Source organism: Anoplopoma fimbria, chromosome 11 (genome assembly GCF_027596085.1).
Source record: "Anoplopoma fimbria isolate UVic2021 breed Golden Eagle Sablefish chromosome 11, Afim_UVic_2022, whole genome shotgun sequence".
Classification (NCBI taxonomy): Eukaryota; Metazoa; Chordata; class Actinopteri; order Perciformes; family Anoplopomatidae; genus Anoplopoma; species Anoplopoma fimbria.
In genome coordinates, this window is record NC_072459.1 from 23,707,164 (window position 1) to 23,776,127 (window position 68,964).

General features: G+C 41.2%; 8 protein-coding genes across 8 annotated transcripts in view; 5 read left to right on the forward strand and 3 right to left on the reverse strand.

Annotated features, from left to right (window-relative positions):
- Positions 1–1,779: 1,779 nt before the first annotated feature.
- On the reverse strand, positions 1,780–13,504 carry top3a (DNA topoisomerase III alpha). Its single transcript, XM_054608338.1, is given in 21 exon segments — positions 1,780–3,479; positions 4,303–4,474; positions 4,477–4,848; positions 4,850–5,051; positions 6,346–6,468; positions 6,608–6,754; positions 6,913–7,078; positions 7,199–7,312; positions 7,837–7,966; positions 8,465–8,650; positions 8,956–9,166; positions 9,519–9,601; positions 9,749–9,823; positions 10,784–10,884; positions 10,996–11,166; positions 11,381–11,524; positions 11,932–12,040; positions 12,447–12,522; positions 12,603–12,676; positions 12,785–12,844; positions 13,056–13,504. Coding segments are annotated over 21 exon segments (3,111 nt in total). The 5' UTR covers positions 13,287–13,504; the 3' UTR covers positions 1,780–3,315.
- Positions 13,505–14,344: 840 nt separating this feature from the next.
- Positions 14,345–21,521, forward strand: smcr8a (Smith-Magenis syndrome chromosome region, candidate 8a). Its single transcript, XM_054608339.1, has 3 exons — positions 14,345–15,551; positions 16,593–18,371; positions 19,171–21,521. Exons 1-3 carry the CDS (start codon positions 14,950–14,952, stop codon positions 19,628–19,630), a joined length of 2,841 nt encoding a protein of 946 aa, XP_054464314.1. The 5' UTR covers positions 14,345–14,949; the 3' UTR covers positions 19,631–21,521.
- A 1,091-nt stretch (positions 21,522–22,612) lies between these two features.
- Positions 22,613–24,677, reverse strand: bud31 (BUD31 homolog). The gene is made up of 4 exons (XM_054608340.1): positions 24,485–24,677; positions 23,795–23,917; positions 23,317–23,483; positions 22,613–23,151 (listed from the first exon to the last, which is right to left on the reverse strand). Exons 1-4 carry the CDS (start codon positions 24,576–24,578, stop codon positions 23,101–23,103), a joined length of 435 nt encoding a protein of 144 aa, XP_054464315.1. The 5' UTR covers positions 24,579–24,677; the 3' UTR covers positions 22,613–23,100.
- A 414-nt stretch (positions 24,678–25,091) lies between these two features.
- pdap1b (pdgfa associated protein 1b) lies at positions 25,092–28,572 on the forward strand. Its single transcript, XM_054608341.1, has 6 exons — positions 25,092–25,203; positions 25,453–25,544; positions 25,917–26,021; positions 26,227–26,348; positions 26,781–26,932; positions 27,378–28,572. The coding sequence occupies exons 1-6, from the start codon at positions 25,191–25,193 to the stop codon at positions 27,428–27,430; spliced, it is 537 nt and encodes a 178-aa protein (XP_054464316.1). The 5' UTR covers positions 25,092–25,190; the 3' UTR covers positions 27,431–28,572.
- A 311-nt stretch (positions 28,573–28,883) lies between these two features.
- shmt1 (serine hydroxymethyltransferase 1 (soluble)) lies at positions 28,884–35,443 on the forward strand. The gene is made up of 12 exons (XM_054607875.1): positions 28,884–28,992; positions 29,652–29,783; positions 30,042–30,187; positions 30,323–30,438; positions 30,592–30,752; positions 31,866–31,947; positions 32,064–32,276; positions 32,385–32,498; positions 32,612–32,734; positions 33,411–33,527; positions 33,713–33,823; positions 34,750–35,443. Exons 2-12 carry the CDS (start codon positions 29,688–29,690, stop codon positions 34,920–34,922), a joined length of 1,452 nt encoding a protein of 483 aa, XP_054463850.1. The 5' UTR covers positions 28,884–28,992; positions 29,652–29,687; the 3' UTR covers positions 34,923–35,443.
- A 1,736-nt stretch (positions 35,444–37,179) lies between these two features.
- On the forward strand, positions 37,180–41,512 carry cpsf4 (cleavage and polyadenylation specific factor 4). The gene is made up of 8 exons (XM_054607809.1): positions 37,180–37,651; positions 37,819–37,869; positions 38,737–38,889; positions 39,029–39,124; positions 39,264–39,357; positions 39,587–39,659; positions 39,751–39,912; positions 40,642–41,512. Exons 1-8 carry the CDS (start codon positions 37,549–37,551, stop codon positions 40,708–40,710), a joined length of 801 nt encoding a protein of 266 aa, XP_054463784.1. The 5' UTR covers positions 37,180–37,548; the 3' UTR covers positions 40,711–41,512.
- Positions 41,513–41,596: 84 nt separating this feature from the next.
- On the reverse strand, positions 41,597–43,865 carry atp5mf (ATP synthase membrane subunit f). The gene is made up of 4 exons (XM_054607810.1): positions 43,778–43,865; positions 42,547–42,654; positions 41,921–42,037; positions 41,597–41,740 (listed from the first exon to the last, which is right to left on the reverse strand). The coding sequence occupies exons 1-4, from the start codon at positions 43,791–43,793 to the stop codon at positions 41,712–41,714; spliced, it is 270 nt and encodes an 89-aa protein (XP_054463785.1). The 5' UTR covers positions 43,794–43,865; the 3' UTR covers positions 41,597–41,711.
- A 14,105-nt stretch (positions 43,866–57,970) lies between these two features.
- The window catches only part of slc29a4a (solute carrier family 29 member 4a), an 11,173-nt gene continuing 179 nt past the window's right edge, over positions 57,971–68,964 (forward strand). The window contains exons 1-9 of the mRNA XM_054608264.1: positions 57,971–58,205; positions 60,252–60,383; positions 60,528–60,641; positions 61,525–61,653; positions 63,426–63,500; positions 63,607–63,875; positions 65,846–65,966; positions 66,083–66,270; positions 67,456–67,696. Coding sequence (XP_054464239.1) covers positions 57,971–58,205; positions 60,252–60,383; positions 60,528–60,641; positions 61,525–61,653; positions 63,426–63,500; positions 63,607–63,875; positions 65,846–65,966; positions 66,083–66,270; positions 67,456–67,696 — 1,504 coding nt within the window. The remainder of the gene's footprint in view (positions 58,206–60,251; positions 60,384–60,527; positions 60,642–61,524; positions 61,654–63,425; positions 63,501–63,606; positions 63,876–65,845; positions 65,967–66,082; positions 66,271–67,455; positions 67,697–68,964) is intronic.

Here is a 68,964-nt window from a genome sequence, read left to right on the forward strand (position 1 = left end):
TCACTATGAGGTCACCAGGGTTATTTTGTCAGACTTTAGACAAGCTCCAATCAGAGACACAGAATCAATTATATATATGTTTTTTTACAGGCTGAGAAGCACTCTGAACTGAAATTAAAATTGGCCCCTTTAAGTTGATACTGTATTACTCCTTTAATATTACTGCTGAGTGTTAGGACTCTGCTGTGAGTCAGGGTAGTTATTGATATTGTTCTGCACTCCTGCATCATCTTATAGCTCCAGTAAGTTAGATCTCGACCTGTGCTGATCTCACTGTGCTTTACAGAGTTTGACTCATTTGTAATTCTGCTCTCGTGTCCCGCTCCCGGTGGTCCCAGCGTCACGGTATCACTTTAAAACATGTAACACGGGATGGAAACAGCACTTTTCCGGTAAGGGGTTGGTTATAGCAGCAATTCAGAAAAAGAAACACGCCAATCACATGACTTGTTATCTGCCCGGATACTCCTGTAGCGGAGTCTGGAGCTGAGGATGGAGAAGCAGAACAAACACACACACACACACACACACACACACACACACACACACACACACACACACACACACACACACACACACACACACACACACACACACACACACACACACACACACACACACACAGGACGGATCAGAGACCCACCCACGTTATGAGTCACGACTGACTCACCGAACGTGACGGTAAAGATCACCACCACTGCTGTGGAATAATAACAGAGACGTGGAGGACACACACACACACACACACACACACACACACACACACACACACACACACACACACACACACACACACACACATACCGGGAATCCATGCGGTTCTGGTTTACTTCCCTTTGGTCCTGGGGGGGTTCTCACTTCATCTGGCTCGTCTGTTACACAGGCTTCACTTCTGAGGAACATCAAACATTACAAACCCGGCAGTAAAGGAGAAAGCTGCACGGCTCAGACCTGGTCTGACGGGTTCCTTATCTGCTAACATGTATGATCACTGGGCATGTTCTTTAGTGAAATACTTAATGCAACAGACGTGTTACTATTCAACATGTGGCATCAGTTAGACCCATACAGTGTTTATGTGAGAGATTTGAGCTATTACCATTTATGATACTTTATACCTCTACTACAGTCAGAGGGAAGTATTATAGTATTACTCCACTACACTTTGACAGCTGTAGTACTATCATATAATATGTGTTATAAACTACCAATCCTAGTTGGGATTGGCAGGAATCTGACCAGCTAGTGCAGTAAAATGCTATGCAATAGTAATACTAGTAGTCTTCCAATGACATAATGTAGAGTAATAAGACTTTGGAAGGGGTTGTTTTCTGCATAAATAGTACTTTTACTTTTCCCCTTTTCTTGAAGTACAATTTTGAAAGATGGACTTTTAGTTGTAACAAAGTCTTTTTTACAGTGTTGTTTGGCTAGTTTTACTGGTAAGGACACCAGTAAAACTTCTTTGCCCTTCTTTGCTCAATTTTGAACATAAAAAACTACAGTAACAGTTATTTAAACTAAAAAGGTTTAGCAAAAATACATTATGTAGAAAGGTTTTCTTCATATTACAGATTACATTTACTATGTACAGCAGCAAGAAAGACGTTTTGAGTTTTATTATTCCTTTCCTCTGTTTAGCTGGCTGAAGGTTTAAAGACTCGAAATGAAACCAAAACCAGTGGAATCCAGAGAAAAATACCAAAGACCGAAACCAAAATGCAGAACATCAATCTAAGGCATGACTGTAAAAATATAAATAACCAGGTTACTGTACATTTATGTTTATTAGCATTCATCAATATTACAATAGAAGTCCTTGGTACTGACAATTCCTCAGACTACAGACAGAGTCATTTTTTTGTACCCATTATATTCAAAGTGTAAACATTTTTTATCTGATGTTTCTTTCGAAGAGCACCTAGAAGAAAACCAACAAATGTAAAACACTTGAGATACGTAGTGATGGTAACAATGATGAAAACCAAAAGGGAACCAATTGACAGCCACACACTTGAGCTCCACAACTGCTCTTTAGAAATCCATGGCAGATGTCATGGACGTCAAGGAGACCACGTCCATATTTTATACAGTCTATGGGTGGAATCATACCAGCCGTAATGACAAATTTGGCTAGGGGCAAAAAGAAGTACTCTCTTTCTTTCGGCAGCCCTTGATTGGACCACACCCATCTTCAAACTAAACCTTCTCAACAAAACACACTGGTAAAGTTCTCAAAAGCTCTTCTGTGATGGTTCCTCCTACAGTCGGTGTCTCCTGGACCACACTTTGCCATGACGACACACACAGAGACTCTCAAGGTGAAAACCACACACTCAGTCAGGGCTAGTAATTATTAAGAAACTGTGTGCAAATACATTCTCTTTAAATACACATTTATTCATTAAAAGAGAGCAGTGCTTCTTAGGCAGAATAACTCTTTTAAAACAGATTTCAGTCAAGATGTCAGGTTTATAAACACAAAGAACGGGGGATTCATTCGATTCAAGACCAGCTGAGCAAAACCAGGTTACCGCGGTAACAAACACCGACAAGTTTTAAAACTGGTTCTACTTCTCCATGTAGTCCTCTTTTCCTCTGGCAGCAAAATAGTTCAGCGTGCGTGTGTGTGTTTACGAATGCTGCTCTATAAAGTTAGGCATTTTGGTAAATGTACTTAGACTTTCAGTATTTATGCTAAGCTAAGCTAACTGCTGGCTGTAGCTTCATATTTACTGTACAGACTTAAGAATGGTTTCAATATTCTCATCTAACTCTTGGCAATAGAGCAAATAAGTGTATTACCTAAAACGTTACGATACTAAAAGTTAACTGGACCCCAAAATGACCCCTTACTTCCCTCCCATGCTCCAGAAAAGAGCCATTCATCTTGAACGTGCACACTGCAGATCTGAGGAGAACTGAGAAATTACAGCTGGATCAAAACAGAGAGAAAAGTTCTCATTTCCATTGACCTGGGACACAATATGTCTTGGACATTCCCCCTTTTTATAACAAAGTCGTCATTGTGCTGGACAACTGTGACTGTGTAATAGAATTTCTGATTTAGTTTGAGTCTGAGTCATTGCATGACTTCAGTCTTGCGCTCAAAGCAGTTTTTGCCCTCTTGGAACTGTTATCAAAATGTAACTTTCCAGAAGGCATACAGGGTCTTGTTTATATTCTCATAAGAGGTCCACCCCTTGTGAAGAGGTACTTACAATCTGAGTCTCTGCATATTTGAAAAATAAAATCTGACCACAGACTTTTAAGTCATAGACCTCAGCACCTCCACACTGTGTCTTAAAGCAGCCGTCACCGCTGGGGGCAGGTAACTCGGGTGTGTCCCGGCATGTGGCAGATGCCGCAGGTCCGAGGTTTCCTAGCAGCTGGAGGTTTGTTAGCGGTGGCATCTCCCGTTATCTTCATTCCCTTCTTCCCTGCGTCGCCACCACCATTAAATCCACCACCAAACACACCTGACATGGGGGAACAGAGACCAAACACAACATGAGGCGGTTAGAGGTCGCTGCATGAAAAGCAGAAGATGTTTCTGTGTTCACTGGGACTGAAGGCACCGCGTCAGCCGGGTAAGTGGATGCCTCAAGGTCTCAGTGGGAGTGTTTGTGAGTCGTGACAGCTTTTCTTTATCATTAAATAAAGATGTAGGTGAGGATTATCTTAGTCGCTTTCTCTGGTGCTTCATCTCTATACATCTTTTCTGCATTGCTCGCATTAAGATGTTTTGAATAAACAGTGCTGCCGAGCAAACTGAAAGCATTAGATGAGTCCAGACTCATGGTGTCAATTATCTGTCAGCAAGATTAATGCAGTCAGAGATTTAACTGTGAGAAATCAAATGAAAAGCACCGCAGATGTCTGTAATGTATCGTAAATGCGTTAATGGGTGTTCTTCCCTTTAATTTGACTCCAGTTTGCTTGTGGTGCATGAGAATGAGAAAATGTAACGATTTAATAAGTACCACAGACCGAAACCAAAGAAACATTTGAAGATGGATTTTCTAAAGTCCCATTTTGGTCAGCACAGCTGATAGTAACAGAACCAAAACTCAAATTTTAATGTGCGACAAGTGACTATATTTTTTTTATGCAACAAAGGTGTTTCAGCAGTCTGTCACTGCATTTCGTTAGCGCCGCTGCTAGCATAGCTAAAAATGTCTCATTCAAAGGATATTCATTTTTAATAACAGAAAGAACATTTTGATAAGTGTGTTTTGTGTGTGTGTGTGTGTGTGTGTGTGTGTGTGTGTGTGTGTGTGTGTGTGTGTGAGAGAGCCTTGCCTGGTGGAGGTTCGTTCTCATCGGCCCACTGGAAGAAGCCACACGTTTGGTCTCTTGGTTTCCCGCAGGTGTGGAACATCCGGCCCTTGTTTGGACCGTCCTTCTGCACCATACGTGTCACCGCTGCCTCATTACAGTTACACATCGTCTGTCCCGCATGTCCTCCTGCACCAGCTTCCTGCCCTCTGCTTCCTCCTGGGGGTTCCTGAACCCCAGAGAGAGCCTCGGTGGGGCTTCCAGTGGAGGACCTCGGCTCTGCGACTCCCCCTGCTGACTCGGCTCATCCGCCCACAGAAAGAAGTTGCAGCTCCCAGCGTTGCACTTGTAGAACTGACGACCTTGGTTGGGACCATCTTTGCGCACGGTTAGGAGGAGTGCATCCTGACCACAGTTACACACAATGACATCGCTGTTGGGGTCTGCCCTGACCCCAGCGCCACCTGCTGGAGGTCGTGGCTGCGGGGTCCAGGAGGGGACCGGAGGAAGGGAAGGTCGAGGATTTGAACTCGGGGGTCTTGGGTGCTCTGGTCTTGGGGGCCGTGGAGCTGGTGGGCGAGGGTCGTCTCGTCGTCCTCCCCTTCCTCCCCCTCCTCCACCCATCCCCCTCCTCCACCCCCCCACCTCCCCCTGCCCGAAGGTACTTCAGGTCCAGCACCTCTCTGAGCGTCTCGTCACATCCACCGATGCAGCCGACAAATTCTAAAGGCATCATGGGAGGGAGGCTGCCTCTGCGGAACTTGAACTTTAACCTGAAGAGTGTCAGACAAACAGGAAACAAATGTTAAAGAACCTCAGTATTCCCACATGATGTGATGAGAGTGAGATGAAAAGGGATCCACAGTTTAGTCCTCACTGACTGCTGCTGTTGCTCTGAATGTGTGCAGATTTTTGAAGTGAATATACAATTATTGTAAAAAATGTTATAGATCACAGTACACTAAGTTCTCACTGTGTGTGTACTAGTTATAGGCAATTTCTAAAAAGAAGTTGATGGAGCCTGCCTTTAAAAATGCGTGCGTGTACAATAAAAGTTTGAATAATGCAGCAGGTTGCTGTAGCGACCAGTGATGAGGAAGGAAATAGTTTATTAATGCACACATCTGCTGTTATACAACATGCTGAAACTGCTGGGAGAAATCTGTTAAAAAAAACAAAAAAAAACTGTGATATTGTCTTAGAGTGAGGGCTGTAGTTCAACTTTGAGCTCTTTACCAGATTGGTTGCCATGGAAACAGATGCTGGTGTGGAGCACTTTGGCTCGTTGCTAGTGAGGGTGCCCTATATTTGTACTGAGCCGAGGCACGTGCTCAAGGGGTTAACGCCCACTTGTGTAAACGAGAATTTTGACAAGTTTCTTGCACTGCTGAAGCCACTGAGAGCCTCATCTGCTGTTTGTTGTTGTGATTGCACAGGAAGCGGCGCCTACACACACTTCTGATTAATCTGAGAAATGGAAGCTGTGTGTTCAAGGTAAACAAGGAAACAGCACTATATTGTTTACTGGTCTAATAATTAATAATTTTTTGTTATTGTTAAGCACTTTGTGATCTTGCTCTATGAAAGGTGCTATATAAAATAAACTTTACTTACTCATCAAACCGACAAACATTGTCACATACAGATGATCAGTTATGCATATACTGTATGGATTCTAACTGAAGCTAATAGGTTTTTAAATTTAGGGTAAAACAGCCAAACAAATAAGAGCATAAAGTAGGGGGACTCACAAGAGATATAAAAAAAAGAAAATCGGCATGCTGGCAGCTTTTGGAGTCTGTACCAACTGATGATGACTAAATTGAATGTGTAAAATCTGTATCTAAATTACTTTGGGATAATATCGAAATCTAACACATTATATGTTACACTGTATGTATGTAGAACTAAATGACCAACATCTAAATCTGCTCCTCTACTTTTTCACAATTCATCTGATCCCAAAATATCTGACCAAAAATGATATGCAAAAAAAAATGTTAATTTAAATGGTTTCCTGCGTTTGATGTTAAGTTAACAGTGGTCTAGTATAAAATGAAAACTTACATGTGAACAGGGTGCGGCTGACAGGTGGGACAGATGTCGTCGTCTCTGCTCACCTCCAGCACCGTGTCGGGGAACCACACTGCTGTCTTACAGGCTGGGAAGCCCGCACAGGACAGGTACTTACTGCAGGACGACAGACAGAGTTAGAGAGCCCACTGTAGTCTTGTTCTAGCCCAAGTACCGCACATCTTTCCAAAGCATACTTTACTGTCGTTAGATGCTCTCCTTCCTTTTGGGCACACGCAAAAACTTGACCCCTCACCTGTTTCCCTCCTTCTTCTTCTTCAGCACCATGTCCTGCCCGCAGTGAGGGCACTTCCTGACCGGTAGCAGCATCTCCATGTCCTGCTGCTCTGCTTCAGCGATCTCCTGAGCTGCACCCAGATATGGCGACAGGGCTTCATCCAACCTGAAGCGACAACAGAACATGACCTCTTACCAACAGCCTGCAGTGACTCCAGGCACTGACGGATCAGTTTAATTGATCCGTCATTAACAAACATCACACGGTTCTGCTTATTTGGGTCAGAAATTCACAAAACTTCTCCAAGCTAAGTTGTGACTAACTTTTTGGCTTTCCTGACAGACTCGATGAAGACGCTCTTGTATTTCTGGATTTGGTTCTGCAGCACACTCTGTTTGTCCTTTCTGCCCTCTGATACCAGCTTAAGGTCCGCCTCCAATTCAGCACGCAAGTTTGGTTTGGACATTTCATATCCCATGGAGTTGTATCCTTAACAAACACACACACATTTTGATAAATAACATAGTTGAATGACAGGAACCACGGCGTAAGAGCTGCTATCTATGTATAAAGGCCCATTGTGTATGAAGTGTGTGTGTGTGAACATACCCTCCACCAGTCCCATGCCGAGCTCCCCAGGCAGAAACCTCTGATCAGCTGTCAAGCCCACATACATGCGACTCTTAATAGTCTCTATGTGATCTGCATGGGTTGCATCAGTGCCTGTAACACACACAGTTACAGAGTTTGAGTTTTTTTATGTTTATTTTATGTTGACTTGACCAGAAGAGTCACCAACTTGTTACCAGGTTTACTTTAACTGAAAAAGGCTGTGCAAAAGGAATGGGTACTATATGTACTGAGGTCAGTTCTGGTAACATTAGACTGCAGCAGACAATGTTGCAAATCTATGAGCAGGGGCTATATTTTATTTTATCAGTGTGATCAAATACATTGATTTATCATGTATTGAGTTCACTAAATTAGCCCAAAACAGAACAGATTTCCTAGAATATTCAATTGATTAGTTTAAGTAGCATTTACTATATTTCAATTAACATTGATATTGTAAAACTATTGATGCTGTGACATACAATTTGGAACCTTTTTTATGTAAATCTGACTAAGGGTTAGAAGTCTATTGACAATTGTGGATTAGCACAAAATAAGACCTTTTGTGGGATTTATTAATAACTTTGAGTGGTTGTAAAGACATATATTTTTAAAAATCTGTCTCATATCTGTACCGATGCCATGCTTCTCCATCAGGGATATGAGGTCGGCTTCAGTGAGCAGCTGAGGAGGACTCGTCTGTCCGTCCACCATCTCAACAGCAGAGGGCTGGAACTGAGAGCCTTGCTCATACACTGGAATCACCTGGCAATAACAAATGGTAAATGGTAAATGGACTGTACTTGTATAGCGCTTTTCTAGTCTTCCGACCACTCAAAGCGCTTTTACATTACTAATCAATCACCCATTCCCACCCATTCATACAGTGATGACAGGGGCTACCATGCAAGGTGCCACCTGCCCATCAGGATCTATCTAATCTTTCACACCCATTCATACACCGATGGCACAGCCTTCGGGAGCAACTCAGGATTAAGTGTCTTGCCCAAGGACACATCGTCATGGACTGCCGGAGCCAGGGATCGAACCGCCGATCAGATAGCAGGTTTACTGAATGTATCACACACAAGCAGCAGGCAACTGGAACCACAAACAACCTTTTCTCTTAGTTTAGTAGTTAAGAAGCCTTTAGATAAGACTGCCAATTATTTGAGAATGAAGGTCAGCCTGTTATTGTAAAAACACACACACACACACACACACACGCGCGCACACACACACACACACACACACACACCATACCTTAGCACTCCACCTGTCATACGGGTAAACGTCCAAGTAGTTCCTTGCAATGATCATGAGTCCCGAGGCGGAGAAGTTCTCCTGGGCGATGTCTATGTCAACCACGGTCTCCTGCCCCGCAGCATCCTGGGATACACAGGCCAGGAAGTGCCGGACAATGAACTCATACAAACGTCCTTCATTGCCCTGGACACAAAAGAAACAAAAGTTATCTGTGAAACCTTTTAGAATATTGTTTCCATTATATTGTTGAGAAAAAAAGAAACAGTTGAGGGGTATGACAAGGGATGTTTGGGTCAGAACAACCTGCCCCATTAACCAGCAGTGGGTGTATTTTGGTATGATTGTTTACTGTGATTAAAAATGTAAACAATAACATGTGAGCAGTAAGTTATTGTTGGAAAATGTTACCCCAGAGAGAAAAAACTCAAATTATGAGGGGTAAAAAGGAACATTTGCATAAATTGAGACCCAGTTTTTTGCAGACTTACTTGCAGTGTACTGGAGAACTTGGTGGGGTGTATGGGGGGATGGGCTTGGTCAGATTTCTTGCCCTGTCGTGGGTTGGGACCGCCAGGCTGGTCCATCACCCGCTGGGCGAACGTCCCCCAGACCGGGCTTTGTGTCTGCTGCTCCACCAGGGGACCGAGAGCCAAGGTTGCGGGAAAAATGTTTGTCTCAGTACGGGGGTAGCTGATATACCTGAGAAAAAAAACAAAACATAAAGTCACAAGCCATCTTCACACAGAAAAAGTGAGATTGCTGATTAACTCATCTATTTAACACCTGATAGACACCACCCTGCCAGATGGTGTCTTGCCATGTACAAAAATAGACATGACTTTAAGGTGTTTTAACAACTAGGTAAACAAACAAAGAATTGACTGTTCAACTGACACCACAAAGCCTCTAAAAATGTGGATTCAAGTCAGATATCTGAATAAAACAAGTTCAAGTGAAATATCAAAACTACTGTGGGATGATAAACTGATGCTAAGACAAAAGCAATACTTTACAGTATGCTTGTACATTATCTAACATGCACTCAACTCACCCCTGGGTATAGAGTTTCTCTGCAATTTTCATTGTCTCTTTGGCACTTATTTTTAGCTTCCGAGATGCAAGTTTCTCCATTTCCTGTTGTTCGATAAAGTAAGAGGATTGAAAAAAAAATATATTTATATATATAAAAAACTGCTTACACTTAATAACATGAACAGGTGTGTTTTGAGATTCTGTTTGTGTACATTCTATGTGTGTGACTGCTTGGCTTCATATTCTTACCACAGTGTCCAAAGGCAGCGGTCTCCACTTGCTCTTGGGTTTGCTGGTTACTGAGGTGACTGTTGCTATGGGATCCTGGAAAAGAGTGAAACGATATTCTAGTGAGTAGCTTCCTACATTCATTTAGGCAGATTGACAACACACACTGAAATGTACTGCTTCGTCCTCCAGATGCAGATGGAGGTTACACATGTGTGGATGAGTTTACACCAAAGAGAAGACACACACACACACGCACGCACGCACGCAGAGCTGGTGCAGGTCCATGGTGCCTTTCTAGGTAATATAGGGCAACATCAGACATCAGTGTATATTTGCTTTTAAGATTAATCAATAAACCGTATTATTAGTTTTTTGGAGGGGAAACTATGTGTGGGTGATAATGAGTGTGAGTTATCAGACTTCATCACAGTATAATAACAATTCATTTTACTGTCATACTTCACTACAATATCATAATAGCTGGTGATAGATAAAAAGATCTGATGATATTGAGAAATTATTGAGTAATGTTACGACCTGATTTGGCAGACATCATTTGGATTTTCTTAATGGTATATTTAGGGTGACACATTTTATTCTTAACATTTACAGCTTTTGAGAAGATGCAAAATCTATAAAGTTATTTTGATGCCTCCAATATTTTGTCAGTGAAAGTAGCATTCTTAAATTCTGTGGTACAAATCGCAGAAGGTAACAGTTCTTTTACTTCCTTTATCTTTACTTCTTCAATAATGTTGTGTTTGATGGAGTTAGTTAGAACAGATGTATAGTGGTTGTTACCATTTTTGTAGAGACACAGTTTGTCTGTGTTTTGGTTAGGGCAGGGAAGCCGGTGGTTGTAAGTAAATTTAAGCATCATAGCAATTCAAATCATATTACAATTAGCATTTTCAGAGATAAGACCAAACTAAATCTAAAAGTATCCTTAAGACCTTCAACCTTCCATTCACAAAAATAAACTAGTAACAAAGTACATAACATAACAAAATCTATGACATGACATAGAACATACACGCACAAACAGGCAGTTACCTCCATGCAGATCTGGTAGAGCACCAGGCAAGCTGTGTGGTTGAAGAGACGGTTTCTTTTCCAGCTGAACTCCACAGTGTCCTCCTCCACCTCGTGCAGCACTGACACAAAGACAAACATAAAGAACAGATGGGATGAAGAGGAGCGAGCTAGAATAAGTCAAAGACCTGAATGCTACCGATCTATGTGTCTGTGCACAGATGAGTTTGTACCTTTGATCTTGTAGAAAGTCTCAGGTATGAACGCCTGGATGGCTTTGAAACGCTCCACCACAAAACCCAGAGTGGGAAACTGACAGCTGCCGTATGAGATCAGCTGATTGGCCAGAGCCTGTGGGAAGATCTTCTGCAGCCGAAGTGTCTGGAATCGAGTGAAGGACGCACCTGGAGAAGATGAGCACAGGAAAGAGGATGGGATCATATTATCATGTGATATTCTATATTTTCATAAACAAAGCTATTAGTGTTGTATCATGGCTGAAGTGACGTTTAACCATGAACCATTATCTGTTTAGCCGTCCCATAATGAAATAATCTTTTCTTCTGCATTAGTGTGTCCCTATGTATTGCCCAGTAAAGTTTAGGAGTGCTACCTTACCTATTCGCAGGTCCAGCTCCTGACGGACATCAACAGCATCGCTGACGTTAGCATCTGGCTCCATTAGGGTCTCACAAGCTCTCCGAATGGAGTTGGGGGTGATCTCAGAAAACTTTGCCCGAAATACTTGTAAATTGGGCTTCACTATGAATTAAAACATAAAAAGAAAATACACACACACACGCACACACACTATTATCAGGAGCAGTTTGTTGACAGTTTGTTTTGTTTTTGGACGGATTCAACAAGTTAGATATGACGTGTTTAGAGTTTGTTGTTTTTGGACAGCGCCAGGCTAGCTGCTTTTCTCTGCTTTCGGTCTTTGTGCTAAGCTAAGCTAACTGTATTCTGGCTCCAGCTTTATATTTACAGTATAAATATAAAAGTGGTAGCAATCTTCTCATCTAGCCTTCAGCAGTAAGAGTTTCTCCCAAATGTCGAACTATTCCTTTGAAAAGGAGTTAAGGATGCACGCTCAGTTGCGGCCACACAACAACAACAACAACAACAACAACAACAACAAAAAGAACACACACATATTACTTTCATACCTGCTTTGCAGACATCTATGATTTCAAAGCCAATGTTTTCTCCCTCTCTGTCACAATCAGTCCAGATAACTAAGGCTTGGCACTGCCTCACCTCTTTCTCCAGTGTCCGCTAGAGAGACAGAGAAAAAAGGGACAAGAGAAAGGAAAGAAAGAGGAATATTTCAAATCTACTTCTATTATCCATATTTATCATTATTTCCTCTCAATGAAAATGCAGGCCTCCCATTGCAGAGAGATGAAAAGGAGTAGAAAGTACATTATCTGCTGCAGCAAGCTCAACAAAATGGTACATCCTAGTTTTATAATTATAGATTAAAAGGTTATTGATGCAAAAAGACAAAAATAGTATTGGGTTGTGGGTAAATCATGGTCCAAAAACATAAACTATCACATTACCATGACTAATCAACATCACAATAACATAATATGGCTACAACATAGGTTTATTTAAATACAAAGTAAATCAGATTTTTGTATATTTTTGTGACACCTGGGAGGACAGTATTTAAGCATACCTTGATTTGTTTCATGTTATCTGGACAGTACTTCTCCACTTCAGCATCAAATAACAGCACAGGATTGCAACTGTGCCTGCGGAGAGAAAAGGTACAAATATAATCAGTTTTGTGATGTACAAAAAATACAAAAAAAACAATCCTGTTTCATCTTACCATTTCTGGAACTGTGCTTTAAACTCCAGACCCAGTAAATGTCCTGACACTGAAGTCATTGTTACTGTCACATCCTGGAGTGGGAAGGACACATAATGAAACCAGGAAAATGTTAAACACAAAACAAAACAGACTTAAATGTGCATGTGTGCATATCTAATTATTTCACTGTATCAACTTACCTGACCAAAGAGATGATATTCAAACTCATAGATTTTATTAAACTTTGACATCCCCTCTCTCTAAAATGGGAAAGAAGACAATCAGAACTGGAGAAAACAAAGAGAAATAGAAAAAGATATCTTTATCATTCCTTATAGTATGCTCTGGTTTGAAACATATATAGTGAATTTACATATGGGCATGAATCGGTTATCAAAATTGATGTCGACTGCCATATGATAAGATGATGTGTTGGGGGTATTGTACTGTTTGTGAGAAGACTTGACTAACCCTCCTGGACCTGCCGCTGGACATGATCTCTGAGATGCCTTTGGCAGCGTCGTTCTTCTCGGCCACGCAGAGGACCCTTCTGATCTGACCCCGGCTCCGGATCATGTCTGCCTGCTGCTGTGTGTCCGGACACAGGTCGCTCTGCGCCGCACAGAGGCCCCTCCGTCCTTGGACCCCGAGCCACTGTAATCCCGATCGGAGCAGAGATCTCCCGAGGAGCTGCACTAGCATGCCTGGCTGCTGTCACATGAAGAAGCCGGTCCTCCAGGCAGCCTGCTGTCTCTCCACCGTGTTAGCATGTTAGCTAACGTCGCTAGCTGAAGCCATGCTATCTGCTACCCGAAACTTTCAAAAAGAGAAACAAAGTAGTCACCGGTTGACAAGCTTCACTCCCAACGGCTTTAATGGAAGAAATAATCATTTGAAAAAATTAAATATTTATCGAAGCCCTTAAAAAAACGCGAACTAAGAGCTACGAGGAGCAACATGGACCTCTGTTTACAAATCCCCCGCCGAGTCGCCTGTCAAATATTACCGTAAATAAGGTCGTAATACTGTCGTGATACTGTCGTAAAACATGGACCCACCGAATCTTCTGAAAACAAACAGGTTTATGTTAATAACAGCACAATGATTGACTATGGGCTCCATGCGTAGCGTATTTATTATGAAAACATAGCTCATAATAACAATTATATTGTAAATATTACTGCTACATCATATCAACGTTAAACAGAAAATGTAAATACACCCTAAATCAGAATTTTTCATTTTGACATTTTAACGGCGCTGGTGCGTTACACATTTCTGTTTGCAATGTTAGACATTGTATTTACAGTTTAAATTTAACTACTATCTTGTCAAATAAAAAAGTAAACAATTCAGTATTACTCCAACAAAATATTATTCATGGAAAGGACAGAGTTGCCCTCATGTGAGGGAATAATCATTGGAAGTATCATTTTACAGGACCATCATTATACTAAGTAGTTGAACTAGATGGCCTGAAACTGGTTTTCAATCGAGAGATTGTTGAATATATAAACTTATTTATTTCTAAAGGAATTTCAGGACACATGCAAATACTCCTTTTAAGTAAAACTTAAAGAAAGTACAAATAAACAGATTCCCAAATCTGATTATGTTAAAATGACAATGAGTTACTCAGGCTCATCGATCGTTTTCATCACCAAAGAAGTTTCTGCGAGCGTCCTAGAAAAAAATGTGACATTTCAGTTTTAGGGTGGAACTTCTCTAGATGGGGAGGCCGGTTGGTCACCTGACAAGAATACGAGCAGCTGAGTAAACATGGCGTCTGTCTTTGGAGGTGCTGATTCCATGTAGCAGTCTGTTAGCGGTGTCTCTGTCGCACCAGCGTCCCGAACACAGTGACGAGCTGGAGGCGACGCATGAAGGCATGAAGCGGAGACGGACAGGAGCGCGTAACTGATGCTGCTTTTCTTGCCTCTCTCTGTGCAGAGTATGAATGGTCTGATGCCTCCCGGACCTCCTGATTGGCGCAAGATAATTGCTTTTGTTAACAGAGACTCTGATTTGTGTTGCTGTCGAGGTGTTTCCTTTTATTTTTTACTGACAAATATCATGGCTGTTGTTTGATAGACTCTCTTCTGCAGTGGTGCAGCAGCATTTTGGGCCCACTCTGCTCTGGGACCCCCTTTTACATTTCTAATTTTTGTGTGTGGACCTTCTTCATCTCTGGACCCTTAGAATCTCCAGCTCTTTTAACCTCACAAACAATTGTGCAGCAGGATGGTCCATCCGACTGCACTACATGTGGTAGCCCTCCACCACTGTGCTCCTACAGATGGTTCATGACTGTTAGTCGTCCTGCACTGTGCGTTGTGTCTCTCATGCCTTGCTCACCAACACCACTATGATAGGCTCACCTGACGTGGTGGCGTTCACTAAAGAGGACGAATATGGGCAGACAACTCCCGACCCCTGGTCTCTCCCTGAGGAGTTCTCTGTTCCTCTCCATCCACTGGCCGACTCAAACCCCTGGGCCAAGACGTCCTACGCCAAGTTCACCAAAGACTTCATCCTCATCTCTGAGTTCTCTGAGCAGGTGGGCCCTCAGCCTCTCCTCACCATCCCAGACGAGCCCAAAGTCTGCGGCACCTTCGATCTCAACTACTTCTCCCTGCGCATCATGTCGGTGGACTACCAGGCCTCTTTTGTGGGACATCCACCCGGCACTGGCTACCCTAGGCTCAGTTTTGTGGAGGACTCGAGGGTGGTGCTGGGTGACTCAAAGGAGGGGGCGTTCGCCTACGTCCATCACCTTACCCTTTACGACCTGGAGGCGAGGGGCTTCGTGCGACCCTTCTGTATGGCGTACGTGTCGGCAGACGAAAGGAAAATCATGCTGCAGTTTCAGGAGCTGTCTCTCCGCTTCTCACAGGCCTCTGAGTGTCTGAAGGCTGGGAACAGGAGAGCGTTTGCCAAGGAACTCCAGAGGAAGCTCCGAGACCTGGAGTAAGAGCTTTTAACTACTAAATCATATCTGATGTCCTCTCTAATCTTTTGTTCAGTCATTTAGGTAAATGGTGAACAGAATAATCTTTGAGAAATGGTAATCACAGGGCCGGATTAATCAGTTAGGGGGCCCTGGAACAAATATTTGCTGTTTGCCCCTTTTAGGCCCCTCAACTACTGCCCTCTGTTTATTGTCCATGTACTTAGTTCCCATTAAGTACAGTACTGTAAGAAGACTGTACATGCTAGTTTGATTATGTGCCCAGACATCCGGAGACAAACCAGGGTCCCTATACTGGAATAAAACCACCAGACTTGAAGGTTTCATTGTGTCAGTAAATTTGTGGAAAATGGATTATTAATAGCCTAATCAGTTTTATATGCATCATGTGAGCAAACTATAAACAAGTACAGCATTCCATCTGTATGAGGGTTTATTTGATCATTGGACGGCTTACAAATTAGGTTATCCACAGTTTCAATACTTTTTGTCCAGAATGAATTAATATACAAATGAGGGGGGGGTGTATTTGTCCCTAAACCTTATTTTGCAAAAAAACATACAAACTCTGGTTAATTAAACCACTTCTTAACGCTCAGTAATATAGGTTAACAAATGGGGGAATATATGTTCAAATGGAAAGTGTTGATGTGATGCCCCCCAAAAAAAGTGAAATAACATTTTGACACATGGTACTTCTACCGCTCAGAGTTCTAAAATAGGCGAGGAATGGTGCAGTCCCAGGGGCTCTCTGTCCTGTTCACGATGGCAATACTAACATGCTGATGGTGACATTAACCATGTTCGCCATCCTGATTGCATGTCAGCATGCCAACATTCACTAATGGGCGCGAAACACATAAGTACCACTGAGGCTAATGGGAATGTCATTAGTATTGCGGGTTTGTGGTCCTAAACTAAACTAAAGTAATGATTCTTTCAATCTGATGATGGAGAAAGATGTTAGAATTCATAGAAGACATTTCACTCAAAACCACAAATGTGATTGTGACCGTGTACTTGTGCCTTCTTCCCCTCAGGTACACTCACTCCGTGCTGCAGCGGGAGGAGGGCCTGCAGAGAGAGGCGGGGCCTCAGTGCATGTACTCCGCTCACGCTGTAGAGAAGGCCAACGAGCTGGCAAACGTGGAAAAGAGCATCTATGAACACAGAGACCTGCTGAGACAGATCAGCTCCTACCATCACCGTCCACGCAGAGACCCTCAAGCTGTCAGCTGCCAGAAGTGTGTCACCGAATGCTTGAGTGAGTGTGAGCAGCTGCTGGAAAAATACGCCAAGCTCGCCAAACCCTTCAGTTACACCGACACACGGGAGAAGAGGGAGGAAGGGCAGGGTCAGGTTGACGATAAAGGAGGTGGTGGAGAAGCAGACGAAGAGGAAGACGAGGGCGTGAAGCGCAGGCCGTCCTACACGCCGCAGTTGATCAAAGCTAAGTCTGCAAAGTGCTTTGACAAGCGCCTGAAGACTCTGCAGGAGCTGTGTGAGGTTTCTTTCTACGAGGCCACCGTGGCGCTCTTGAAGGAGACGGAGAGGAGTTTCCGGGGCGACCTGTGTTACCTGTACACACGCCGCCTGGACAGGGCGCTGCGCAGGAAACAGAGAGTTACCAACTTCCTGTTTGAGGAGGACCTTGGAGATGATGATGAGGATGAAGGGGGAACACTAAGACCATTCTGTGCTGTGAACCATGCTGTAGATAACTTAACATTCTTAAATCCACCTCCTATTGTGCTAGGACCAGAACCTCTAGAGCTTGATGCTCTGGAGGTTCCAGATCCTCTAGACCCAGCCTCTGAGACCAGCCACACTCAGGAGAGTGAGCTTGGGCTTGTGGAGAGCCATCTGGAGTCCTCCCCCTCAGACCAGACCCTGGAGACCCAGGGGAGCTCGGAGGAGACCAAAGGAAGCTTTAGCAGCGATAAGAGCGGGACGGGTCCAGCAGAGAGGCAACAGAATCCGGCTTGTATGAAGTCAGAAGCCCCTGATCCTGATTCTGACTTGACCCCTGACCCTGACCATAACACTGACCTGGATAGGGAGAGCAGCAGTGAAGAGATGGAGACTACTGCTGGGGAGGATGAGGGAGACGGGACACCGGTGTCCTTGCTGGAGGTGGTGTCTGAGCTGGAGGCCAGCAGAGAGGACGAGTGTGATGGAGTAACTGATGGGGCTTGTGAGAGGCAGTCTGACTTGTTGGTTCCTCTGGACACAGCGTGCTGTATGTCCCAAGATGGTTTCCTTTACGAGGCTTCTGCCCCAGAGGTGGTGCCTCGTCTTGGCCAAAGCTCCCACCAACAGCCCTGTGAACCTCCGGTGGTCAACCAGGAGCCCCAGGCCCTGCTCCATCTCCAGGACGACTACGCGGTGGGTTCTCCAGGCTCAGAGAGCCCTGCGGCTGGGCTGGAGCTGCCCGTGGGGCTCCTTGGGGATGCAGTGTCCAGAACCTCAGTGGAGGATGGATCTGACTGTACCATGAGTGCTTCTATGGGGTCTGATCGGGGTGCCTCCCCTCTGGGCTATGGGGGGGTTGTGACCCTGCGTCAGAGGAAGAAGGCGGGACAGGGAGCCTTGAGGTTCGTGCGACAGTACCCCTTCGCCTTGCAAGCTCTGTGGTGTCTGCTGAGCGGCAGAACCCTGGTGGTGCTCGGGGCGGATGAGGGTATAGTCCGCCGACTGGTTGCCGCTCTGGCCCTCTTTGTGCCTAATCCTGGGAAGTGTGGAGAGAGGGTTCAGGCCTGGCTGTCCTGCCCCTTCACCCTTACCGACCTGCAGAGGTGGAAACTCGTTGGATTGCAAAGGTATTTCCAATTTGCATTTATATTTAAAGCATTTCACTTTATACAAATAATAATGACGGATGGTGTTCCTAACATACATTTAAAAAAACATTGAGCTTGAAGCTCACAGATTTTAGAGAGTCTCCATTAATTTGAAGTTTGAAAATGACGGTTCATTCCTGCTTGTTGTTTGTATCACACCTTACTATACTGCCACTCATCTGGCGTGACTCAGTCCTCGATGACTCACACAACCAACTATTCAACTGATAAACCTCCAGCGTCACATCTGTCCTTGAACTTCTTCTTCAACTCTACTCATCTTTCCTACGACAAAACGGGAATTGCAATATTTTTCACTTAGAGAGGAGGCCTTAGCTTCATGAACCCATGTCCTTGGTGAGACGGGGAGGACGGCATCTAGCTGTATTCAAAATGTTAGTCGTGACAAATCAAACTGGATTTTCTTCATTTTTACACTCTCACCTTATTAATGTAGGGCATATATGCTGACATATCTGTGTATTCATGCAGAAAATAATCCATTTAGTTGTTTACAGTTACTAGACAAATAAGCAAAGTAAATTTGAATTAAAATTGCTGCGCAGAATTCTAGACACCAAATATTTGCTTTTCAGGGTCAGCTGGACATGCAGATATGGAACCAATTGTGCTGAGCATGTTAATCTTCATTTAAGAAATATTAATTTCAATTCAAACATGGAGGATGACATACAATAAAACCATTAATTATATGTTTGTGTATAAGCTGCCTTTTCTAAGCATTAAATACGTGTTTGTGTCTGTCTGTCCCTCACAGAGTAGCGTCCCCTGTGGGTTCGAGCATGCTTTACTCGCTGTCCAGATACAGCCGCTACATCTCCATCCTGGATGCCGACCAGAAGACCTTGCGCTGTCCGCCGTATCGAGGTCAACTCCTCGCCAACATAGCCGACCACCGCACCTACATCCGCCGTGGCTCCACCTACTTCCTTCACTTACAGAGCACACTCTGTCACCTGGCAGCCAGGGCCTTCCTGTTCACCTTCACCCACCACCTCCACCTGCCGGTCAGCTCCACGGAGGGGCCCGAGGTCGTGGAGGGCCGACGCCTCTGCTTCCTGCAGGAGCAACTGGGGCTTGGAGAGGAGGACAGCCAAATACTGCTCTACCTCAGCCAGCTCATCACTCAGCAGTACCTACAGCCGGCCAGCGGGAGCAGAGCAGCACCGACCTGTTTTAGTTTTAACTACACCACCAGCGTTTTATACAAAATCTGATATCATTTTGGGACGAGGATTCCCACATACGTTTTAGTAAAAATCATGTTTTTTAATGGACCAAAGGCGATCTTAAAAGGTCCACGGCCATTTTAGTTTTAGGACAAACTTCTGCTGTTGTTTTATCTGTGTAATCTCTCTCCGCCTTGCTGTCTTCTTCTCCGTGCTTTCTCTTTCCTCTGTGTGCAGGAAAAAGGAGTCTGAGTGAGTTGGGAATGTTACTGAGTGGTTCACTTTGCCTCTATTTGGTCCAGAGCACGTTGACACTCACAAACACAAATAACAGAGCAGACGAAGGTCGCCTCTACTTATTGTCCTATGAGTCATTTGTGTGTGTCGCTTGCGCTGGCTTGTTTAAGGTCAGTCACCACCCCTCTCCTCACCCACACACACACACACACACACACACACACACACACACACACACACACACACACACACACACACACACACACACACACACACACTCAATCCAACATGGCTGTTTGTCTGTGAAATCCTAGCTCTGTGATAACACCTACCAATCACTGAGCAGTTTGTCAGCTATGATATCATCTCAGCTATGTATAAACATGTTTTTCAAACCGCCTCACATATGCTGACATTTTCTGCCTGTGGAGAGCAGACGTCTCTCTGAATCTGTCCGTGAAACCTTCTCAGCACTGCGCAGGCTTGTTACAGCTGGTTTTGTGACATGCCTCCTTCTCTCTTTGAGAACTATCACATAACTTTCAAAGGCCAAAAACCTTTCTGAATCCTATCTTTTTTCTTTTAATATTTATTTTGTGAATCAATTTTAACTCACTTTCCTGCAGTAATCTCTATCACGTTGTTGGATTGATGCTCAGTAGATTTGACTTTTGAGAGCATGGAGTAAACATTCCCAACCTTTCAGGTTGCGATGCATGAAGAAGTGTGTTTGCTGTGTGAATTATGGATCCAGTCGGCCCCACGTGATATTTGCATGTCCAGAAATAACATCACCGCAATACATACTCACCCATGTTGGGCCAGCGGCAGCCAAAACCTGTCACTATAATGTGCTGGTGAGCATTTTATCGATATTACTCACAAGCTCCGGTACATTTTAAAGCTACTTAACCTAAATGTATTGAATTTCACTGTTGTCTTAAAGTTGTGTGAGGGTGTTGTGGTGTCAGCATGAGACTGTCTTGTGCCAGGGTGAATCGCCATAGTGATAATATTTCTGTCTTGTTGTGTATTTGGGTGAATTCGGAGAAGATTGGAGAGTTTCACAGTTTGGAGATCTTTTAAGTTCTGTCTCATGGGCCAGTGAAACAACACTGAACAAGCGTCTCTGATAGTATTTTTGATTTTACTGTTCCTAATTCTGTGGCGTCAGTGATGGAGCTGTAATTTCTGTATCTAGAATGGTAACTGTACTTGTGAAAGCATGGTACGAATTTTAATGTGAAAGGTCAAACAATGTGGGACCATGGCTACGAACAAGACACTTTTTTTTTTTAATGGCATACGCTTTTAACTAACAGCAAGGTCACATTTTTAATTCCACCTAATGTATTATTTCAGTTATTTCTATTTTGTCAGAGGTTGTTATTATTTTGGAACTGCTTGAATAACACATTTTACTGCTGAATTGTTACTTTTTTTTTAAGAAAGATTTCTGTCCCTCTAATGCAAAAAGGTGAATGTAATCTGAATAAGCCATACCACAGTGTGCTTAACACGTCGTCACTCAGTGTCCTTATGTTGCCATATCATGCCCACCTTTTGTATCCCATCACGAGGGAGTGTCGTGCTCACTTCGGCCCTGTGAGGCGTCGCTGTTGCCAGTGATTTTAATGAAGCACGTTGTGAATGTCTTGATGCTTTTATGTAAATGTTGACGATATTCATTTATTCCATTAAATTATTTGATCCATTTTATTTTTGCGTGGATTGATGGGTATATAAGAAGTTAGATGATCATGCTGAATATGGCTTTGGGATACTAGATCATCATTTAACACCAAACCCTCTAACAGACTTGTCTGTGTGACTTGCTTTAGCGATGACGGATGTGCGAACATTCAAGGTGTCGTGAATAATTAATGTCTGTTAAAACAACTAATTGCCCTGCAAGAGCAGCAGAAGGCAACATGGTGGACGGAACGAGAAAGTTGCAGTAAATTAATGATAGAACACTTTGCAGCAATATTAAATTAATATTGTCATGCAGGGACAGAGTGAGTGGGCAGCTGTGTGTGTCACTCATAATGCAAACAAGTGGGCTTTCCCACTTTAGCCTTTAATGATAAAAATTGAAACAATCCAATAGTACTATAGATGTACCTTTTTAGATGAGAAAACACCCATGTTAGAAAACTCGTCACTTCTATGACAAACTCATTCTTATTCGTCTTGAGTAACTACTGTGGTCATGGCAACATTAATGATGATAAATTACAAGCATAATGAATAAGAATCTGCTCTGTGATGCGAGTCAAAAAACATGGAAACTGTCACTAAACTGCAAATTTCCCCACTGCAGGACTAATAAAGGATTATCTTATCTTACTAAGAGCATTTTAGCTTAATTAGTAACTGTTAATACAGACAAACTATTTAATTTAGGAATATTGACAGTTTTTTCCTGAAATTCAATGGAATTCTGTCTGAATCATGTAACTCCGACATTAAGGCCTATATTTTAGTAAAAACATATTACTTTGGCCTTTCCCTCAAACAACTAAATCTCACCTTCATGAAGGACCTGCACATGTGCAGAGGTCACTTCTCAAAGATCAGACACAAAGAAAAATACACGTTCAATCTCATGCATGGTTAGAAAACACTCTGCAACCTTTTAGTGATTCATGCTTCTTCAAGAAAATATAAACAACAACCCAACTCTAAAGTCAATGTTTTCTTATTTCATGAGATGAATTATGCTTTGAGAACAAGAAGGTTGAAACTTGAGTCTAAATTGGATTTCAAACTTTACCAACATCATAAAATACAAAAAGGAAGCTCAGGTAAATCAAGATCGTTTTATTTAAAATTACACTACAAGAACAATGATGAAGAAAACTTGTTAAGGATTAAAACAATGACACAAAACAAAACTCACCTCCCTCCCAGCCCTCTTCAAGTTAAATGAAAAACATTAGAATTGAAAATGACCTTCACAGTGGGTATGACTAGCTGGAATGACAGGCCTTATACAGAAACAGCCAACCTCAACTTCCTACTTTGAGCTTTTGGAGTTGAAGGCTTTAGTTAGGTAGGAAAAAAAAAATGTAATACAATATGGCCCCTCACTGTGTATTCTCCTTTGCTCCCCTGTTTTCAAAAACTGACCCCTTTAAGGGCAACTGAGGGTGATGGTGAGGATATCAGTGATTTGTTTCTGACTGAAATAAAGACAATGTTGCTTTGGGGTTTTGAGTGCACAGATGGTGGCTGGGTGAGCCCTGGTGTCCAACAGAAAATAGACGGCATGTCAGCACTTAGCCGGAGCATCCTCTGCATCCACAGTGGGTGCATTCAATGATCCTTCCCTGCGTAAGAAAAAACAAAAAAACAGCCAGATTTAGAAAACAAGAACATACAAGAAATGAGGCCATCTCATTTGGCGTCATGTGGATTTTATCACTTGGATAGTCTTTCAAAATGATTAAATTAGACGACTGTACTGAGAATCACCCAAATTATGTCAGACTTACAACTTCCAGCTTGCTCTTGGGGACTCTGCAGATGCAGTTAGTACCAAAGTTGGTGTCTCGTGTTTGGATGCAACGAAGGCAGCACAGGTTCTCGTAGCCCTGCTTCTTCCACTTGGCAATCAGGTTCTTGTCTGCATAGCCTTCCTTTATACAGTACTCATACAGCTCTGTCAGGAGACACACAGAAAGACAACACTGGTTTGGAATCTAGCACACAGAATATAACTATGATTGGGTTTCAAATGTTTGGTCATGTGCAAAACAAAAATTATAAAAAAGGTAAAATAAAAAAAGCAAACTGACATGCATTTGCTGAAATCTTTGCACGTCATCACAGACATAACAAATATGTCATGCTGAATGTTAAGGATTATATTAAAATGCTGAAGTAGACCGAAGTGGAAGAAGAAATAAACTAAGTGGAAATGGGAAACATTAGACTTGAAATTGTTAAACAGGTGGAGGGGGAACTGTCTACCTCTGCTGATGGCTTTCCTTTTGTAGAAGAGGTCGTAGATGTATCGACTTCGCTGATGGTGCAGTCTGAAAATTGGCCAAAGGGACTCCACCTTTCGTTTCCCCTCGTGAGGCTCTGTTTCAGCTGGGAAACAAAAGAAAATGAAGATAGTTAACTGTGGAAAAGTGAAATCAATGGTCTGGACTAGGTTTTAAGTGCCAACCATATCCAAGGTATTGCATATTATCCGTTCAGGAGAGCATTTCCCCCGAATTTACCCAAACTGTTACCAAAAAGTTGGAAGCAGATTTCTGTCTTAAGTACAACTGTGTACAGTAATATTAAGGTTCCCTTCATCAGAGTGAGTGGTAGAGCCATGTTCTGGTCCTTTAACACTAGACAGACAGTTACATTACAGCAATAACAAACAAAGGCATCGGCCTTAACTACCACCACTTTACCAGTAGCTAGCATTAGCAGCTGGGTTAGTTGATCACATTTCCTTCATTCGTTCCTGAATGAATCCTGTTGGTTATCCATTTCTTAAATGTCAGACAAAACTCATTTCACAACCAACACCCGTGGATTAACCAGCTGTAAAATAAAACTAAATGGGGATCCATCAAGATCTAAAGACGAGGTGAAGACGGAGATTACTGCTGCGTGCTGTGGCTGTGAGCAGCATCGGATAATCACTCTCTACCAGCTTACCTTCTCTCATCTTCTGGTCCAGCTCGTCCAGAGTGGGCTCGATGAGCTCCCAGCCGTCCGGAGGCGGCTTCCGGCTCCTCTTTACCTTCGGCATGTTGCTTTGCTTAAGAACAATAGAGAACGAAAGCTCTCCGTGTTTTCGTTTTAATTTAGCGAACCCGTCTTTGGCGCTACAATGTGACGTCACGTGGGGTCCATTTCACCTCGTCGTCGCTTGAATGACGTCACGATGCCAAATAAACGCATAACTTCTTAAATCTTTCCTCAGACTAACATTTACCTTTATGTTAACATTTATTTGGGTCACTTTATGGATGTTTGTTAAGATTAAAGCAAAGTAGATGTCTTTCTGTCGTCCCTGGCTTATTGCGTCACTTTAACACACTAGCAAACTGCCTTAAGCTAAACAACATGGTTTGGGTTATTGTATTTCATGATTCACGTGGTTTAGTCAAATGACTGCGAATAACATGGAAATATGTACATCATTTAGTTTATAGCAGCACGTATGTTTACTGTATAGTTAAAAAAAATACCTGCATTGCAGATTTGTGAAAAGGCAAATACTCGGACTACTCAGAGTATTTCTATACTCAACCCCAGTGAGAGTCTAGCCAGCTGTCAGGCTGTAGAACTGTTGTGACACTTGTGTTTTCTGTCAGTATTTAGTTGTTAGAGGGTCTAAATACAGGACCTGTTCTTCAGAATGCCCAAAGGAGGTAAGAGTGCTCTAAAGCCTGCTGCATTGGGTTCACATCAGGGTTGTACATTTGTTGACCTGCTGTTAGTCCCCCAACAACAGGCAGTGATCCAGGAGATGTGCTCCTCATACCTACATGTGTGCTTCTGTGGTCCAGCCATAAACGAGCACTGACAGCATGTGTGTCTGGTCGCTGGTTCCAGCCATGCTGTACCCTGTTATACATATCTGTGTGTGACGTCATTGGTTGTCATGGTTATTGATGCAGGTAGGAAAGGTAGCTACAAGGGTCGTGTGCGGACGTACACCAGCCCCGAGGAGATAGACGCCCAGATGAAGGCAGAGAAGGAGAGGAAACAGGTTGGTGGATCCCACTGCATCAGAAGACTGTTTGAATCATGTCCCACACAGAGACAAAGGTGTCCAGCTTTTCACTAAAGCTTTGGTCCAGCTCAAAAAAAGGGTGGATCCTTTACTTCCCAAAATGATACTCCATAACATTTATCCATGTGATAGAGCAAACTGTGTAACATAGTAAATCAATCTTCATGTCTAACATTGCTGGAGTGCCCTTTAACCAGCCAGAAGAGAGGAATGTATGTGAAAACAGCTGATGCGATAAAAAACTGCTTACTTTGGTTGTGTATTGTTCCCCGTTGTGCATGTGTTTAACCTGATTCCTTGGGTTGATAACAGTCTCCTGCGTTTGCTCTCATATTTTATGTGTTACAGCAAGAGCAAGAAGCAGAAGAGGCGGGGGGTGCAGCTCAGAATGACATGGCAGAGGAGAAGCTGCCGGGATCAGGATCAGAAGACAGCGACGATGAAAACTCAGATGTATCACCACACTGTTTCTGTCATTCCCTTGCTCTGTAACCGAAAACATATTCATATATTAATATCATTTATTATTAATCATTTATGTGCACCTTTGAAGCCCCTTGTAATATTTTTTTTTGCATGGCAGTTTTTGTCATTTCATTGTTTGCGCTATTCAAAGCATTAACTTCATACTGTACGAGCTGTTGTGGTGTGTTTGCAGAGGAGGAGAGCGGGTGTGGAGGGCTTGATAGAAATCGAGAACCCCAACAGAGTGGCTCAGAAGTCCAAGAAGGTGACGCAGATTGAACTGGACGAGCCCAAGCAGTTATCAAGGAGAGAGAGGTGTGTTCTTGGTGTGACATCGTATCAGTGCTAAATGGGAACTTCATTTTAAACATATAGTATTTAGTAAAAACATCTTTACGGTAGACGTTGCCTGCATGACATTTTGAGAAGTATGGAGATGTATAAAGCACTGACACCCAGCTCTATCGTCTTGTGTGTTACGTGCCAGAAATGTTATGTGTTTTTAAAAAATCATATTATTACTGGCCTATTTTTAAAGTGGTTAGGAAATGAACTAAAAAAAGCTGATGGGTTGGTTCTGTTTTCGTTTTATGTCTGTACGTTCCCAGTTCCCCATGTTTGATAATAACTTTGCTTATTTCACTTTCCCCCACCTTGACACACACACACACACACACACACACACACACACACACACACACACACACACACACACACACACACACACACACACACGCTCTGGCACAGAGAGGAAATAGAGAAGCAGAAAGCGAAAGAGCGCTACATGAAGATGCACTTGGCAGGGAAGACAGACCAGGCCAAAGCTGACCTCGCTCGCCTCGCCATTATCAAGAAACAGAGAGAAGATGCTGCAAGAAAGAAAGAAGAAGAGAAAAAAGGTAAGCAAAACATTTAATAAAGAAATAGTTATTTTTAAAAATATTTTAGATATATATTTTATATTTAAATATTGATTCCCCTAAGCAAGGAAAACTGTTGTCATTATCCCAAAGAAACTGCACTATTCTTTACAAAATGTTGTATGCCCTATTGTATTCTGGAGAAATGGTATGATCTAAAAACAAAATTGCAATTATTAAATGATATTCTCTCAAAATATTTCACATCAGAGTACCTTTGTACATATTATCATCAATTTGGACGACGTAATTGTGTATCACAATAATTCAATATATGATTTAATCACAATACGATTCCATTGAAAGACGATAAATTAACATATTTCATTATTTTAAATGGTAGGCCCCACAGTTTCAAAAATGACTAAATATTTCATGCAGTGTGTCAAGCTGATTGTGTCTGTCTTTTATTTTCTGCTTACAGCAAAAGACGCAGCAGCAGCAGCGAGAGGAATAAGCTCCCTCTCAATGAAATGATGCAGAGAATTTATTAGAGGAGTTTTTACATGTTTACGGACTGGGGCAATATATATTTGACTATTTTTAAAGGAAGAGCTATGGTCTTGACATTTCTGTTACATGTGACCGTTTGGAAAATGGTTGTGGAGACACCAGTGGAGAGGGGTTGTGTATATTTTGGCATGGATTAATGGCCTTGTTGATCCCTTCAGGAGGTAAAGCTACAGTTGAGAATACATCGGTCTTCACATGCACTTGGAATGAACCCCCTTCTAACCTATGATCTTGTACATGATATTAATAATGTCATTGTCATTGTACAATTCTGACTTTGCTAACTGAGCTTTGCCACTCTGTTATTTGGGGGATCTTACATTGTATATAGCTGACTTGTGAAAATATTTCACATTATTATAATGGAAACAGTAAAATGTGCACATTTCTTTATTTGCTTTATTTCACTGTGAGGAAACTGTCACAACTGATTTAGAGCAGGCTTTACCAACCTCAGGGGCAAGAGTCCATGTGGGATCCACTGATGTGAAAATGAGTGAAGGTTTGGCAGCATAACTGAACACATAAATCAGTTAATAGTTAATATATTAGATTCAAAAAAGGATGGTGGCCTTGACATCATAGTTGATATGATGTTGAAAAACTAACAAATGAAGGAATACTGGAGTGAAATACGTATGTTTACATAAAGATGATGATGAATTTATCAAGTGCCTGGCAGGAATAAAGGGTAGGATTTAGTCTCAGGGCCAGTGTGTATGAAGTCTCAGAGTAAAGTCTTGGTCTTAAGTGAAGCAAAATTCTAAGAATGCCTTAATATTGCTCTTGTGTGATGAAAGATAGGTGTGTCCCACCCAGGCTCCCAATAAAACATGACCAAGTTCATGACTTAGATGGATTCAAAATGAATACAAGCAAATGTTCACGTTAGACATATTTTTCCTAATGTTCACATAAACCACATCTACTATATATCAATTATGAAATGTGCAATATGTATATCGGCTCAACTGTGAAAGACAAGAATTCCGGTGAGTTTGACAACAATGGATAACAAAACAAATGACAAATAAAAATAAAATTGCAAGAATATATATTTAATTCACACACAAACATTAATCCTCAAGAGATTCTTCTCACTTATAATGGTTACTTATGCATATATATCTTTCTTTAATTTTTTTTTTTTTTTACCAAGAACCTGCTTTTTATTTGGCTAATAATAATTGAAAGTTATACCAGTGTAACAACAAATTCTTCAGATTTATACCAGTGTAACAACAAATTCTGAACCCATCAGATGTTGTTCCCTGATCAGGAGTTTCAGCTAGATTACATTATAATACTATTCCATCCATAAGGTGTGTGTGTGTGTGTGTCATGTGTGTCCACTCTGCGAGCAGAGGGGGCGGTAATGCGCCTCATGTGCAACCCCAAGAGAAAACGAACAAATGAGCGGAATCAGCAGATTGGTGGAAAGTTTGGCGGACTTTATCCTCCAGAGAGGATCGTGTGTGTTGTTCAGCCTTGTGGTCTCAGTCCAGCATCGAGAGCCTCCTCAGCTGGTGAGTGAACCTCAGGTTAATGTAAAAGTCTATTTAAACAACATGCAAATGGTTGTGTTGCCATTTAGAAATGTTTTTTTCATGAATAACTTACTTATATTTAGCATGTAAAGCTGTGTGGATGTGTTGCGTTGAAGCACTGACATGTTATTGAGCAGACAGACAGCTGACTGATAACTTCATGATAACGACATGTGTTACTGTTAGTCGTCGTATGTTTTCTAAAGCTAGAGATACATGTGGTTATCAAACGTTTCGTCTTTACAGCTTATTATTCTCATTGCTGTCTGCAGATAATAATGTTATCTAGTCATGTGACCTTTCACGTGGTCGAGAGGACAGCCAGCCTCAGATAAAGATGTGGCAGCTGTGAACACACCTGTTGACCTGAGAACTCTAGTTACCCAATAACTCACTGCAGTTTATTTGCTTATTGTCTGTGTAATGGTTCAAAGGTTAACGTGCGAGACTGTGTCTGTCTGAGGACAGCAATAAGTAATGTTCACTGTTTACTGTGTTCTTTCAAAGACATCCACCATATTTTTTTTAATTAAACTTAAAAAAAAAAGAAAAGAAAGGTGTTGTCTCACTTATTATTTATGGGCTATTGATTATTCATATCTAGTCTCTAAACAAAAAATAAATATCTTCCTCTTTAGATTTCCACTTTCTGGGACTGGAGAAACAGATAAACCATGTCTTTGATTAATGGGCACAATGTTGTGAGCAAAGAAACATGGGATTCACACAACAAGATGATGCTGGAGCCTCTGTCCATCAACGACTCTGAGGTTTGTATTCACTGTATTATAAGAATAGATGGTCTTATATTCCTTACATGTTCTGGAGACTGGGGTGGTGATTCAGTTGGATCAGTTAAAGGACAGTTATTTTTGGTGATCCTTTGCATGGGATTGGTGTAAATATTGTAATCTTTCAGAGCTGAAGCTAACAATTATTTTTCCTCATGAATTCTGTTTATCGTGCATTTTGTTCACTAAAGAGCTTGTGTGACAAATTTCCTAAACGATACAATATTTGTGTTTTAGGTGTTCTCCATCATAAAAAAAGAGAAGCACAGGCAGACGTACGGTCTGGAGCTGATAGCGTCAGAAAACTTTGCTAGCAGAGCCGTTCTAGAGGCTCTGGGTTCCTGCATGAACAACAAATACTCTGAAGGATATCCTGGTCAGAGGTAACAGAGTTAATTACATTATCTAAGAAATCCTAATGTTTGATTACATGCTGTGTGTGGTGCATTCAGCTTTCTCCTACCAATTAATTAACAAATAAGCATAGTAGTAATAATCAGTATGATCCGTGTGTTAAGGTACTATGGTGGTACGGAGCATGTTGATGAGCTGGAGAGGCTCTGCCAGAAGAGGGCACTAGAGACCTATGGACTGGACTCAGAGAAATGGGGTGTCAACGTGCAGCCATACTCGGGTATCAAATAGTTAATTGATAGTTAACTCTACAACAAAAAATGTTTGTTGTAGAGCCTTATTGATGTGATCAGTATGTAGACTTTCAAACTCTTCCTCTGTACTCCTTGCTTTTTCCACTTTTTTTATACTTTTGTTTATGCTCCCCTGTCAGGTTCACCTGCTAACTTTGCCGTCTACACGGCCATCGTGGAGCCACATGGCAGGATCATGGGGCTGGACCTTCCTGATGGAGGTCACCTGACACACGGCTTCATGACCGAGAAGAAGAAAATCTCAGCAACGTCCATCTTCTTTGAATCCATGCCGTATAAGGTACAAAACAATCATGTGGTTGTCTACACAAACCCAGCCATTGTTAGATGAATAAGAATTGAGGCACAATGCTCTTATTGTGTAGAAAGTAGTAATGGCATAGATTAAAATATGAACAGTTAAAACATGACTTAGCCTCCCCAAATCTTTTATTTATAATAAGTGTCGAGAATATAAACTAAACCAGGAGTTTGTCTTCATTTCTTCATTCTAGCTTTAAAAGTGGCCTTCTGAATCACATTTTAAGTTGAGAGCAGTTACATATCGGTTATGGAGTTCTGGGTCAATTTGAACAAGATGAGTCATCATTAGTGCAAGTATGTGCACATGGCTTTGGCCTGCAGCTCCTCGTGAGAACTTCTAAAGGCATTTTTACTCAATATCAATGCTGCTTTCTAGATTCCTGGCTACAACAGACAACATGACAACAAGAAAATTAAAAAGTAACGGTGTTTGTAAATTTCCATAGGCAACTAATTTGCAATTGCGGTTTAACAATTACTGTCAAAGGTCTAATGTTCTTACAGTACAACCGCTTACAGTACTCTTTGTCTCACGTCCCTCATGAGCAGCGCGTGCGAGTTGCAGAACCTCTTACTTTTTATTTTTGCCGGCCATGTTAACAGGTTTTAGTAGCCACACTGTCTGAGGCGCGGCTCAGCTTTGTGTCAACTGTGTCTCTTCTAGAGATTCGAGATTCCGATTCTTTCCTTGTGCGGTTCACAGTGAAGATGATCTTTTGAAAGGATATTGACTTCATACCAGCAACAATACTACACTTCTGATGTACAAACATGACACAGACATGGAAAAAAGTTTAGTTTAATTTATTTTAAACTCAACACTTCCTGTTTCTGTTTCAAAATAAAAGACCTCTGGAGTCTGTCTGTGCTTCAAAGCACATTGTATAAAAAGTAAATACCGGAAAAAAGTGGGCTTAATCCGAAACCTAATACAATAAAGATGTTTTATATTCAATGTGATTTTAGGTTGTTTCAGTTCGATGAGCTTATGGCCAAAGTACAGTCCTTTTAAAATATTTCAGTGTTATTTGTTCTGTTTATCAGATGCTGCTGTTTTGTAGTATTTTAATAAGACATGGTCTGTTTTTAGGTGAATCCAGAAACTGGCTACATTGACTATGACAGACTGCAAGAAAACGCTCGGCTGTTCCACCCCAGACTCATCATTGCAGGTATTTTCTGCTATTAATCTTACTTTCGCATACTCAAACAAATCAATGAAATGAGGAGTGTATTTTCAAAATCCCTGAAAAACATCACATTAACCTCCGCTTTTTTTCTTCTCCAGGAACAAGCTGCTATTCCCGCAACCTTGACTACGCCCGCCTGAAGCAGATCACTAATGAGAACGGTGCATACTTGATGGGAGACATGGCTCACATCAGTGGATTGGTGGCTGCTGGAGTGGTGCCCTCACCCTTTGAGTACTGTGACATTGTTACCACGACAACACACAAGACGCTGCGTGGCTGCCGCGCTGGACTCATCTTCTACAGGAAAGGTAGAAATGGAATATGACGCTTCAGCCAAAACAAACTACTTTCCTTTTTTGTTTTTTCATCAAAAGCTTTCAATTTTCTTCCCTCCGCTTTCTATTTCCCTGCTCCAGGCTTGCGGAGTGTAGATGCCAAGGGGAAGGAGATTCTGTACAATCTGGAGTCTTTGATCAATCAGGCTGTGTTTCCAGGGCTGCAGGGAGGACCACACAACCACGCTATTGCAGGTTTCACATCATCATCTTTGTCCCTTTTTGATTTTGTCCTCTTAAGTCTCATCTCGACTGTCATTCAATTACTTCAGCCTCCATCTCATTAAGGTCATGTTTTTCACTGGCAGGTGTTGCTGTCGCTCTCAAGCAAGCCATGACGTCAGAGTTCAAGGCCTACCAGATGCAGGTTCTTGCTAACTGCAAATCTCTATCCAATGGCCTTATTGACCACGGTTACAAGATTGTCACTGGTACGTGCCACAGTGCCACTCTACAAACACAAATGGAACTGAAACATATCTACAGTATCAGTTGCTATTGTACAGAAGCAAATTGCATTAACCTCAAAGAAAAACTTATTTCCTCCTAAATTAAAAGGGATATATAATGCTCATTTTCAGGTTTATACTTTCGTAACTCCACTTTTTTGTATTTTGTGTTATCTCTAGAACCAATAATTTAATTTAGCGCCTTTCTCTTAAAGCCCTCTGATCCTTTGATGTTTCTCAAGCAGTCTACCAGGACCTCATAATTATGCAACATGTTTTTCATAATCACAAGATCAGGATCTTAGATTGCTTTCTTCTAATTACAAGATGCTAAGTGATAAATATAATATGAAAACTTTATTCAATCTTTAATGAGTGCATTACACGTCTTAATGCTTGAAAATGCCAACGTCACATTAACTTTAACATTCATATATCCCTGTTGAATCTATTTGCAAGTAGTTTCATATGACAACTTAAATATATAACTATTTCTTCTTTTTAAAAACAATGTGTGATGACCTTCCATGCTTGATGTCTGTTTTCTTTTACTAATAAAGACTGGTATATGAAAAGGGGTCTGTAATGGATTTCTGATTGCAGTTAATATCTTCATAGTCTTGCATAGTTCTAATACTCTTTATCGCTTCCTTTGTAGGCGGCTCTGACAACCATCTGATCTTGCTTGACCTTCGCAACAAAGGGACTGATGGAGGACGAGCTGAGAAGGTTTTGGAAGCCTGTGCCATTGCGTGTAATAAGAACACCTGTCCAGGTATTGTGTGTTTTCTGTTTTTGAGCTGATAATTATACATGCAGCTTTGTTTGGCCCTAGTGTGAGAAACTTGAGGAAAATAAGTTTATCCTTTGTTTGTTTGAATGAAGCTTTAGATTCTTGTACTGGCCCTTTTCCCGACAGAGTGCCACTCTCAATGTTTCTGCATCCATGTGTTTTTATAGGGGATAAGAGTGCTCTGCGCCCCAGTGGTCTGAGGTTTGGCTCTCCAGCATTGACCTCCAGAGGCATGGTGGAGGATGATTTCAAGAAGGTGGCAGAGTTCATTCATAGAGGTAATTTTTTTAAATGCCCTATATTAAAAAAAAAAAAGGAGAAAAAAGCTTAATTGTCCAAGATATTTACTGACAAATGTGTTTAAACAGGTGACCAGATCACTGAAGGGGTTCATAGGTATCAGGTTATTGGTGCTTTAAGTCATACTCACCCTAGAATCTATCCTTTAAGTATCAAATCCTACCAAATGTGCAGATTACCGAGTTTGCACCCTGTAAAACCACAATTATCTTATTTACACTTAATTACACAGTTTTTTCATTAAACTAGCAAGATATCAAATGTTTATTTAGTGCTGCCAGACAGATTTTGTTACATTTGGACGAGTCAGACTAGTTGTTGCGCTCTGTTTCCAGTCTCTATGCTAAGCCAACTGGGTGCTAGCTGTTGCCTTATATTGAATGGAGAGTTGGCTAATATGGTTAGCATAACATTAAACTCATCACTGCTATTGCAGAGATTTTGCAGGTAGTCCTCTCTCCCTCCCTCCGCTTTCTCGTCAACTCCAGTTATGCTATCGTCTTTTAGATAGCTTTTTAACTGCCAAACCAAAAGTTTTTTTACATAAAAACAAAAGGTGAGAATTCAACTAAAACTTTGGACCAAAAAATAAATAATCCAGTCACCAAGCTTAAATATCTGTGGTGCCTACTGTTAATGTAGTTAATGGTTGGAAGAAGCTAAACATTTCACTTGAAAAAATTAATTCATGAGTTCAACAAGATATTTTGGCCGTGTTTGGTTCTCGGTTTCAACAGTGAAGAGATGTGAATTTGTTACAGTTCTGATCTAATTTTCTAATTAGCTCCATCTTGGTAGTCATAGTATTTAGAAATATCAATCAAAACAAAACTAAGAAAAAACAGGATTTCACATAAATATTATTGCAATCATAAAGCCCTCCCTGCTCATTGTCATCCTGCAGGTATTGAGCTGACCTTGGAGGTGCAGAGAAGCCTGGATCCCAAGGCCACTCTGAAGGAGTTTATTCAGGCGCTGGCCAAGGGGGAGAAGTTCCAGCAGCGGATTTCAGAAATCAGGGCAGAGGTGGAGGGTTTCGCTGGCCAGTTCACCATGCCTGGCCTACCCGAGCTGTAGAGTACGGCAGTTCAGACTGCTGGACTGATGGTTATAAAAAACATCATAATGCCAAATTTTGGTTGTGTACATTGTTTGGGCTGTATATGTGTTTCGAGTGTACATGTGTCTCTCACAGCTCAAATCAAGATACCTTCTCATTACTTCACTGCAGTTCAGTTTCAGCTTGGAACAGATCTTTCTTATTAGAAAGATAGATTTGCAGACTGTTTGTCCTCCTTATCCAGTGCTGCTGAAGTGCCTTTGCTGGTTTTAGATGGGGTCTTGTTATCAACGGTTACTTTGGTCTCAAATGTTGCGATCACATTTAAGCTTTAATCTCAAAATTAAATTCTTGAATTAAATCCATAATTCCAAAGTTTTGTTACACTGTAGAATGAAGCACAAATCATGTGTATTCTTTTCATACATGAGCATTCAATGTCATTATACTGTATATGATACAACATAATGAATACAATTTGAAACAATAAAAAAACACAATTGTTGCATTTAATTAAAGGATCCATTATGAATGAAAACAGATATTGTGTATGATCTCTCATTGAACTAAAACTGGTGCAGATGAATGCATTTACCGTTCTAATAAGGAAGCGCGTACTTTGAGCTAAATGTTGACATCAGCTAACAATGACAACACTTTGTGGAGGTTAAGCAGGTAGAATGTTTACCAAATTCACCATGTTAATTTGGCATGTTAACATGCTGACTTTTGCTAGCACAAAGTACAGCTGAGGCTGATGGGAATGTTATTAGTTTTGCAGGTTTGTGGTAGTATGGGACAAATTAGTCAAACAAAATAAGTCCTAATAGTGTCGCTTGAGAAAAAGTTATGGGATCACTTAAGTAATTACAATTCATCCTGAGGCAATCCATCAAATAGCTGATGAAACTTTTCAGTCAAAACCACACATGTAAACTTCATTGAACAGTCATTTCAACAAAGTCATTAGGATTCATCATCTGGGTATATTTGTAAAAAACTAATAAAATTCATCCAATAATTCAGCATATTTCCTTGGAAAAGAAAAACTACAACTACGTTTAGACTTCAATTCAGATGGAATATTTAATGAATATTGTGTAATTATTATTTAATGAGATTTTGTTGAGATCGGTACTTGTCCTTACAAATCTTGTGTTTATTTAAGGCGGATGATGTAGATTATTGTTTTGATTATTTGTTGGCAAAGCCATTTAAACAAATAACTGCAAATATAGACTATAGAATATAAACTGCGTGTAACAATAACTTAACAGGACAAAATAAAAAAATATTCCAAGTCTCTAGAGGAAATGGTGTTTGAATTTGATTAATATTACCGATAGGGACTGAAACCAAGTTTAAAACATGACTGAGGACGCAGTCAGATGTGTAGATTCATTTTCAATATTGATTGGATTCAACATTAGATTACAGAGGTGAGATGATTGTAAAAACGACATAGACGTGAAGGATTCCATGGTTGCTATGTTTTGTCTCCAGGCGTATCATTTAACGCCTCAAAAGCTCAAGAAAAGTTTTTTTCTTAAGTTTCAATTGACCATTTCTTGCAAATTACTGCTTCTACTGAGGACTTATTACATCTTGACAAGAACTAAAGACTCACAGAGACTGACGAAAGCGACACAACAAACTTTCATCATGGAAAATGTGACATGAACACTATGAATGTCTTTAGTGGTTTTCTATGTATTTTACTGTCGAGGCCTTAGACTTGCTCAAAGGTTACTGATGTTTTGTCAATCGGCTCTTCCATTAACACTCATCTACCCTTGGGTCATATCGTGGATCATTAGAGTCTTTTTTTACTCTAATGATCCACACTGTTTAATTCATTAAGTCATTAAAAAAACAAAAATTCGAATAAATTAATTAAAATCACTGCCTTACTTGCAATATTTTTTGTATCATGAAAATAATGAATATACATATATAAATGTATTATCTACCACTTTATTTCAGACAGCGTGCAGAAGGTGGCACTTAATCCGTCATTAAGGAGATACAAAATATGGAACATTCACAGTTAATTAAATATGAAAAACACAATCTTCAAATATGACAAAATACATATTTGAGGAACATAAACAAAAATCTAAACAATTAGTTAAATTCTTTATTTTTATTTTAGTTTTAGTCCATTTGCTCTGAGGGGGATAACGTAAAAGGGTGTTAAAGTGACCTTATTACACGTTTTTAAAGTTAATTCCTTGCTAAACCATTATTGATAAGGGAGGCCACCATGACACGGATCGCTCGGTGCTCGGTTAGTCTGGTCTGACTCAGAGGTCAGAGGTCAGTGTGCGCGCTTCCATCCATCCACTGCAGAACCAACTGGTTGAGAACGAGGAGCAGTTCGTGACGAATACAAAGTCTTACACCGGCTGATGTTGGGGGTTCTCCTAGAGAAAGTGCTATAAAGCTACGGAGAGCAGCAGCGTGTGTGGTTTCTCATCAGGAGGCTCGCTGGTTGTTGTTGTTAGCTTCTTGGTTAGCCTAGCTAGCCTCGTTAGCCACTTTAGCTGGCTGTGCAGGGAAGTAGTAGCTAGCTTACCAGCTAGCTCAACCTGAAGCTAGCTGACCGGAGCCGACATCTATCTGACCCTGTAGACTAACGCAACCATGCAGGACATGCTGGCGAACGTGGATCACCTGAAGTTCGACCTGGAGCTGGCGGTGCAGCAGCAGCTCGGGGCTCAGCCGCTGCCCTTCCCCGGCATGGACAGTGAGTGCTGGGACGCTAGCTGGGACGCTAGCTGGGGCTTAGCCGCTGTAGTTTCAGAGTTAGCGGTAACACGGAGGGTAGATGGCGGCAGGTTTGACTCTGGTGACTGTTGGTGGTGGCTGTGTGAATACCATGTCTGTGTTAATGCTGTGATGATGTGTCTGCAGAATCCGGGTCCGCTGTGTGCGAGTTCTTCATGCGAGCAGCATGTCAGAAAGGTGAGCTAGAAACACACCCGATAGGATGTCTGATCCATACAGGTGAGCTAGAAACACACCCGGTAGGATGTCTGATCCATACAGGTGGGCACTCACAAGAGATGCGTTTAAAATATATTGGCTAAACAACAAGCAGCAGAGTTATAGAGACTTTACCTTTTTAGTACGAGTCAAACTTCAAAAACACCTGATCCTACATTTCCCATAATGCAGTCAGACAACCTGAGCTAGATTTGTAGGAATAGTGCTCATGTTCAGTTAAGATGATCTCCACCGTTTACAAATGTTCAAGGATTCATGTGTAATGAAAAACAGCATCATTTCAGGTGCAAACGGCAGCAACAAAACAATTCTCTGGTCAATATGGCCTCATGTCCACATAAGAAAATCAATATCAGGGAAACATTGTCCATCAATGTAAGGCTGAGAAAGTGGAATCACGTTGTGTTGATATGATGATATTGTTTTGTTCGTTATTAAAAATGCAATATTACGAACAATACCAATAGAGCCCACAGAAATGTTAAATAGTAGGAATAGCAGAAATTTAAGAGCTGACAAGGTTGAATTACCGCAATATAAAAATATGTCTTTAATTTCTATTTGGAAATTGCAAGGGAATTTGCTGATCTAAGATCCAAGTAGAGGCGGTATTCTAATGCAGAATATTATTACACAAAACAAGCAAATTTGTTTGCTCAAATAGTCCCCGCTCAGTAAATTAGGATTTCCTAGGCAGTTACAAGGTTGAGTTTTTTGGGCATTCTTACGAGCCTGTTGGATTACTGACTGTACAGGTTAGAGTGTTAGGAATTAGGAAAGTTGTGCTTTAATCTGTGTTTTAACCTTGCTTGTGTCTCCTCCCAGGTGGGATGTGTCCGTTCCGTCACATCAGTGGAGAGAAGACGGTGGTGTGTAAGCACTGGCTCAGAGGACTGTGTAAGAAGGGAGACCAGTGCGAGTTTCTCCATGAATACGACATGACCAAGATGCCTGAATGCTACTTCTACTCCAAGTTTGGTTGGTTGACTTGATGTTTTATAAAATCATACAGATGAGCCCGATGACTGTATTTGCATTGTGACTGTTTAGAACCCAGTTGTCAAAATGCCCAGAGTGCTTTTGTCCATGTTTTCATTTGCTTGTTTGAATACTGCAGGTGAGTGCAGTAACAAGGAATGTCCATTCCTGCACATTGATCCAGAGTCCAAGATCAAAGACTGTCCCTGGTATGACCGAGGCTTCTGCAAACACGGTACGTCCTGCTCACGTTAATATTCCGTCCGTACTGATATAAACACACAGTTTTGCAATACATGTTTAAAGTCCTTAATCAGCTGAAAAACAGCTATTTTACTTCCTGTTGTGGATCTTTATCCATCTACCTGTCACAGGTCCTGACTGCAGACACAGACACACAAGAAGGGTGATCTGTATGAATTACCTGGTGGGCTTCTGTCCAGAGGGAAAATCCTGTAAATTTATGCAGTACGTTATCCTTTTTATTTGATTCCTACATAATGTAAATGTGTTTAATTTGCAGGTTAAATTAGATACAGCACTTATGACTTGTTTTAGAATCAGTTTTTGTACATTGGGATTGTTCTATATCTGCCTCTGTCATCTAGGGCAAAAGATTGAGGTAGCAATAACATCTAAATAATTGGAGACTTCCCCTTACAGTTTTGTAGATTAACAGTGAAATGTTCCTCCACAGCCCTCGTTTTGAATTGCCAATGGGAGCTTCTGAACAGCCTCCTCTACCGCAGCAAATTCAGAACCAGACAAAAGTAAGAGGAAAAACATACCGACCACTGAAATATGCACATCTGCTGAAGCCTCTCTTTCAGTGCTCTGCTCTGTTACCTTTCCCCACTGCAGCCTGTTCCTATTATGGGTCGCTCGTCACTCTCTCTTATCCAGCTGACAAACTCCAGTCCTGGCATGCGGCCGCAGAACCACATGCCAATAGCTCCTCCTCAGCATAATAACATGCCTGGCAACAGAGGGCCTCGACCACTGGACCAGGTCACCTGCTACAAGGTGAGTCATCTGAACATTTGTCTGCTAATTTGCCCATTTGTTTTAAAAATCGCCACCAGTCTCTCACTGTCGTAATACCTTAAAGCAAGTTTGACATTCAAGAAATATGTTATTCGCTTTTTTCCACGAGTTTGATGAGAGGATCAATACCACGCTTATGTATTTTCAGTAAATATGAAGCTACAGCCAGCAGCTGTTTTAATACTTTACTTTTACCGAAATCATTTTCACACTTGCAGCCTTACAGTTTCTAACTTCAACAATTCAGATAGTCATAGCAAAAAGAAGCAGTTAATGAAAATGAATTGAACAAAGATGATAATAATACTTTAAGTAAGTCGAGAAAAAGTAGGGAACCTAACTCAGTGTAAACTGAGAAATATAGTTTTAATAATTAAGTTTTTGTACAGAAAAAAAAAGTTGATTCTTTGATCTTTAGAGGTACTTGTGGGCAGATTTTGTTACCTTTTGACAGAGGCCGGCTCTGTTTCCCGTTTCCAGCTTTTGTGCTAAGCTAAGCAGCTGCGGTCTTCAGCTACATATTTACTTTGCATACGAGTGTCATTGATCTTCTCATCTAACTCCCTTAAAAAAAGTGAATAAGAGTATTTCCTCTTCCACATCTAAGGGAGAAAAAAAAAAACTAAAAACTGTTGCGATCCCCAGCATTTTTCTGCTTCTAATAAGGAGCCATTAATATCTTCTATGTTTTGTCTTCCCTGTCTGTAGTGTGGTGAGAAGGGCCACTATGCTAACAAATGCACTAAAGGCCATCTGGCCTTCCTGAGCGGACAATAACCTTCAGCCTTGAGGTCACCACGGTGCTGTTGCTCAGTCCTCCTGTTGTGAGCAGAGGAGACGAGAGGAAGCTCCACAGGCTGAAATTGAACTGAAAGACTTTGACTGCCACTGTTGTGTGAGAGTTTATACTGACACAGGCAGTAGGAAAGATAAACATAGCTATTTCTATTTTTTGTGGATACATGAACAAAACAAAAACAGATAAGGTCACAATCGGTGTGGCTGTGTTTGAATGACTTGTGCGTCAGTCTTTGGAGTTTTTCTACATTTGTACTGTAAAGCACACTGAATATTTAAATAGACAACACACCCAGGGTCCAACACAGGTGTATTGCTGTAACATGTTGCAGCTTCTTTACAGGATTTATGTGTTTCCTAGGGTCATGTGACTGCATCAGTGACACCAGACCAGTCTTTATATTCTGCTACTTCTAGTAAATGTGACTGTAAATGAAATAAAAAAGAAAAAAAAAATGTGATAAATGCCAGTGAGAATGTAAATGAATGCTTTTTCTACTCAAATCCAGCCTGCAAAGGTTTTATTGTATGCTCAACACCACCTAAAATCTAATGCCAAACCTTTTGAATCCTGGGAATGATTCATTCCTCCCACGGGCCCTGTGTTAGATCTGAATTGTATCCAAAGAGATTCGGGGGTACAGCAGTTTGGCTCAGCTTAAATAATTTCTCAAAGTTGTTTTGGAAATCTGAACAGTCCCACAATCTGTACAGTGTGTTCGAATAAATGTCCTTGTTACAGATTTACCTGTTATATTCTCGTAACAACAGTGAGGGAGCGCTGCTCCCGATGGTTGGGAATTGTCCCTCTGAACATAGCTGATGTTAAGATGCAGCTAACACACCAACACATGATATCCAACAATGAATCTTAGTATTGTTTATTGGTCAAAACAGTCACATATTCAACACAGAGCTGAGAGTAGAAAGAGCAGGGGGAACGAAGAGGTTAAAGCTCAACCCCTGAAGGCTGATGGAGCTCAGTGGTACTTCCTCCAGCGATCATGTTCTGGAAGAGAAGAGAAAAGGATGTTCAAATAAAACGCAAGTTTATTTTTTACATTAGATAGTATAGCTAATATGAGATGCACTATACATTTACTCCCAGATTTATTTTTTATTTTTTTAAATTAATGTAAAATTGTAAAACATTCTAAACCGGAAGTGACTGAGTTTATGCAATTCTTACTGATGTGGTCGTATTCCCACAGGTAGCTCATAGTCACATATCCCACCAGCAGCATGGCTATACCACCGATGCCTCCCTTCTTCACATTAATGTACTTGTTGTAGTATCTGTCGTGTCCTGGAAGAGGAAAAACAAACATCATGAACCACAGCTGAAGACGGAGTGAAGACATATCGATTCTCAAGCCATATGTCAACTACAGGGTCCGTTCTTAATCGTCTAGGAGTCCTCATAAATGTCAATAAAAAGACCATTTAAAGTTCTAGTAAAGTTGTTCCTCTTAAGAGCTTTTTACAAAGCTGCTGAGAGGAGGGGACTTGACCCCATTGCTATAAATGAAAGATCTTATAGCCTGCCGTCCAGTTTGCTTAAGCCGTTGCACCTTGATAAGTTGGAAATGGAGGCAAGTTAGGTGTCTGTATCGTAATGTTCCTTTATATAAGACTGGCTTCCTTCTGCTGCTTCTTCTTTTCCATTATAAAATCGTTACTGTTATTACGAAAACCTCTAACAAAGCTTGCATTCCACAAGTCATCTATGTTGTTTACTACACCCCTTTTTGTGATTGAAAAATCCCTTGATAAAGTTTTTTCCACAACAGCTTCACTCAGAACAGCTTGTCTCACCCCTGCGGACGGCTGCGATGAGGCCGTTGGGCGTGAAGTCTCGACCTCCCAGCCAGGTTCCCATCTCACCCAGTTTCACCTCCATCAGCCGCTTCTCAATTACGGGAACTGGTCACAAATGGAGACAACAAAGAGTTTGATTAGACATTGACCATAATGAACAAACATTCTGTGGTTAAGCAGGGAGTCCTTTAACAAGGACAAGTCAATCTGCCAGAGATGACGTGGATTAATTTAATGGATTAAAAGATCAATTAAAAATGAAACTGCAACAGTTTTGACAGTTACTTAAATCAACCAAAATAATACAGCCTTTTCATTTTCAAATGTGAGGCTATTGTTTGTCTAAAGTGTTGGATGTCTGAGTTTTGCCTGTGACGTTGTCTCCTTGGACGCAGAGGACTTGAGAATGACATTTTATCACCTTTATGACATTTTATCACCTTTATGACATTTTAACACCTTTATGACATTTTATCGACAACACTATTAATACAGTAAATAATTGCAGCCCTAAATTCTGCAAAGTAGTCACCAACGTTATCCCCTGAAAAGTCGTAAAGCAAAAGTATTCAGTCTCCAAATACGCAATTGAAGTTGCTCATATTTATACTCAAATGCATTAAGTTTCTCGCTTATATCTGTATTAAGATAAGATAAAAAGATAAGATAATCCTTTATTAGTACTTTCTGCAGATGACATTTCATGGCCAGTTACTTTGAGAAGTGCTCTTGACCCACTGGGAGTCAAAGCACTGCCCTTCGTGTTTCATTTCTGTTGGTTAATGTGTTTTTTGGGTACAAATAACACAAACTACCGGTTGAAGTATTGAAAGTATTGATTGGAGCAACCTTAACAACCTGAACAACCTTAACGTGCAGGCTAACCACCGGGGACTGAGACACGACGAAGCATGCAAAGACAACGTGATTATGACAGATTCAGTCGAACTGCAAGTCATATTTAAAGCTCCCGATCATGAGGCATGACAGCTAAATGTCCAAAAGAGACCAAGATTCATTCTGACTGCAAACCCGGCAATGACACGCAAAGTCCTTGAGGTTAAAGGCTTCATGCGGCCTTCAGTCCGGCAGAACGGCCCACAGACAGCTCGTAGTCGGTCTGCCTTCACCACTAAACACACACCGTCTGTGACACGCAAAACGACCAAAAACACAACACACAAAGTAGAAAATGTGTGTTTTTTTGGCAGAGGACATGCCGCTTTACCTGGTCTGTCCGCCATCTTGACTGGTGCGAAGAGCTTGCCGCAGGGAATGATGGGTAATAAGTGAGCAAGTGCATTCTGGGAAATGATTCCGTGTTTAATTCTTTCCACTAGAGAGCAGCAGAACTAACAACTTAAAGCAGACAGGACCAGTCTAAAGGCTGGACACACCTTCTCATTCCACTACTGTGAAGAGTCTAAAATATAAAACATATTCTGGTTTGTTGAGCATTTGTTTGTTTACCACATAATTCCATATGTGTTCCTTCATAGTTTGGATGTCTTCAATATTAATCTACAATGTAGAAAAAAATAAAAATAAAGAAAAACCATTGAATGAGAAGGTGTGTCAAACTTTTGACTGGTACTGTACATCCATGACCATGACCAAAAGAAAATAAATATCCATTCAGACTTGTTTTAAGACATTTATCATGTATTGCAAGACATTTCTTTTAAGACATTAATGGCCGTTAATCAGTGATACCTGCTAAAAGGCAGAGAAGGGTGAGCCTGATGCTGTTCCTATGGGTCCTATAACCCTATCTACCCACAGGGGAAATATGCTGTAAAGAGTGAGACCTGTTGCAGACCAGATCATGCAAAAGGTTCTTTGTATGGTCCTGTAGGAATAATCTGAGCCTGTCAGTGGCACTTTTAGTGAATCCAGGTTTGAAAATGCTGGAGTTACCTTTACAATCTGAGTATCTTTTTCATTTATGCATTAATATATGTTCAAAGTCACAATATCATTTGAAAATACTTTGACCCAGCTATCTTTTGGTATTCAAACATACACTTCTATTCTGATTCCTCAGTCTTTGATTCCTCAGTCTCTCCTTTAAAAAGCCCGTCAGGTCTCATGCATTTTGAAATAGTGACCTGAAGTGTTTACCACACTGTCTCCTGACACTCTATCAAAGGAATTCATTTTTTCAAGAGAGAGGAGCCGATCAATGAGCAGCACAACAGCCTGTAGCACCGGTACACATGATGTACCTGAAGATATAGTGGACGTCTTATTGAGGTTAGTATTTGTGTTTGTGTTTGTGAGTAGCAGAGGTGGTGCTGTGGTAGTTCAGGTCCCTTCTCAACACACCCACCGATCAATACTACCCTTGTCTAATCTCTCTCTCTCTCTCTCTCTCTTTATCTTGTGGTTTTGGCTTTCATCCAAGATAGAGCGGCAACCTCTTTCCTTTATCTGACTGATTTTCCTGCTTCCTTCTAATGACTCTCATTAGATAGAGGACTCATATAGATGTCCAACGTCCAAACTGTTTTTACCTCTTTATCCTTTTCACTGCTTCTCTCTCTAACTCACCACACAGACACTCTCACACACACATACACACATGAACAGTATTTATGTGTATATATACACATATATACATCCACTACAATAAGTAACATTAAAACCAGATTTGTGTTGTTTCTGGATGAATCTTTTCTATGTTTTGGTCTTTGATGTTGATAATTCAGCCTTCTTCATTGAACATTGACCCAAAACGTTTCTCCTCTCTTCTCCAGTGTTGCCAGTTTTGCTTTCTATTGGAGAAATGTGCTATAGAGTCGGTGTTAATTCTCTGTAGGTTCATCAATGTGAGCAACTCCTTTTAAACAAAAGTAGTCTTGAGATCCATTGTAAAGATAAAATATTACTGCAGATTTAAAGTTGTGGCAGAGACCCTGTCCTGTTATTCTCTGTACTAAATTGAATGTAGCTAATGAATACAAAAAATGGCCCCTAAAAAGCCATGCATAACAAATTTAAAATGTGCCCAGTTGGGCAGAAACATCCCAGTCTGCTCTTCTCGTCATGAAGGTCACACTCAGTCACACACTTGTTCAAACCAACATCTTGCCACTGTCTGTTTTACAAACAGCGAAGGCCATAAGCTCTAATCCAATCCCACTCGCTGCCTCTGAGAAGCCAGCCCTCGCACCTTGAGGTGGCAGAATCCCAAATGCAATCATCGAACACCTACACACACAAACACACACATCTACACAGATGCAAACATAAAGAAACATAAACATACATTGACACACTGTGCAAATGTGCAGAAATAGACACAAGCACACACATTTTCATTTGGACTGTAAAGGTTAACAACAACACTGTAACATAAACTCATTTAGAGATCAGAAATGACCCCGTGGTCCAGGCCCACCTGCATGTTCATTGGTTTAATTTGTTTGTTGTAGCACTGCCTAGGGCCTCACTGCACTTCAGAGGAGTGTGTACCAGCTACACACACACACACACACACACACACACACACACACACACACACACACACACACACACACACACACACACACACACACACACACACACACACACACACACACACACACACACACACACACTAGGGGACGGATGATTTTATTCCACCTCAAGAGGCAGGTGCCCTCGAGGTCTGTCACAGAGACAGCTCTTTGAAGCTGATGGAGAGAGATAGAGGGAGAAAAGAACGAGAGATAGAGGGAGGGTGAAGAATAGACGGACACAGAGAGAGGAGACAGGGATGAAAGAGGATGAGGGCGGAAAAGAGATGAAGACTATAAGTACAAAAAGGGTGAACTGGCAGCATGAGGAGAATGATGGAGGGAGATGAAGGAAACAGGAGAGAAGAGAGGAGTGGACTGAGCCTGTGTCTCTCTCTGCACACGGCTCTCTAATACACATGACCTTTAACCAGCCACTCTCCCAGTCACTCCCTGTTCATCCATCCTTCATGCTCCACATCCTCTTTCATTTATTTTTCCCTTTTTGCCTCACCATTGTGTTTTCTTTAAAATTGACACTCCTCCTCTCCCCATCTGTTAATGTCTCATCCTTACTGTCTCCTCTTGTCCCTCTCGATCGATTTGTCCCCCCTTTATTTTTACCCTCTGCGTCTCTCTTCTCTTTCTCTTAACTCGCTCCTTTTCATGAACGTCATCTCTTCCTCCTCTTACTGACCTGTATGTTTCTTTTTCCTCCTCCTTCTCCCGGTCGAGAGCTCACAGGTGGAAAGACAGGCAAAAATGAGAGTGACAGATAGACAGACAGGCAGGAGGAGTGGGTTGTGGGTAATGGATTTATCAACCCACCTCTTACTACAATAATCTCATTAGAGATATGGAGATCACCATGGGAGCTGCTAAAAGGAGCTCGCTGGCCTGACGAAGGTCCCAGAGGAACCTATGTGTGTGTGAGCGAGACAGAGAGACTGACATAGATGAATAAAGAGAGAGGGGGAGAGGATACTACATATGTACAAAGACTCCACAGGGACCGTTTCATTCCTCACGGCCATAATAGCTTGAGCCACTATATCAAACTTTCCCATTCACATTCACTCACACACTTAAATGTAATGGGCGCTAATGGCACGTTGACTAATCGAAGCTACACTTCTGCTGAATACGAAACAGCACAGTGCAAAACAGACTGCTTAAATCTGGTAGTGGAAGAGTTGGAAGAATTATTTGTAAAGCATTTGTAGAAAGATAAAGGCGGTACTTATCCTCACTTAACTTTGACAAAGTGTACATCATTTGAAAACACAAAGCTTCATAATTCTATCGGCTAAAACCATTTCTCAGTTTTGTAATATTGTGTTTAGACTGAGCTATGATGCTCTACATTGACCTTCTTTCTACTTTTAAAGAAAAACTCTGACGTGTATTTCTTATTGGCTTTATTTCCGAGACTCAGAATACACACATGAGAGGACTGCTGTCGCTCTCATGTGTGCATTAAATGTGGAGCTATAGCCCAGAGGTGCTTAGCTCAGCATAAATAATGGAAAAAAGGGGGAACAGCTAGCATACGTCTGTCCAATAAGCTGTGAACGAACACTAACTTATAATAACCTTTTCAAGTTGATATGACAAACTTTTTAGCAAACAGTTGCCTAATTACACATCCAGAAACAAGAAATGGAGCAACCTTAGCATTCATGTGGAGCCTTTTATCTGACCACCAGGTAACTGTGAGTCCAATAAATACTCTCCTTTCAGCTCTGTTTTTGGTCTCCTCCACCTCCTCAGGGAATTATCTGGCTCTTCAGCAGCTAAATGCTCTACTATGTTCACCAGCTTGTCACTAATTTTCGCAGAACGAACAGACTTCATCGCTTATAGTCAGTCAGTCATACAGCTACTCAGTGAAAGTGGTTCTTCTGTCAATGCAGACTGCATTTACGTTGTGTAAAATTGACAGAGAACAGAGGAGATCTCAAGATTCATGATTTAACCAAGCCCAAAAGTGACTAATACAGCCATTTTAATATCTATCAATTATTATTTTGTTCTCCATTCCATTAATTAGCCACTTCTTCGTCTAGTTTTAAACATGCTCACATGCATAAATAATAGATACATTGTCCTTTCCTCCTGGGGTTGAAGAGATAAACAGATATCCACTATTCTAAAAATCTGCTACACAATCTCTTTACATGCATCAACCTTATTGATTTCACCAGTTTGTTTGATCACATGTGATGCTGGGTTTTCCTCTGGAACGTGCTTTATTCTCTCTTCCACAGTAGAAGGTCTCATTTGATCTGACCCTCTTATCCTCACCCTGTCCAGAAACTGCCTGTAGCATCTTCGGCACTCTGTTTCTCCTCCACTTTGCCCTATTAATTCTGAACGTAACATAAATTGTCATTGTTACTGCAAGGACGTTATATGCCTCTATAAAATGAAACTGTGCAAGCCAGTAGATAAAGATCTAGACGTAGCAGCTTTTTATAAGAAGACAGGAGCAGAAAGCTTTTGTGTTTATCCGACTGATTTTTTTCTTTCAAATGGAAAATATATTTACAAGATCATATTTCTTAATCAATAACACCTTGATTAAATAAGAATTCAAACTTTTTCTTAAGGAGCTTAAGGATCAGTTTTAATGTCTATGCTGATTAACTATCGTCTAGGGCATCATAGGTGAAAATTGAATGCCAAAATACCTGTGCAGATTAGCAATTGATAGCAAGCTTACATGCTAACCAAAGATATTGAACATGGTTAACATTATAGCAGCTAAAGATCAGCCTGTTACCATTGTCGTGTGCAACTAGCATGGCAGTAAAAGCTTCTTGTTTAATTGAAATGTCTATAAAATTCTTTAGTGTTTTCTGCTGTCAAGCAGTGTTTCTGGATTTCCTAACTGACCATTGCCGGACAAAATGAACTGGGTGACAGTGTTGTCTGCAGTAGATGGAAAGTGAAGAACACATTGGCCTCTTCAGCAGATTAGACACAGATTGGTCCTATTGCTTTACAGCGAAATACTGCAGCTGAGGACAGAAAAAAAATACTATTACAGCACACAGACAGAGAATACAAATACGCACACACACAAGCAAAGCTGTGTAATGAGAGAGACTCTCTTCATGTCTCTGAGCTTTGGTTACAGAGCAGGGATTTGTTAAGGACGCCAGTGTGAATGTGCACAGCGTGTTTTACAAAGCTCTTAAAGCCTGAACTGACTAAGAGGAGAAAGCACACACATGCAGACAAACAAAAACACACACAGAGAGACAAACCTCTCCAGAGAGCGAGGATCAGATTTGAAAGGGAAACAGCAAAACAGAGCAGAACTATGAATAGAATGATCTTAGCCAAGAAAGAAGATTTCTCTTTCTTCTGCCGCTTTTATATCTACCGCTATCTATCCATCTGTCTGCCTGTCTGTCTGTCTGCCTGTCTGTCTGTCTGTGTGTCTTTCTTTCAGTCTGTCTATATATCTATAGTTTTACATTTTGAGAAATACATTTACTCACTTTCTTGTGCAGATTCTAGATAATAGATTAGAAGATTCATACCAATCCCATATTTGTATGGTACATATCCTAATTATGCTAAGATAAGCTAACCAGGTGCTGGCTAAAGTTAAATTTAAGAGTTAGAGTGATATTAATCTAACTGTATTTCCCCAAATTAGCTTGATGGTATACATAGGGCTGAGGGAAACAGTACAGAATGATGTGGATAGATGGCCCTGTATGTGTTTGTGTGTTACGTAGACAGAGAATAAGACGTTGTGCTACTCCTATGTCGTCCTGTAATTCAAGCCCAGAACAGATCACAACAAAACATAACTGTAGTGTGGATTTACAGCAAGTGCTTTCCAAGTGCTCAAGGCGCTTTCAAGTTTTCCTGGAAACTGGAAAGCAAGTGTGTGTGCATGTGTGTGTGCAAGAGTGTGTGCTTATTCTCTGTTCGGGTGTGTTTACATTTGTATGCACGTCCTGGGAGAGGAAAAGATACAGAGATACTTTCCGAACAGTGAGAGATTATGCGCCTCTGTGAGTGTGTATATGTGTGCAGCCTGCAGAAATAGTCAGAACACAACTGTATATGGGTGTGTATGAGAGCATCTTTAAAGCTCGCTAATTATTGCGACACTATTTTAAATGTACTGGTAGGTGGATTGTGTTCCCTGTGGACAGAGCATAGCAAGCTGTCTACCCTTGTTATCAGTCTTGGTGATAAGCTACCTGGCTGTTGCATTAAATTTAACCGCAGAACACGACAGGTGTATTGAACTTATTTTCTAACTCTCAGCTTTTCCCCACATTTTGACAAATTCCTTATAAACTAGGAAATAATATGACGAATTCCTTATCAATTCACATATTCTGATGAGGTCACAGGATTTGATGTAACACCGGCAAGCAGGGACTCAATTCTGAGCTCTCTCTCCAGTCCACAGTGTTTCACTGCCTGTAAAACGAACATCTATTTTCTCTCTCTGCTCAGTCTCTCTGTGTCACATCTCATAGAGTCTCAATACTGTCGATAGACTCTCTCTTTTTCGCTGACTCTTTCTCCACTCCATGTACCTTTTCCCTCCTCCTCTATACGCCTCTTTGCTTTTATTTCCCCTCCAAATACACTCAGCTACATCGACAGAGTACCCTCTGCTCTTTGGTTAGAAAAAAACCTGCAGTGTTACAGCTTTCTCTACTAGCTCTTGTGGGAACTCTCTTTTCCTTTTCCCTCCCCTGGCATCTCTTTCTCCCTCTATCTCTTCCCCTGTCTCTCCATCTCTAAGGAACTGATCTCTCTCTGCTTCTCTTTCCTCAGACACTGCAGCTTTTATCTTCTCTCTGTCTACTTTCTGTCTCTTTCTTCCATATTGTCCCTGTATTTTCATCTCCACCTCTTCTTTCTTCTTCATCTCCCCTTTTCTCTCTCTCTCCATCTGTCCATAACCCTCAATTCCCCTATCCTCTGCGTTTACGCTTGTCTCTTTCCTTTCATCTCTCTTCTTCTTCACCTTGCACATCATTACCTCCTCTTCTTCTTCCTCCCGGTGCCTATTTCTCTCACTGCCTCCTGTTTTCCTCTAACCGTGAGATAGGATTAAGGCCCCATCTGTGTCTCTCTCTTTGATTTTTTTGTTGTTTTTCGGTGGCTTTGCTCTCATTTTCTTGTCGTCATTTCTCTAATTTGCTTATTTCCCCGCCTCTCTCCGCCTTTCATCTTCTCCTCTTGCAGAGGTGAGGGGAGGTGGCAGCAGGCGGTAGTACTATCAGTATGCAGAGTCATGGTGCTGTGGTTCTGCCGTCATTGATTGAACCGGCAGCTAAATTTAGACACTGTTGAGGCTCAGCATCTTTACCAGGCTGGAAGGAGGGATGGATGAGCGGATGGAAGGATAGACACATACACACACAGACATACACACACAACTGTGTCTGTGTAGATAGGGGATATACATGTAGTAAATCAGGATAAAATGAATGCATACAAACAGCAGCAGTCCAACACACATGCAAGTGAACATTGACATTGATAAAAAGGTTGAAAAACGCACAGAGACTTATGGACACTTCAGCGCTGCGGGCTGTTGGTTGTACAGAAAAATAATTCCATGTAAGTGAAGGAGGCATAACATGATCGGACCTTTTCACTCATTCATACCAAAGATCAGCAGAGAAAATTGTTTAGGACACACACACACACCTACGCACACACGCACCAAAAAGTTGAGTCACTGTGGGCTAAAACAAACAATTACTATCAGCATAACTCCAGAGCTGCAAGGCTTCCCACAAGCTGAGCAGACAGACCCAGAGAGAGAGAGAGAGAGAGAGAGAGAGAGGCAGGCATGCAGCCAAATGGAGAGCTAGACAGGCAGAGAGAAAGACAGACACAGAAAAAGACAGGAATTTGACAACTCAATTATAACACAGACAGACAGGTACAGTGAGAGGCAGACAGGTAAACAAACAGCCAGCTAAAGAGATAAGGAGGCAGAGAACCAGAAAACAACGCCCTCTTGATCCGGAGGATTTTACGCAGATTAAATTCATCTCAAGAAAGTGTTTCTGGACCAGCGTCAAAACCCCTGCTGTGCCATACAATATGTTTGTATGTCTCATAAAGGACAGTTTGCTTGATAAATCACAGATTAGTGTTGTTTCATTGTTTGTACAGAGCTGTTTCAAATGCAGTTGGCCTTTTTTGAAGTGTTTATTTGGCTTTCATTGTTGCAGTTTTGTATCTTTTTGTCACTGTTACTGTAAATGTGATCTTATTTGCTTGGATAGCAATGTGGAACTGATATGAATTGGGGAGTAAAGTATCATTTCTGTGTTTAATATTTACTCATGATGAATATTTAGGCCTGATTTTCACCAACTGACTGAGTATTGGTATTTCAATCGTCTACACAGTTAGCTCAGCAGCACTCTATTTCAAGGTTCCCTGTGGAGTTTTTACCTTTCGCTGATAACACACCAAGATATGCTGCAATGCTAACAAAAGAAGTAGCCTGCAAGATTGAACAATGAAATGCAAACAATGCTGGATTTAAAGCATTTCAAGACAAAATGTGTTTTGGAGAGTAATGCTGAGTGTAAACATTCTTCACATGGCAGATTTAAATCATCCATATTTTTTATTTTTTTTATTTTTCAGAAAATGCAGTCGGTGAGTAAACATTCAAATGTTTTACTTTATTTATCCCTCTAACTCAACCACAACTCAGAACACCTTTCAAGTAAAATTATATTTTAAATTAGAAACAAAATTTACTGCCATGCTAACATAGTGGTTTGCTGAAACTAACATGCTCACAATGGCAATGTTTACATGCTGAGCAGGTATGCGTACTGTGTTCACCATTTCAGTTTAGCATGTTAGCATTTAGGCAGTCTGATTCTCTCAAAGTCACGACATCACGGTAGAATTGCAGGATCACAGACTACATCACAGAAAAATCCATCCTGTCAGGCTTCTAGTAATCAGCGTAATCAGAACAATCAGTTTCCTCTGAGGAGCTCATTCTAAATATCAGTGGAGGCTCCTAAAGAGTTTAGCCTAGATGCTGCAATAGCATCAGTTATATAAAAGCTGGAGAGCATTTCTTCACTGAAAGAAAAGCAAATAATGACACTGAAGGCTTTTCTTAATGGAGAACATTTTTTTGCTCTTCTCCTCACTTTAATTCTGTAAGAGTTTAATTGACAGATGCTTCATGCAATCACCTTCCAAGTATTATTTTTTTAAGTGCCTGCCCTTTTCCAAACAGTTTCCAATAATGGCTTCTCAGATGTGTAACAAACCATCTGGCAGGTCAGGTTATCTGATGATGGCACTGGATGAAAAGTCAGGGGATCACCAAAGTAATTACAATTCATTCTGAGGGAGACATGAATCCATCCAATAGTTGTTGTGATATTTCAGTCTGGACCAAAGAGCCGTGCCACTGGCATCCCTAAAAACAGGCAGACAGCAATTTGTTAAGCCACAGCAGGTTAAATATGTGCGTACGGCTTCTACAGTAAAGCATAAGTTAATAATGTAAACCTCCCAAAGTAGCCTGCTGTAATTCTTTTTGTTCTAAATCTGCTGTCAATCCTTGAGAAAAACACTGAAGCATACAGTCAGGATGATGCTGAGAAGCAATCATATCGACATCTCAGGAGCAGGGAGGTCCAGTCAGTAAAGCGTCTACTGTCTTTTCAAAGCTGTGATTGCTTTAAAAATGAAGAAAGCTACTTGAACTTTTACTTTTGCTTAACTGTATTATATATACTTTTATTTTGTGTGTTTAGCATACTCCTATTGTATTTAATGAGCTATATTCTGTATCATTTATAATAAACACGTTTATATTTTTTTACCTATACAGTTTATATTTACTCCGTGGGTCTTCTCCCATCACAATAGATATCATTGCATGTAATTGAGCCTTGTACATTATGTGCCAGCAGTATGCAGGATTTGAATGAAATCAGATATAGAAACCCAGAACATCAAAGTGAAGGCTTTCTGTACATAATCTCCTGAAGATCAGCATGACACTATTTGCACATGCTATAATTCACCACAGAAGAGATTCGGTATACCGATGGGATAAACCTTTTACATGAAGCACTGCATCATTTGAGCAGTCGATCTTCGATGCTCTCTGTGATGTTGAGCCAAAAGTGAGTTGTACTGAATTTTGGCATTAATGGAGTCAAAACATCTAATTGTGTCTTTTATTGAACAGCATTTAAAGCGAGAGCCTCTTAGAACGCTGTTCAAACACACAACATCACATCCTGCAATGCAGCTGCAGCAACAGATCCTGGGTCTGTTGTACTGCACACCTTAAAAGACAGCTATACCATTTAGCTAATTCCCATCTGGCTCTGCTCCTCCAGTGGGGGTGTGCAATATGACCAAGCCCCTGCCAATATTAAAGCATTAGCATATTGAACTGAACTGATAAAACTGTCAATCACACAGAGGCTCCACGGAGGCTCCACTGCCAGAATTGTTTTTTTCCTTTCATATCCACTATTTTTCTTATCTTTGTGCTTTGGCAACACACTACATACCGTGCCAATAAAGCCACATAAAAATGAAAAAAGACAATAAATGAGACAAAGAGAATTGAATGAAAAAATGTCAAACTTTACAACGGTCCTGCAGGCCCTCCTGGGACTTCGCTCACCTTGAAATTCAGTGTAATTAAAGCAATCTTATCGTATTTCTTTATGTTGTTTTTGTGCTCCTCTGTCATAACTATATTATTCATACTATACTTAGGGCTGTGAATATGTCTTTATATATACTATACAGATATAAATAGGGTGAATTATACTGTATACTGCTCATAAGTTATAATATCCTATATTATTAAAAAATGCATTTAGTAATTTTCCTCCCTGGAAATGTAGTTTTTAATCCCAGTTCAATGGGCAACTTTCCATGATGTGTACAGAAACACTCTTGGTCATTTAAAAATGTTTTCTAGAGGAACAAATGTTACTAAACATGTATTTCGATGGTTCCATCCTCGACTCTAACAGATCGTTTGAAAAGACTGAAAGATGAACAGCCAGAGGCAGCATCCCCTCCTCCTCCTCCTCCTCCTCCTCCTCCTCCTCCTCCTCCTCCTCCTCCTCCTCCTCCTCCTCCTCTCCTCCTCCTCCTCCTCCTCCTCCTCCTCCCTCCTCCTCCTCCTCCTCCTCCTCCCTCCTCCTCCTCCTCCTCCTCCTCCTCCCCTCCCTCCTCCTCCTCCTCCTCCTCCTCCTCCTCCTCCTCCTCCTCCTCCTCCTCCTCCTCCTCCTCCTCCTCCTCCTCCTCCTCCTCCTCCCTCCTCCTCCTCCTCCTCCTCCTCCTCCTCCTCCTCCTCCCCCCCCTTCCCCCTTCCCTCATCCATCCATACACGCTTCCTTGTCTCCGCTGCCGGATGGTGAGTGAGGAGCGCTCGCAGGCAGGACGGCTCCGGAGCTTCCCTTCTATCTGATGGAGACGAGCTGAGTGAGGAGAGGGACCAGGTCCAGAGACCAGCTGAGTGAGGAGAGGGACCAGGTCCAGAGACCAGCTCCAAGATCCCGCAGCAAAGGACTCCGAGAGAGAGAGAGAGAGAGAGAGAGAGAGAGAGAGAGAGAGAGAGAGAGAGAGAGAGAGAGAGAGGTAAAGGGGCCATTTATAACCTGTTGTTTGTCTGTGTTTTTGTTGTTTTCCATTTGAGGCAGAAATCACCTCAAAAACCAAGGATGGATATAAAAAGCCACATTTGAACCTCGTTGGACTTGATTGAGATCATGTTTCATGAAGAAGCGGAATCACAGAGAGTGTGTCCTCCACTGTCCACCGTCGTGTTTTGGTTGGTTATTAGCCTCCAATATTAATTTCTCTCCCGCGCCTGTCTAGGAGCTAACACGTATGTATATAGTAATATAGTATATATAGTATATAGTAATATAGTAATATAGTAATATAGTAATATAGTATATATGTATATAGTAATATAGTATATATGTATATAGTAATATAGTATATAGTATATATAGTATATATGTATATAGTAATATAGTATATATGTATATAGTAATATAGTAATATAGTATATATGTATATATGTATATAGTAATATAGTAATATAGTATATATGTGATTTGGAGTGAATGCATTCAGCACACAGTTTACCTGTTGTGTTGTAGAATGTCTATGTTAGGCCTGAAAGCAACAATGATGCTCATTCTATCATTATGTAAGTAAACAATAGAAACTGCAGCGTGATATTACAATGCAATTCAATTATGGAGCCTTTTAATTTAAAGGAGGCAGGCTGAGAGCGCCCCCTCAAGGCTGGAAAGGAAACTGCAGGTGGCTCTGTAGGCGCAAGTGAATTGGCATCATTATGAGATAAACAACAACAACAACACACAGGTTTTTCTCAGTAAACTCCCAGTGTCTCCTCGTTTCTCTGCATCCAGGATGAACCCAAATTACAGAGATGATAAGTTACATCATCTGATCCTGCAGCTGGGGGGTTAAAATAGGATCTCACCCTAAAATCAAAGCAGGCCCAGGGCTGAGCTGCTTCATTCGTAGGCCAGACGTGAGGTGAGCAGGGTTGATGTGTGGTGACTGAGCTGAATTGTGCAACCACACAGGTGTGCACATATGAGCTTTTGTGCTTTTTAGTTTGTGTCTGTGTTTGCGTGGGGAACAATGTCAATAGCCATTTATATTGATGCAGCTTGTAACAATAACAGTTCAGCAGAATAACAGAGTGAGTGGAAGCAGGTTATTGAGCCGCGTTTCAGCTGCTTTTGTTGAATTTACACTTTCAGTCATGTTTAATACTGGGTGAAGATGTTGCATGATAAAGCTGAATGTTTAGACAATTAAACTTAAGTGAATTGATCCTCATGCACTTTATCAGGAACCATCTTGATATTTAATTATCTACTTTAATTAATATAACTGTAAATATATGTTTTTGGACAGTTGATTGAACAAAACAAGCAATGTAAAGATGTCAACTTGGGCTTTAAGAAATTGTATTGGGCATTTTGCAGTATTTTCTGATGTTTTATAGATCAATTGTAGAAGAAGAAGCTTTGTTTAGCTGATTTATTTAAAACGACTTTGTTGTTTATGTTCTGGCTTGTTATTCTGTTAAACTATACAACTTCACCAGTCAGAATTTACCTCAAGCCTAAAGTGCTGTCTTGAGGTTGCTTGTTTTGTCCAAATTATAGTCAAAACCCACAACATATTTAAGAAAAAAAACAAAACAGCAAATCCTTACATTTGAAAAGCTTAAACAAGTAGAGGTTTGGCAATTTTGTTTTATGGATCATCAATATTGTGGTTAGTTTGGTTAATTTTGTGTGAGTCTCGTCTCTCACATTGTAATGATGTATAATACAGTGCCTAGTTGAATGCAGAGCTGCATTTTAGCCCACCTTGTCTGTCATCCAGTCATGCATCCTTTGTCACTGTTTCACTTGTTTAATATGCCTCTCACACATTCACAAACACACACACACACACAGACAACAAACTTCTGTTCTTTAGAGTGTATAACCTTGACTCCTGTCTCTTTCACCAAGGCACTGACAGTATGTTTCTTTATTAAATTTTTTCAGCTTTACATTTTATTTCATTTCTGCTTCTGTCTCCTGTTTCTCCCTGCAGATCCTCCATCATCTGAAGGTCTCCTGCTATTCTACTTCTTTGCTCTCATGCCTCTACTCCAGGTTGTTTTGGGGATTGTGTTCAACATGCACACTCCCAAGAGGGTGTAGCTTGTAGTGTCAAGAGGAGTGATTGGTGTCTCTGTGTGTGTGTGTGTGTGTGTGTGTGTGTGTGTGTGTGTGTGTGTGTGTGTGTGTGTGTGTGTGTGTGTGTGTGTGTGTGTGTGTGTGTGTGTGTGTGTATTGGCTACTTGAAGCACAGAGATGGGCTCGGTGGGAGCGGAGCGCCGCAGGCCTACACTGGCCCAGATGCCAGAGGAGAGGGATGTGTGGAGGGATGGAGGAAGAGCTGGATGGAGGGATGGAGGGAGGGAAGGCTGGAGGGAGGGCAGAGAGAGCGGCGTGGTGCAGAGCTACAGCTTCGACTCGTACCAGCTGGAGGAGGAGGAGATCACTAAAGACGCCCCGGAGCGAGGAGTGCTGGCGCTGTCCGAGCCCGGTGAGGGAGTTTCCGTTATGTCTATCTGTGTGTTTGTGTGTGTGTTGTGTGTGTGTGTGTGTGTGTGTGTGTGTGTGTGTGTGTGTGTGTGTGTGTGTGTGTGTGTGTGTGTGTGTGTGTGTGTGTGTGTGTGTGTGTGTGTAATGGTCTTATAAATAGATAGACAAGCAACAAGGAATATCCATCTTCTACTCCAAAACGCCAGGACAACAAAGTGTGTTTAGACAGACGGACTTCTCTGTCTTGCAGTATGCTAAGTGGAGCACCAGCAGCACAATATTTCTACATTATATTCTATATGTTTGTATTTACCGGTGGCTAAGAATATAGTGAACATATATACATATTTTCCACACTTACTGCCAAGAGGAAGGCCAGGAAGAGGTTTATCAGCGATAGTATTAATGAAATACATGTTTTTTGCAGTGTGTGTGTCTGCTTGTGTTGGGAGATGATGGTGGAGGCTGAGAGAATAAAAACAGTGTAGCAGAGAGAGGAAATTAGTAAAAAAACAAAAACAGGATGGAGGCCTGTTAAGAGAAAATTGCTGTGTTGCCTGGTAACTCAGGTTGCACAAAGGGCACGTTAATCAGATCACAAGTGACCAAGGACACGGCCCACAGCGAAGGCCTTAGATTTTCAGACCTCTCTCTGTCTCTCTCTCTCTCTCTCTGTCTCTCTGTCTCTCTCTCTTTCTCTCTCTCTCTCTCTCTCTCTGTCTCTTCATCTTTTGCCTCTGTCAGTCTGTTGCTCTCAGTCTCAATATCCTTGTGCACAGCCAACAAAATAGTATTACGCAGTCTGTCAGTCCTTAAAGAAAAAAGAGAGAGAAACAAAGGTTTTGAAAGTAGGACTTAAAGTCCATCAACTACAATATGTTGTTCTACTGAAGGAGTTTAGGAAAAGTGGTCAGAAAATGGGTGAAGGTGTGGTAAGTTTTATTTTGGCTAAAGTTAGAGCTGTCTGGAATTTTTGAGGTGAACAGGAGAGGGTCTTTCTCTTCCCAGCCTAAATTGCCATTTTATTCCAACAGGCCTTTGCATTATAGTTCATAGGTTCATAAATAGTGACAAAAAGACAACTTTCACCTGTGCTTTTTTTCATAAAGATGAACTCTGCCATATGCCGAGGACAGCAGTTCCTAAACTGTATAAGGGTTTTGTTCATGTGTAAGTAGGCCAATGGCCCACATTAAATGTTCCATTCAGATATTAGAGTTTAAATTTGGTGCATATTAAACAAGTTGTACCAGTTTAACACTCTTTGCCTTGACATGGGTGTTAAAGTTTTGGAAATGGAAAATCTTTAAGGAACTGTATGTTATGTATTAATTGCCATTGCACGTGTGGTTATTGAAATAGGCATTTATGTATAAGAAAATAACATTCTTTACTGAGGAATCAAGTTCAGCTTATCACCCATCGTCAGATGAATAGGAAAATATTTTATCAGTCCCCGGTGCCATAATAACAAATTACATTAAGAAGTGAAATACATAGTCTCAAATTCATTTTTTCTTTTCTTTTTCTTCCCTTATTTCGACCGTAAAAAATAAAATGCTCAAAAATGGTTTGGAGTAGTTAATAGTAGACTCATGGGATTTGGAAAGGATTATAAACAGTTATATAAAGGACCTGCACATCACACTTTAACTGTGAAACCGAATCAGCACCTTGAGATTTCTTTGTATTTTAAAGTGTGCTATATAAATAAAATCCATTATTATTATAGCTGTAGAACACAAGAGTCCAGTTTTAACCTAAAACTCCTCTGGCAGCTAGTCTATGATCAGCAGATCTTCTGATCAAATTCTCACCGATGCAACAGGAACGAGGTCCTCTGCTGCATTAGATGCTCCATCAGTGGAGCGGAGGCGTTGCTGCTGCTGCTACAGCTTCATCTATCCTGATTAGCTTTAATGAAGATCGAGTGCTTTGGCTCAAGACCTAATTCAAATGTTTTGAAGTCATTTTTATCCCCTCTGTTTGAGTGTGATATCATACTCTTTTAATTCTCTAACCCTTTGTCTCCTTCCTTCCCCATCAGACTTTGAGGAGCCAATCCCTGACGACCGTTACCATGGCATCTACTTTGCAATGCTATTGGCTGGCGTGGGTTTCCTGCTTCCCTACAACAGTTTCATCACTGATGTGGACTACCTGCACCACAAGTTTGAAGGTATAAATATGCATGAATAAATCCATGCATGTCTTTAGATAACTGCACCTTTAGACAATGCATTCATTCTACAGACCCATGCACACCCGAAAAGTACACATTCAAATCCAACTCCCACGAGTCATGTGTTTGTGTGTGTTTCAGGGACGTCCATAGTGTTTGACATGAGTCTGACGTACATCATGGTGGCTTTGCTGGCCGTCATACTCAACAACGTGCTGGTGGAGAGACTCAGCTTGCACACTAGAATCACTGTGGGTAAGTCAAGCAGGAACCCGCTCACAGCCCGGTCTTTAATTGTGAAGAAATTCTCATTTTGGGAAATTCTGCTGTTACTCTTTTATTAATGACCCTCTGGGAACCTCAAGGCTTATCAGAGCAGAGTATGCAAAGCAAAAATGGAGAAGACAGTATAAAGAGAAAGAGAAAAATACGCTCTGCCACAATTTTCCCGTGGGTATTATTGATAAAATGTTAGAAACAAACTTTGCCCAAGACTATGAACTCACAAGGGGCTGTCTTTCAAGTCTGTGGGTATTTTTTGGTTTTCCTTATAGCTTCTTTAAAATCTTGCATCATCTTCAGTTTTTCTTTCAGCTTTCAAAACATTTTTAATGCAAACTCAATATGCTTTATAAGTTAATTATTCGGATACAAGCATGCACATTGAGACAGATTTTGCATCAGGTTTGTTAAAGACTAAGCCTCATACTGGAGAGATGTAATTTTGGCTCCATATTATTCATTAAGAAGCTGTTTTGTAATGCTAGTACACATTTCTGCAAATATTAAAGCTATTCAGCCTACCCCATAAGAAAAAAAAAATCTTTAAAATGTATGTACCCCTAGGAGGATTTTGAAATCATTCCACACACGTTTCATGTAAGAGCAAGGTTTCACCACCATACCCTCTGCAGCTTAAAATAGCTCTGCTTGCATCCTTGAGGAAATGTCTTTTGAAGTGTGTTGTCTGCTGGAGAGCTTGTCTCTGGAGTTAACAAACTCAGGATCGGACTTCAGATGGAAGCGATACTGCTCTCACGTCGGCCCTGTCAAGTGTGTGTTCAGTCATGCCATGGCAATGTGACCTGGTTCAGTAGCGTCTCTTCACTTGTCTGTCTGTCTTTCTCTTTCTTTGCAGGTTACATATTTGCTCTGGGGCCGCTGGTCTTTGTCAGTGTGTTTGATGTGTGGCTGGCCAAGTTCACCACCAGGCAGGCGTATATCATCAACCTCGTATCAGTGGGAGTGGTGGCCTTCGGATGTACAGGTATCTGTCTGTCTGTCTGTCTGTCTGTCTGTCTGTCTGTCTGTCTGTCTGTCTGTCTGTCTGTCTGTCTGTCTGTCTGTCTGTCTGTCTGTCTGTCTGTCTGTCTGTACATCAATCCATCTATGCATACGATAGATATCAGTACATATAAAGTAAAGGGCATTTCTTAAAGCTGCACTAATCAATATTTCATATCAACAATGGGTCAGATGAATATGTGTTGTGAAAAAAACACCAACAACAGGGAGTTATCACCTGACTCTGCTGTTCCTCAAAGATCTACATTTTAGCGACTATCAGCTCATTATTTTTGTTTTCCAGGACGCAGCTTTACTGCTTTAGTTTACTCTTGCTGATTTCTTCAACTTGTTTTCGGCCCCAGCAGGCAACTGTTTCTCAGCTAAAAACTGTAAAAACCCACTGTACTCTACCGGCCCAGCACCAAACCGACAGCTGACAGACTAGGTTAGCGAATAGCTGGTGAACATAGTGGAGCATTTCGCAGCTAAAGATCCACATATTTCCCCCAGGATTTTAGACCAACCAGAAGTAAAAAGGAGAGTGAATATTGGACTTAGATTTGTCAGGTGGGTGGTTCTTCACAACAGATTTGAATCTCTCATTCATCCAAGCAAATGCAGGTGTTTTGGCTCTTGTTTGTGAAAGAGTAAGTACATTTGTCTACAATTTGCACAATAACCACTTGCGAATGGCTTGCTGCCGAAATCTGATGAGATGATTCTGTTAGACCTACATAAATATTCCATCAATATCAAGACATGGTGCTACATACTGTGAGGGGATACAGTTTGTTGTTTTGCACTGAACTACCAAATGTTTTTGTCAACGTTTTCTTTTGGCAAAGATGTTCTTTGTGGCACATTTTCTGTTCACTGTATATGACTTGACATGAAAGATCAAAGGTGAATTTTCTGTTTACAGTACATGTAACACATTACTTCACAATTATTGCAATGTACATTTAAAAATGTTTTATGTCATAAATGAGCTAATTGGAATTGGATTCTAAATAGCTCAGTGTGATACACAAAAGCATTCCGCTCAAGAAAACTTCTTGTTTAGTATAGTAAGCAGAATATGTCAACAAAGAATAAGACAAACAGAGCTTTGTATAAAAGAAACCCTTCCAGGGTTGACTGCCATAGTGAAAAAACATCTCCAGATTATGATCACAACGACTTTTCATGTTGGTGGCATTGACCAATTTACTGACACAATAACTAGGTTTTGAAGCATGAATGAAATGTTTTAGGAGAGTTACTACCTTTTGCAGACAAACAATGGAGTTGTGCTATCTCATGAAACAGTTACAGTTAAGAGAATGTTATGGATGTTTTTTAAAAAAAGTTGTTGAAGCTATTGAAAAAAACAGTAATTAGGTGATTATATGTCAGTGCTGGCGGTTAAAGTGTTCATGATATTCCACAGTCCACCTCCTGTATATTATGTGGAGAGTAATGCTAAACTGTGGTGCTCAGTCAGAGCTGTCAAATGAACAAGCAGCAGTAGAGGTGTCAGTTCTCAGCTGCTGCTAATGACTGTCATACACTGAGCCAGTTTCCCTTTAGCTACTGTGAGTGTGATCACAGAGCCTTTCAGCCAACAGTAGAGAGACTTTAATTAGCGGCGGTGCGGAGGTCAGAGTGGCCGAGTGGTGTGTACACGTTCAGGAAGTTGTGCCTCTAAATGAATTATGTTGTTCCAATGTTGACTATTTGCACTGATAAAAACCCTCCCTCGTCCCTCCCCAGTGCAGCAGTCTAGTTTCTATGGTTACATGGGGATGCTGCCCAAGAGGTACACACAGGGGGTGATGACGGGAGAGAGTAAGTACACTCACACAAACAAAGAATTGCGTATGCACATCCCTATCACTGCTTTCATCTCACTCACCCCCTTTTCTCTCGGTTCTTCCCCCTATGTTCCTTCCAGGTACAGCAGGTGTGATCATCTCCCTGTCACGCATCTTCACCAAGCTTCTGATCCCCGACGAGAGGAAGAACACGCTCATCTTCTTCCTCGTCTCCATCAGCATGGAGATGCTCTGCTTCCTGCTTCACCTGCTGGTCCGCCGCTCCCAATTTGTCTGCTACTACACCAACCAGGCCCAAGGCAAAGGTCCGGTCAAAGGTCACGACCCGCGCGACAACGGGACTGGATACCAAGTTCACCATGATGTCACGGCAGAGGAAGTAAGATTTGTAAGTTTTTGGACAGTTTATTGGCTCTACCGGGTGTGTGTGTGTGTGTGTGTCTGCTGGTCTGTCAGCTGAATATCTCATTTAATAGATGGATTGCTGTGAAATAGTGCGGAAACATTCATTATACCTCCTACTGACTTTGGTGACATTTATTACTGACTTTTCCTCTAGCATCACCATGAGGCTCACATTTGTGTTTTTTAGTGAAACCTCTTAACATTAAATTTATTCTACATGTTTCATTCATTTAATCCTTCATAAATGTTGCATTAGCAAAACAGAAATGTTAGGCCTCTAAACTGTGGTGTCATGCAACTCCCATTTCCTTGTTGCTTTCTGTGAGGAGTGTTTTTGTCACTTCTTCAGTGTGAGTGCACATCGGAATAGAGGGCTGTGTGGGTTTTAAAATGCAGTATCATTTATTTTAAGCTGCGCTGGGCTGCCTTTTGGCTGCCTCTCAGAAAGAGAAATATTGAGAGAAAGAGAAGGGGGTTTTGGAAACGGTTATTAGGGATGAAAGTGGTGTGGTGGAAAAAAGATGAGGAAAGATGCTATTTTAAAGAGAAACAGGGAGGTTGAGGCCTCCTGCGAACAGAAAGAAAATGAGTCACAACACAGAGAGGAAAAAGGTTGTAGGAGAAAGCTGTTGAGGCAAAGAGATGAGACACAGGGGGAAAACACTACTGAGAAAAGACAGAAATGAGTGAAAAATGAAAGAAGAATAGGTAAATCCACTTTGTATTCATGCTTTAAGCAGCACTTTGTAGCCTGAAGACATGGAGCTGATATTCCTCATCACACTGTGTGTGTGTTTAGAGCCTTCAAAGGAAGACACATCACCTCAGGCTGTCATCTTTTCATGTGTGCGTGTTTGTCCGCCATTACGCACAATACAAATGTGTGAGGGACGCCCCCCCTGTGTTTGACAGTAATGTGTGTGTGTGTGTTAGCGTCTGTATGTGTGTGTCCTTTTCTGCATCTGGGGGCTGATTTAGGCAGCTCTTTGTTCTGGTTGCCGGGGGATACAGAGCGCTCTATGCTAAGGGATAATCAAGAAGAGTGGTGCCTTCTGGCCCGCAAGTCCCTCCAATCAACTAATGGATCTGTGTGTGTGTGTGTGTGTGTGTGTGTGTGTGTGTGTGTGTGTGTGGTGTGTGTGGTGTGTGTGGGGCGTGTGGCGCGTGTGTGTGTGTGTGTGTGTGTGTGTGTGGGTGTGGGTGTGTGTGTGTGTGTGTGTGTGTGGTGTGTGGCGTGTGTGGGCGTAGGCGCGTGTGTGGGTGTGGGCATGAATGTGTGTTTTTCTGTGGTTGTGTGATGCCCATATGAAAAGATGTGTGTGTAGTAAGAAACATGAGTATAAGGATGTGCTTATATGTTTGGATAAAGAGGACATGTGCGTTTGTAGTGTGTGTGTGTGTGTGTGTGTGTGTGTGTGTGTGTGTGTGTGTGTGTGTGTGTGTGTGTGTGTGTGTGTGTGTGTGTGTGTGTGTGTGTGTGTGTTAGTGTGTGTGTATGTATGTATGTGTATGTGTGAGTGTGTATGTGTGTGTTTGTCTTGGGCTTCTTTGCAATCCAATCTGCAGACTCTCCGTTATCATTACGTCAACCTGCAGCCACTCACATTGATCATCTCTAATACTCACTGCCATAAAAAGCTGATGTCATGCAGCCAGGAGAACAGTCTGAAAATATAAAGTCAACTCAACCTCTTTAAGAGAATATGTTTATTTACTGTGTGATGGCTACCTCTAGTGTTTTCCTAATGAACTGTTGATGTCCTTCAAAAAGCCTTGAGGATGTTTGCCCAACTAATTTGATAATTGATCATTAAAGGGGTAATATGTTTTCTATTTCAGTTTGGAATTTAATTGTTGATGTAATGTCGATGACTGACCTCAAATGTTTTTCTGCCTGTCATGTGTTTGTTTTTATTTAAGCATTGAAGAAACAGTGTATGTGTCTCTCTTCAGGGAAACGGTGGGACAGCACCGACCCCTTCAGAGGAAGTTGTTGAGGACTTTGAGGGTGGGACGTATGTGCGATTCGATGCCCCGAAAGCTAAGATAAGGAGGAGCTGGCCTGGTGTCCGCGGTACGCTCTCTTTTACTCTCATTCTTAGAGAAGTAACCTGTTCAAGTGAGAGCTTTTAAATATCACCCGTTGTGTCTATGTGTGTGTTTGTTTGTCTGTGTGTCTTCTCTAACTAGACATGATCCTGCATCGTTACGTGGTGTCCCGTGTGATCTGGGCCTACATGCTGTCCATAGCAGTGACTTACAGCATCACCTTGTGTCTGTTTCCCGGGCTGGAGTCAGAAATACGAAACCACACCTTAGGAGAGTGGCTCCCAATTCTCATCATGGCCACCTTCAACATGTCGGACTTTGTTGGCAAGGTGAAGTGCACATTATTTTAATTGATGTGGTGATGCTACAGAGAAAATACAGTAACATGTACATATTATGTCACACAGCTTTGATTAGCTATTTTTAAAACCTTTTTAGAATAATTCTGTTTCATTACAATCACATTTTAATTAGCTACATCATTTATTTAAATTGGGAGAAAGTCAGTTAACAGAGCTCAAGTTATATTTTGTACTTCATTTTTTTTTTTAAGTTCAAGCAGCTATAATCAATATTTTCATAATAACAATGGATCACAAGGAAATAATCAGTACAAAGAAACCATACTAGATTTGATTAATAATGATGAAATATTGATGACAACATCAGGTGGAGTTCGATGAGACTTATTAAATAACTAATTCCAAACGCAGCAGCTTTTCTCATAAACAGCAGAGTTTAATGAGCAAAGAGTAGACTGTAGGAGTTTCAGTAAGAGGTCTTTGTAGTTAGTGAATCAAACTGAAACTGTAGAATATCAAACGTAAATAATCCCCAGGGGAAATATGCCCTTGCCCTAAAATACACTTGATCGACTGGGATACCAGCATTCATAATTTCTGACTGTAACCTCATCATTTATGTTCTGAAATTCACATAGCTCTTGGCAATCCCTATGATTTTCACACCTCTTGAGATTCTGGGATTTAATTGTAGGCCCATCAGGCTTCTCTGCACTACAGTAGCAGGAAAGAGAGAAAGGCACACTGTAACACTGGAATTGACCTTGTGAAATTGTTGAAGGAGTTGCTCCATTTATCAAACCTGAGAGTAAGAATGATAAAAAGTCTGGTCTATTTTTGGATAATTGCATTTAGCTCAAAGGCTTTATCCGAATATTCAGAAATTAAACCTTATCTGGTGTCCTTAAGTCATAATTTTAACTTTGGAAGTAAAAGTTGTTCTGATTGTACATTTTGACTTCACAGCAAATATAGCATTTTGAAATTGGGGAGAAGAAGATAAGGCAGGAGAAGTTATTCATTGTGTTCTCAGGAGAGTGCTATAAGCAATTAGTCAACTAATGGCTTAAAGATTTACTGCAGAACAGGGACTAATAGTCACCAATCTTTTTTAACTGAATTTCAAGTCTTTAGCTTTTTTCACTAAATTTCTGGTAAGAAGGCAGACTTTAACCCCGGCATCAATAAACCATTTCCCTGCTCTCTCCTCAGATCCTTGCAGCGCTGCCATACGACTGGTCCGGAGGACGCCTGCTCTTCTTCTCCTGCCTGAGGGTGGTCTTCATCCCTCTGTTTGTCATGTGCGTGTACCCGGCCAACGCGCCCACCCTGTCCCATCCCGCCTGGCCCTGTCTCTTCTCCCTCCTCATGGGAGTCACCAACGGCTACTTCGGGTCTGTGCCGATGATCCAGGCTGCAGGCAAAGTGCCACCCGAACAGAGGGAGTTGGCAGGTGAGTTACCTCCTTAATGGGTCAATAATTGTATAAAAAGATCCATAGTTTGTAGAGGTTGGCATAGTGATGTTGATTTTTATTCAGTCTAATTTCAGGGTGAAACAGCAAACTATAAATGGATTAGTTGATCCACAGAAATTTATTTAAGTAATCATTCAAGTAATTTATCAAGCAATAATAGCGAGCTTCCAGTGGTTCCAGCTTTTCAAATGTGACTCTTTGGTGCCTCCATCTGCAAACTGAGTTGCAAACTGAGTATCTTTGTGTTTTGGACTGTTGGGCGGACAGACGAAGCTATCTGTGATGTGTCTGACTACTGTCAGATCAGGAGGAACGCCTACCAGAACCTCTAAGGCTCTCTTATCAACACAATACATCTTGCTGTTTTAGTCTGTTCAATAGTGTAAAAACGACATGTTGTGTTTTTTCTATTTCTTGGCCGAGCACAGTCTCTTCCTGGAGAAAGAAACTCACAACTAATTGAAAGAATTGCAAAATGTACAGCAGTTAGTATATACCGAAGTATCATGCTAACACGCTAAACTAAGATAATGAACATTATACCTGCTAAACATCAGCATGTTGTTTTTGTAAGCAGATTAGCATGCTGACATTAGCATTTAGCTAAAAAGCAGAGCTGCTAATGTGGCTGTGACTTTTAGTCTTGATTCTTATCTTATATGTCGATCACTGTGCCGGGGTATCTTTTGTTTGAAAATACCATTCACTCTGGATAAGCTATACTCTGTATCAGCTCCACACTCAAGCGTACTTTATTGTCTGTGACTCGGTGAAGTGAAGCTTGCACGAAGTTCGCGCACCAGGTGATGACCTAATTATGGCCTGCACGTCGTACTCAAAGGCTCCGCGAGTGGTCCCAGCGCTTGGTTGTGCACCTGCCCAAATCTTAATTTGAGAATATATTTTGCCAGCCAAATCAAATTGTTCACAGGATATTCAACCTTTGTTTCTTTATAATGCATTTAATACTTAACTTCTTTCTTTACAGGGCTTGTATAAAGGAAATACAGTAGTCCATGGATGTGAGATATCATTTTTACGATTCCTCCTCAGTATTGTGGAGGTTGGTTTTTAGCTGGTAACACTTTTTGTGTTCTTGCTCCATAGCAGAACATTTTGTTTGTACAACCCTCTGGCGGTTCGGTGAATAATGCAACGAAAAGCAAGTTCAGCATAAACACCCTTGTGCATGCTCATAGCCTGTGCGCCATCTGGAGACGCTTGCGCTACAGTAAGTATAAACA

What these genes read in the sequence shown, in the direction of transcription:
- bud31 (XM_054608340.1), bottom strand. Translation starts at nt 24,578, where the DNA reads ATGCCGAAGGTAAAGAGGAGCCGGAAGCCGCCTCCGGACGGCTGGGAG. An exon ending in AAGGAAAGCCATCAGCAGAG is followed by an intron (nt 23,484 to 23,794) that starts GTAGACAGTTCC and finishes GTCTCCTGACAG; the next exon opens with AGCTGTATGAGTACTGTATA. An exon ending in CCAAGAGCAAGCTGGAAGTT is followed by an intron (nt 23,152 to 23,316) that starts GTAAGTCTGACA and finishes TTTCTTACGCAG; the next exon opens with GGAAGGATCATTGAATGCAC.
- shmt1 (XM_054607875.1), top strand. Translation starts at nt 29,688, where the DNA reads ATGTCTTTGATTAATGGGCACAATGTTGTGAGCAAAGAAACATGGGAT. An exon ending in CAACGTGCAGCCATACTCGG is followed by an intron (nt 30,439 to 30,591) that starts GTATCAAATAGT and finishes CTCCCCTGTCAG; the next exon opens with GTTCACCTGCTAACTTTGCC. An exon ending in CCCCAGACTCATCATTGCAG is followed by an intron (nt 31,948 to 32,063) that starts GTATTTTCTGCT and finishes TTTCTTCTCCAG; the next exon opens with GAACAAGCTGCTATTCCCGC.
- pdap1b (XM_054608341.1), top strand. An exon ending in GCGACGATGAAAACTCAGAT is followed by an intron (nt 26,022 to 26,226) that starts GTATCACCACAC and finishes GTGTGTTTGCAG; the next exon opens with AGGAGGAGAGCGGGTGTGGA. An exon ending in CAGTTATCAAGGAGAGAGAG is followed by an intron (nt 26,349 to 26,780) that starts GTGTGTTCTTGG and finishes GCTCTGGCACAG; the next exon opens with AGAGGAAATAGAGAAGCAGA.
- cpsf4 (XM_054607809.1), top strand. Translation starts at nt 37,549, where the DNA reads ATGCAGGACATGCTGGCGAACGTGGATCACCTGAAGTTCGACCTGGAG. An exon ending in GCCCTTCCCCGGCATGGACA is followed by an intron (nt 37,652 to 37,818) that starts GTGAGTGCTGGG and finishes ATGTGTCTGCAG; the next exon opens with AATCCGGGTCCGCTGTGTGC. An exon ending in GCGAGCAGCATGTCAGAAAG is followed by an intron (nt 37,870 to 38,736) that starts GTGAGCTAGAAA and finishes GTCTCCTCCCAG; the next exon opens with GTGGGATGTGTCCGTTCCGT.
- atp5mf (XM_054607810.1), bottom strand. An exon ending in CATCGCAGCCGTCCGCAGGG is followed by an intron (nt 42,038 to 42,546) that starts GTGAGACAAGCT and finishes TTCCTCTTCCAG; the next exon opens with GACACGACAGATACTACAAC. An exon ending in GTGGGAATACGACCACATCA is followed by an intron (nt 41,741 to 41,920) that starts GTAAGAATTGCA and finishes CTTCTCTTCCAG; the next exon opens with AACATGATCGCTGGAGGAAG.
- smcr8a (XM_054608339.1), top strand. Translation starts at nt 14,950, where the DNA reads ATGATAGGCTCACCTGACGTGGTGGCGTTCACTAAAGAGGACGAATAT. An exon ending in AGGAAGCTCCGAGACCTGGA is followed by an intron (nt 15,552 to 16,592) that starts GTAAGAGCTTTT and finishes TCTTCCCCTCAG; the next exon opens with GTACACTCACTCCGTGCTGC. An exon ending in AAACTCGTTGGATTGCAAAG is followed by an intron (nt 18,372 to 19,170) that starts GTATTTCCAATT and finishes TGTCCCTCACAG; the next exon opens with AGTAGCGTCCCCTGTGGGTT.